The sequence below is a fragment of the Perognathus longimembris genome, unplaced genomic scaffold, assembly GCF_023159225.1.
Source record: "Perognathus longimembris pacificus isolate PPM17 unplaced genomic scaffold, ASM2315922v1 HiC_scaffold_5769, whole genome shotgun sequence".
NCBI lineage: Eukaryota > Metazoa > Chordata > Mammalia > Rodentia > Heteromyidae > Perognathus > Perognathus longimembris.
The window spans coordinates 1204-71089 of record NW_025961232.1 but is presented as its reverse complement, the minus strand read 5'-3'; the positions used below and the strand labels follow the sequence as shown (position 1 = coordinate 71089).

Genomic DNA, 69886 nt, shown 5'->3' with positions numbered 1-69886 from the left:
ACACGATAGTTCATTTTAGAAGGTTCTTAGGAAATTGGGCAGAGAAGGCTGATTCAGCCAGGGCAGAGGCTGATGTGCATCTATCAGGCAGCAACACCTCTGCACTTCTTCCCTAAGGCCTCCATCTTGTGGCTCTCCCTTCAGGAGTCCAAAATCCGTGCTACAACGTTAAATGGTGACCAAGCTCCATGTTGGCACAGTGGTCTTTGGTGCGGAATTTCAGATTTTTTAATACACAGGAATCCCAACTCCTCCAAGTCTTTGGTCCTTTTGTTTGTAGTGTCCCCTTGGCTTTTTATTTATTTCTTTTTCTGAACCTAGGGCTTGCTCTGAGGGTGTCAGGCTCTTGATCAGCTGATTAACTCAAGGCTAGTGCTTTACCCCTTAGGCCAGTGCTTTACCACACCTTCATGCATTCTCTGCAGGGTAAATGGAGCTAAGCGTCTCTCAGATTTGTCTCACCAGTGCCAAACTTCCACTCTCAGCCCCCGAGTAGCTGGTTTAGAGACGGACGACACCAGTGCTCTGAGTCACTGAGGGTTCTTGTTCAGTCTGCATGCTCAGGAGATGCAAAGGGGTTGCAGTGCTTAAAGATTGTTCTGAGTACATCAGAGTGAGAACAAAAAGGATACTCAGGAGAGGAGCACAATGGTGCAATGTCTGTGTCCTTCTGATCATATAAAATAATATATATTTACCGAATGAACGCCAGGAAATGGACATGAGAGGCTTTTTCTTTACTTTTTTCTTTTGGTCTTGTTTATCTCTTGGGAGAGTAAGGGAGCACAGAAATGGAGGACAAAGGGTGAACAAATGCAGAGTGCTATTCGCTAGACACCATCGTGAAAATGAACCACACAACTCATGGGTGGTAGTGCGAGGGAAAACCTGGACTGAATGGACAGGTAACATGGTGCAAAAGGAAATGTATTCTTCACATAATGCTACAACTGTATACCACCTTTATAATAACAATAAAAGATTAAAAACATCTTCTAGTACATCAACTCAAGGGTCCTTTCTACTCCCTCAAGCCCTTCTGTGCTGCGCCGGTGCCCATCCCACACGGTGGCTTGGCAGGTGGACAGGGTGGGCGGCCACTGACAAGGGGAAAGGAAAGACTTAGAGAACATTACATGAAGCTAAGTAAGCCAGAGTCAGAGAGACACAGGCTGCATTTCCCAAAGGACCTTTAAAAATGAACCATCACTTAATAATTCTTAAAATACCTAGGAAATCATTAGTGATTTTGGTAGGCACAAAAGTGCTATTTCATAGACAATAAGGAACCTGGAATATCCACGATTGCTGCTGCTGCTGGTGTGTGTGTGTGTGTGTGTGTGTGTGTGTGTGTGTGTGTGTGTGTTTTGGCCCTGGGGAGTGAAGTCAGGTCTGAAGCATGATGTCTGACTTTTCTTTCTCCAGGCTGGTGCTCTACCAGTTGAGAGACAGCTCCACTTCCAGCATGTTTTTCTTTCTTTTTGTGAAGATAAGAGATTCTGGTTCTTTCATGCCCAGGCAGGCTTAGCAGTGCAGTCTTCATATCTCAGCCCCCTGAGGACCGAGGATGACAGGTGGCAGCCACCAGCACCTGGCCCACCTCCCACTTCTTGACCATTGGTGATGAAAGCCTAGAAGAAACCACTAACTTTAATGCAGATGCCACCACATGAACTGAACCACTCACAAAGCCTTGTTTCCAAAGGATTCATCATGGAGATGAGATCCCAAAAGATGAACTTAGGGGAAATCAAAATCAGATGGTACAAACCATTTTGAACATTCGCACTGGTATGTATCTGCATGTGGACATACGCTTGTCTCTACATGTGTTTCCATTTCCCAATGTGTGTCTGCAAGAGGAGGGATTTTGTGTGTGTGGAGGCAGGTAAATCACTTCCTGCCAGGCACGAGTGGCTCACACCTGGAATCTTAGGTACTCAGTAGGCTGAGATCTGAGGATCGCAGTTCAAAGTCAGCCCAGGCAGGAAAGTCGATGAGACTCTTCTCTCCATATAACCACCAGAAAACCGGAAGTGGCGCTGCAGCTCAAGTGGTAGAGTGCGAGCCTTGAGCTGAAGAGCTCAGGGACAGCCCAGACCCAGGGATCAAGCCCCGGACCGGGGGAAAACACATCATGTTCTAGCATCATTTTCCCTGTAATTTTTTGCATAAATTACAAAACTAAGCCTTGGCAACTCATGCACACCCGACAACATACAAAGCCTAGATATTAAATAGTCTGAATTCAGCCTGGACTTCGGGAAACTGAGGAATTGGTGCACCCAGACCTTCTCGGGGATGCTGGGGTGCATTGAGAAAACTATGATCTGCAAATAGTGAAAGTGCTAGGAGGAGCATTCAGAAGCCCAGGGGGACATTGTGGGGTCCACTGGAGGAGGAGGCTTAGGAAGAGGTCCCCAGGAAGGGACCTCAGCTTTGACAGAAGACCAAAGGGAACTTGAGACCCAGGTCTCCACACAGCCCCATTGCAGTCCCAGCCACAACTGGCGAACTCGCCTGAGATAGGCAGGGAAGCGCCGTGCGTTCTGCTGCTGGCCGGTGTTCCCTGGCTCTGACTCCAGGACACCCTGCAGGGAGCGCCTGGTGGACACCTGCAGACACTGGAGCACCCCCCACCCACCACCCACGCCCAAGCTGCACCCAGAAGGACCTTCTGGCACTTCCTCTGGAGAGGCCGGCAAGTGGCACCAGGCAGCCCAGACCAGGACAGCAGGGATGGGGACACTGCGGTGACTCCTGCAAGCCAACCCCAGGTGCCAACTGCAGCACTGAAGATGAAAGAGTCAGACCAATCAGGTTGGCTCCTCGAGGATTACTTGTCCTCTGCCACCGGGACAGGCTCTTCTGCACCTGAATCAGGAGATGACCAGGCACGACTCGGATTTGCAGACAGGGAGCTGTCCTCGTCCTCTGCATCCAACACAGGCTCTCCTGGATCTGAATCAGAAGATGAAGACCCAGGACTCAGCAATGCTGACTGCGAGTTGTCTTTGTCCACTGCAACTGGAATAGGATCTCCTGTACCTGATTCAGAAGATGAAGAACCAAGACTCAGCTTTTCTGACTTGGAGCTGTCCTTGTCCTATGCAACCGGAACAGGTTCTCCAGCACCTCAGTCTGAAGATGAAGAAGCTCAACTCGGCTTTGCCGACTGCGAGCTGTCCAGCGTATCGACCCTGGACTCCTTCTCATCAGAGGAGGAAGGGGAGGAACGAGCACAAGACACAGTGCTGTGGCATCAGGAGCTCCAACCCCAGGGGAAGCTTGTTGCCCCTCGCTTCCCCTCAATAAAGAGTCCTTGCCTGTTGAGACTGAGTCCGGCCTGTTCTTTTTCCGCCGTTTTCCTAACAAGCAGCAGCCAAAAGGCACTGGGAGAGGAAGACGATGAGCCCCACGAGCTCCTCAGCCAGGGAGACACAGAGGAACCGCAGGAAATGTCCAAACGGGCTGCCAGGCTGGTGGGGGACACAGAATGGGGGTCTCCGTGTGAGCAGGAGAGGGGACATGGAAACTCCCTCATCGCCTGCTCTTTAGCTTGGCTTTGGGTCTAATCCTGCTTTAAACACACACACACACCTGTTGATGGGGGAGAGGGAAGAAAAGCCTGCACTGCTGGCTCATGCTTGTAATCCGAGCCACGGGGGAGGCTGAGATCTGAGGATCAGGAGCCCTGAGCAGCCCAGGCGGGGAAGCCTTCAAGATCCTCATCTCAACCCTATGAAAAAGAAACCAGAAGTGGCACTGTGGATAAAGGGTTAAGACTTCTAACCTTGGGAAGATAAGCTCAGGGGTGTTGCCCAGGCCTTGACTTCAAATCTCAGGGCAGGCATAAGATTAAAAAACAGAGACAAGGACCAGCTGGAGTCAGTGTGTCCTAGCTGTTATGCTAACTGCTCATGAGATTGACATAGGATGAAGTTTGGAAGCCACCGTGAGTCCTGCGAAGGCTCACCCTGAGTCCAGAGACAGTCTCTCTTCAGGTTTCTGATTTCCAACAGGGTCCTGTCTGCCTGCTGAGGACCTGACCCTTGTTACACCCGGCCAGAACACACACAGGGCCAAGCCCCAGACCCTGTCCAGCTTCTCGACCCCCCAGGCTCTCTTTTCTACCCATTAGAAGCCCTCCTCTGGACGGGGCAGCTCACCTCAATCACATACTTATGACTAGGAGGTAGTTCAATCTGGGTTTTCTTATGAGCAAGAGGGTTTTTTTCAGCTAGCGGGCCTGCAGGGACATACTGAGGCACACTGCTTTGGAGTGCAGGAAAGGACCACAGTGGCCTGCGGTCATGGCTCCTTGGACTCAGTGTCGTCAACGTCACGGCATTTCAACCACCTTCTAAAATTCCTCCCAGGGAGGGGGCCAACTGGACAGCAAAGCACTTTATAGAGATGGCTGGGTCTGGTCATTGGTAGAGCGTCTGCCTAGCAAGGGTGAGGCCCTGGGTTTCCTCCTCAGCACCACAAGCAGCAACACACTGGGAGGATGTTTGGGGGAACTTCTGGTGCCCCTGATTTCCTCCTTTCCCCCAGCACAGGACACAGGTGCATCTCACTCCAGGTCCAGCTGCAGTCCCCTAGGCCTTGCCTGGCCACCCTGTGTGGCATGGCCGCCCCCACCCCCTCCCCCAGCGCTGAGCTCAGCATGGCTCTCACTCTCCTCACCAGCCTCCCTCCTTCCCCTCACGCCACCATTCGCTTTGCCTCTTAATACTTTGTCTTCTAGCCAGCAGTATGTATTCCCTGAGGGACACCCCCTCCTTCTTGTCTCCCATCCCCAGGACTTTGACTCGTGATCAGCACCCATCCAGAGTCCCAAATGCAACCGAAGCATTAGAATTCCAGAAGCTGAGAAATGAGTCCCGTGAGCAAGCGAGTCCACGGAGGGAGGTGCGGGTTGGAGCTTCTCCACGTGTGGGATTGTCTCTGGAGGAGGAGGTCCCCACAGGGCTGCGGCCGGGCAAGCGCCAGGCGACAGCACACGGCATGGCAGAGCCAGAGGGCAATCCTGGAGGAAAGCTCCCTGGGTGGCGAAGGCAGCGTCCGTGTCTGAACGGCTGCACTCAGGACCAGAGGCTCCGCTGGCCAGAAGCTGGACTCCAGCCCGGGCCATGGCCATGGTGTGCTCAGGAGCTCTTCCTGCAGCAGGAACATGATGGCTTCGAGGGAGACGTGGGCAGCGGGGCGAGCGGCAGTCAGTCCCGCACAAGGTCGCTTCCCATTGCCGGAAGGAGCGCGAAGGAGCGGGGGCAGCGCGGGCCGAGGGCGCCCAGGGCCTCCCCGCCCGTCTGCCACGCGTTCTGACACCTGGCCAGTGACATCTGTGACGGCCACCGAGGGCAGGGCCTGGCAGGAGCGCACCCCACGTCACCCCTGGCTCTGACAGTTCCGGCAGCTGGACCCCTGGGGACCCGATCTCCGGAAACCCAGCCCTCACCATCTCACGGCTCGTGACCCCGATTCCTCCACGCAGGAAGTCCTGGAGCTACACGGCCAGAGATTCAGAGGTGTGCTGGGCACACACTGCTAGCAGAATGGCAGGAAGCACAGTGGGGGCTGCAGCAGCCCGTGAGGACCCGATTCCCGGCATGGCTGTCTCTCCGGTCCCTAGAGGGGATTTGTCCTTGCAGGTCCCCCAGGCAGAGCCAGTGTGCCTGCTCTGTGCCCCTCCACCTTGCTGGGGTTGGACGAGAAGGGGGCCCTGAGCCGTCCACTGGGCCACATCCGTCCATGTGCTGCCCACACGCTCCAGCCCAGCCCGGACACCTGGCCGTTCCCTGCGCCATCAGCCTGGCGGGACAGACAGAGGACAGCAAGGGCCATGCAGTAGCCCCGGCCTCGGCCGTCGACAGGACAATGGACGCAAACCGCGCAGACGCTGAGCAGGGGAAGATCCGTGTGTGGGGACACTGCGACAGCCCTCCACCCTGGCGCCAACGCAGAGTCCTCTAGATATTTCCGATGAAGAACTCAGTGGTCTGCGCTCACCGAGGGCAGGCAACACAGAGCAGGTGCACAGTGTTCCACCGCCCGACAACCCCAGTCCCCGATGGCTGAGGATCTGCAGCTCATGTGCACACACCAAACGAGAGCCACGCACCTTCCAAACATGGCAGCTGGAGAGCCGCGCCCTGGTGCAGCTGCTGAGAATCTCCAACGGACGATGGAGGTGACAGAGCCACCTCCAGCCGTGATAGCAAAGGAAGAACAACCAAACGACACCCATGTCAGGGATGCGGAGCTGGCCAGGCCGTGTCTCCCGAGACAGAGCCCCTTCCACGTGTGGGGGAGTGGAGTCCCGCAGCATCTGAGGACTCGCTCCCTCACCAACGTCCTGACCCAACCCGCGGCGGGATCAGAGAAGGTGCTGGAACTGGGCTCACAAGCCAGTGGATTCCCAACAAGATTCAAGGCTCAGCTGCCCCTGCTGCTGGGGGTGAGACGGGAGGACAGCACACCTGAGAGGTGCAGCTCAGGCCCTGGCTGGAGGAGGAACTGACCTTGCTCTTCCACTGGGGCTGCAGTTGAACTGCAGAGAGAGAGAATGCTGAGGTCAAGGAGCGGGGGATGGGCCAACTGTGGGCGCTCCTCAGAGCAGAGCCACTCAGGAAGTTCACTGCCGTGTCGCTCTCCTGGCCCACTGGCACACGCCGTCTCACGAGGACTCCCAAGAAATGTTCACAAGTCGTCCTCCCTCCCTCCCTCTCTCCCTTCGTTCCTCCCTCTCTTTCTTTCTCTCTCTCCATAGACTATTTGGCAGTGCTGTTTAATAATTAGTGTTGAATAGCTCACCTGATTTTTAGTGCAGACACAGAAGGCTGGGAAAACGGCAAACATGTTATTTGCACAATGTGTAAAATTAGGTCATACGTGTCCATTTTCATAAACACTCATGGATTCCCGTCTTTTGTTCAAGCAGTGGGTGAATAGAATAGGCTTTGCTTTTGGGTAGGACTGGAGTTTGTACTCAGGGCCTCGTACTTGATAAACAAGCATTGTAGGACACACATTCATCTTACTTCCATATCTGTGCCTTTACTTCTCTTCCTACCCTTCCACTTGGGCCTTCTGCCCACATAGCTCCTAAATATCATCTACAAAGTTATTGCCTATCTACAACACCAATGGCCTGTAGTTATATTTCCTTAAGGGCAATTCATAACATACTGCTTGAGTACACTGTGAAGGAATGCAGTAATGACTAGCACGGATGCGGGCAGGCACGCTTGTTATTTCCATAGAGGGCGCTGCTTCCAGATAACCGTGATTGAGCAGGATTGCTCCCAGCAGACCCCAATGTGTCTCTTCCAGACACTCCCTCCTTCCTTGCTGAAGTGACCAGAGAGACTCGCCTGCCCTGCCTATGTTTCCCTCATCTGAAGCCTGGTAGGACCTCAGGTGACCTGGGCGAGGCTTGAGATCACTGCAGCACAGCCCAGCTCTCCTACAGCTCCCTCCTCTGGCAGGTGTCTGGCAGCAGCCTGATGCCCCGCGGCTCCCACAGGGGATCCTAGCTGCTCAGGAGGCTGAGAGCTGAGCATCACAATAGGAAGCCAGCAGGGGCAGAAAAGACCTTGAGGCTTGTCACTGCAGTTAGCCAGCCAAAGCTCAGCTGTGTTCAAATGGAAGTTGTTGTACAGGTAGTAGAGTCCCAGGCTTGAAGAGGACAAGCTGAGGGGAGCACCCAGACCCTGAGTTCAAACTCGGTACTAGAATGGACCGTCGAGTCGGGTGGCTCTGTCGTTGGAAGCCCAGGGTGACCACACACAAAAGGAGGATGGTAAACAGGTTTTCCACCCTGTCACCTTCTGGAGAGTCCTGGTAGCTTGGAACGCTTTCCAGTAAAGACTGACTCAGTGGGCCTTGAAGTCCTGGCACAGGCAAGATGATCTGGACAGCCAGTAACTGTTGCCTTCAGCAAGGAAAGGGGCTCCACCCGCCTCAGGAGAGGCTCCCGGGACCCTCAGTGCTGGAGGAAGCCTTGGGGACCGCCTGCTGTTTGTGAGAACTGTTCACATTCCTGCTTTGTTGCATTCCTAGAGGTACTACAAAACATCCAGCACCCCATTCTCCCCACCGCTGCCTGCTCCAGAAGAAATGAGTCTCTGGAAATTTCCATTTGAACCCACCTAGCTCTCACCGGGGTGGAGATGTCCCCCAGAGCCCTCAGCACCCCTCCTCCTGCACCACGTTCAGGGATGGCTGGCTCCTGGCCTCCAAGTCAGCATCTGGAAGTTGCTGGGCCTTGGCCTCCTTGACAAAGGCCTCCCCTGCACCTGTTAGGACAGCTGTGGGAGGAGGCTGCTCCTGTGTCCTGAACCCCTCCATCCCAGTACAGTGACCCCAGCCGGAAGCCTCCCCAGAACACAGGGGCCAGGAGACTTTGTAGATCCCTTGAGTTCCTGAAAGCCTTTTCCAGCCTGGCAGGGTGGGCCAGACAACTGCCCTGAATGCCAGGAAGCCCCAGATCTCCCCTAGGGACTGGAGTTTGCCCGGGTCACCCTCCCGGAGGGCAGCTTACTTTGCAGGGAGAGCTGGCAGAAGTGGCTGGCCAATTTCATGGTCATCTCAGCTATGTCTTGCTGATGATAAAGCCGCGCAAACACCAGGATCTCGGCATCTCCTCCAGGGGCCCAATGATTCACATGCACATACACTCACCATGGGGCACGAGATCTCCATCCTTGCCTGCATGGGGAGAAAGGCAGTGGAGATGGTGGTGGGAAGATGGAGGACGGGCCACCACGGGACACATCTTGGGGCCCTAGCAGCAGGACAGGCTCTGCTATTGCCCAGAGCCAATGGGGTATGGGTAGGAGGACCTCCCAAGCCCCACCCATTCCCATGCTCCCCAAACATCCTTTCTAGCAGCCCTACCTCCAAGAGAACTGTTCTGGGATTCTTTAGGAACTCATACTGGACCACGTGGGCACCTGGACAGGCTTCTGAGCACCTGGAATGGAGTCCCTTCTCCCTGCTGCAGAAGCAAAGCCCAAGACTCAGAAACTTCTCTGGAGTGGCCACACTGGAGTCTCAGCACTGAGACTGGGGAAGCACAGACGTGGGACCTGAGCTGAGCTGCTGCGATGTAACTGTACCCAACTTCATGTCCTTCCCCATTCCCATTCCAAATGTGTTTGTTCCCAAGGGCTCGAGGTGCATGGAGACAGGAAAGGTAGGGTTGTTCCCAGGACAGATTTCCAGAGAGAAGGAGTGAATGTACCCCTATGCTTACAGCTAAGGCCCTGTGAAGATGAGTCAATGACATTGCTTTCCCCATGTGTGCCTGCAGTGAAACTAGGAGAGGATGCTGAGGTCCAGGATGTGGGCGTGGCCAGCTGTGGGCTCTCATCAGAACAGAGCCAAGCAGGAAGATCACTGCTGTGTCCCCTACATGGCCCGCCCCTAGACTCATCCCTCACACAGGACTTGTTCAAGTGGCCACAGAAAGAGGAAGAGGAAGTCCACCACTGCCTGCCTTCCTTCCATCCTTTGCCTAGGGTGTGTGAGCCTGGCTGGAGGTAAGCAGCTCGGCTTCCACCTGGAAGACTCCACAGCACTGTTCTTCACAGTGGAGATGGGTCCCAGTGCCTTCTTGTTTCTCACAAAACAGGTCATAACACATAAGAACATCTTCTGTGTCTTTCTTATGTCAACTTTATTGAATTGCTGTCTTCAAATGAAGAGGTTTCCGAGCTGTCTCTTTATTTGCTAGGATTACATGTTTAACCCATAAAATCTAATTTCATTTTTGATAGAGAGAGAGAGCAAGGGAGAGCAAGGAAGAGAGAGAGAGAGAGAGAGAGAGACAGACAGAGACAGAGAGAGGAAGAATATCCTGCCTGTCCATTTCCAAGGCTGGTCTCACACGCTTGATCTTTCTTCTTTCCTTTCTTTAGGCTCTAAGCGCAGGGATTCCCTCATGTCTCTTCACCGGCATTTAGGAATTCTCAAAGACCAAAAATCTCTGGGAGGAATTCCTCTATTATTAGAATCTTCCCTGCTGACTAAGATCCTTTCCAGGAAGAACTTCTCTGTAATCTGTGACGTTTAGGGAGAAGTGGGAGAAAGTGTTTAGAAGAGAGGATCCCGCTGACACACGTTTAATACTTGAAGGGAAAACCAGGGCCCATGGTACTCACCTCTTCACCTCTAAGCCTGGCTAACTCGGAAGGGGAAGGGTGAGAATCAAGGTTCACAGCCAGGCTGGGCAGAGACCCCTGTGAGACTCCTATCTCCATGTAACCTGCACAAAGCTGGAACTGAGCTGTGGCTCAAGGGAGAGCTGAAGACCCGAGCTGAATATCCCGGTAACATCCACACACAAAACCCATCAACGATCCTTTTCAGAAAGAGTGAAAGACTCTCGACTTTACTTCCCAACACTAGAGGAAGCTGGGAACTTCCTAAATATTCTGACTTTTTAGCCTTGAGGTGCTGATGAGAGGGGCAGCCAGGGTAGAGCGAGTGGCCTAAGGCTTTTCCCTCATGTTCATTCCTGCAGTCACACGCAAACACACACTCCTGGACACGTGTGTCCCAGGGCACCCAGGCAGGGATAGTGGGTTCCCCCATCTCAAACTTGGGGATCCAAGCTACAGCTGTGCCACTTCCCCCAGATTCATCAGTGGACTGGTGACCTGCCAGTTTCCTGACAGCCTAAAGCTTTTTGATTTGGGGTGGGGTGGGGTGTGGGGTGGGGTGAAGGCAGTACTTGTGCTTGAACTCATAGCCTGGTCCTTGTCTCCGCTATTTTCCCTTGAAGACTGGCACCCTACCTCCTGAGCCATACTTCCCTTTCGAGCTTTGTGCTGGTTCATTAGAGATAAGAGTCTCCCAAATATTCCTGCATGGGCTGGCTTCATACACCAACCTAAGAAGCTAGGATTAGAGGCCTCATCCACCATGCATACTTCTTAGTTATTTTTATTCCAGTTGGTAGGTAGATAGTCACTGAATCTAGTTGAACAGGAGGCTTGGAGATGGCAGGTAAAGTGAAATTTTTGCCAGGATTTCCCCGTTTGGGGAGCACACTGATTCCGGAGACAAGAGCACAACATGATTTACGACTGCAAACGGAAACATGTATAAACAATCTGGAAATGTGAAAATCTGAGGTCTCTTGAAAGAGACTGTGTTTGTTAGAGGTTGGGAGGGATTGTGGGGGAAATGAGTGCACTGGAGAAGCTTGTGAGAAACAAAGAGGGGGAGAGGGAGTGAACTCAAGGCAATGCAGATTGCACCACGGGTGTTGCTGGATCTCCTTCACCAGCAGAATACACACTTCAGAAGACGCCTCTCACCTATGTGCCTAGACTTCCCGGGGGAGACAACACAGCCAAAAATGTCACCCTCTACCACTGTCTGCGCCATGTCTTCACTGAGCTGTCCAGAGCAGGCTGGTCCTTCAGGTACAAATAACTACACGGAAGCCCACGGAAGCCCAAGGCAAGCAAGCACTTGGCTGGAGGAAGCCTGAGGAAAGTGAATCACTTGTCCTGGTAGCCTTTCACCACCAAGGAGTCCAGCTGCACACGGAGGCAGGTAGCCAAGTCTTCTTTGGTTAGTGGCTGGCTCCGGACACTTTGCAGCATCTGGTAGCCTGGGCAGGGAGAAGAATGGTCAGAGTCTAGGAGCCCAGTCAAGAAGACTGTGGGGATGGAAGGGAACAAAGGGAGGGGTAGCAGATATTCCAGCCCAACCCATGGGGCCCCATTTGTATGCCCCCTCCCCACTTTCTCTCTCAATGACTTGATTCCAAATATGGTTAACCCTGGGCCTCTGCCCTCCAGGGGGCTTGGGAACATGTGATTCTCAGGTTCCTGAGCAGTCCAAGTCTTTAAGATGCCATGCATGAGCAGCAAGGCTTTGACTGCAAACTAGGTCATAGACACTTACCTCGAGCTCGATAGTGAAAGTCCTTGTGCTCCAAAAGCCATATCATGCCCATCAGCCATTGCCTGGCCCTTGGGGACCCCACCACGGTGACTCGAGTGTGGCCTGTGACGGTGAACCAGGGCTCCAGCTGAATGAGGGTGTGGCTGTGCTCCTCCATGCAGCGAAGATATCTGTCCTCCTGCCCTAGTAACAGAAGAGGACAGGAAGAACAGGAAAACCCCCAACAGAACTGGGGGTCAGGTGCCCCGATGGTGGGGTCCTAGTATGGATCAAAGAGGGAGTACAGGGAGAGATGGATAGGGTGAAGACAAGAGATGGCCCTGGGGTCACCTACCGAAAATCTCCTCCTCCTGCTCCTCTTCCAGGTAGAAAACCAACGGAGCACTGAAATTTTCAGGCTCGGTCCACCATGCTCCCATGCTGAGAGAGCACGTGTCCATGTTGTCCTCTACCCCGGCTTTACTCAGCACGGAGCAAGTCCAAGTAGCTGGGTGTAGAGATGAAGAAGATCCCACGCTCTGTGTTTTGTATTCTCCCTCAGATAATCCACTGGTCCCCACACTAGACCCACCCTAGAGAGGCTGAACTAGCCCTCAAGTCCTTCAGAGATAATTCACCCAGTCACTGATAATTCAATCTTAGATTCCTCTGCTCTGGATTCAAATCTTTCTGATAAACTAGATAACACAACCCAGGGTTCTGAGGCCTAGAAATGCAAACTTGTCATCACTGTGATTTCACAAAAGATGTACTGAGCATGACCTTGGGTCTTGTGCTGGAAGAAAAATGATTCCAGAATGGCCCTAGGAGTTCATTTTTCTTTCCTAGCTACTCTGGATAGGGAGCAAGGAGAGTGGAGAATGGAGGGATCTGGGGCACAATAATCCTGAAACTATCTCAAAGTAAGAGTTAATAAAAGCAAAGCGTTTGGGGTGTGGTACAGTACTAGTGCTGCAAAGTTTCAGTATTTACAGCAGATAGGATAGGATAGGATAGGATAGGGGAAGAAGAGGAGAAGAGAAGACAGAACAGGACAAGACAATGGGACCGGACAAGATGGGGGAGCAAGGAAGAGGATAGCAAGGACAGGAGAGAAAGGAAAGGGAACATTGCTTCACTGATGGCATTTGCTTCTTTACTTGAAGGTTTGGGCTTGCGGTCTCCTTCCATGGATTATTTGTTTCTCTTCCCAACTGGAGAAATCTCAGTTCATGGTTTACAAGCAGAGTCCTTTCAATTTAGACCCAAATAGCTTCTCTTCTGCAGTAGACACTGGTCTAGTGAAAGCATAATTCCTCAGGTCCACCCATGTGGAGGCTAATAAAGATATTTTCAGGCTATTGAAAGCTGAATTATGAAGAATATCCTGGTTTTATTTTTTTGAATCTATGTTTTCTCTTTCTTTCTAGTTCTTCTAATTATTCACTGAAGACAGTGAGGAATTTGATGGGTTTTCTAAGGACATTCTCCCCTTAATCTTCAACCAGTAGAGGGAGCCCAGGAACTCATGAAATGGTCTGAACTTTTAGCCAGGAGGTGCTGGTGAGATGAGGCAGCCAGAGCAGAGCAGATGGCATAAGGCTGTTACCTTGTGTTCATTCACTGTAGTCACAGGCAAACACACCACTCCAATGACACCGATTTCCTAAGCACCCAGGCTGGAACAGGGAGTTGCCCAACTCTAACTCGGGAATGCAAGCCACAGCTCTGCCGGTGTGCCCAGATTCCTGGGTGAGATGATGATCTCCTAGTTCTCTGGAGCCTTTTGAAGTGACCATTTGTCACGTATTGGGGCTGGAACTCAGGGCTGTGCATTCAGCTTTTGTGCTCAAGGCCAGCCCTCTACCACTTGAGGGACACTTCCACTGTGGCTGGTTCACTGGAGAGAAGTGTCTCAGACGTTCCAGCCTGAGCTGGCTTCATGTGGAGATGTAAGCTAGGATTCCAGGTGTCAGCCCCAAGCAACCGGGTTGTCTATTATATTTATACAAGTTGGTATAAACAGTTGCTGTATCCCATTGACTGGGAGACTTGAACATAGCAGTTAAAGGTATGCAAAGTTACGCAAGATAATGAGAGCACATCTAACTAGGAAAAATCACTATATAAAGGAGACTTAAACACTCTCAGTCTTTACTTGAGCAAATATAATAGGAAGTGTATATAATGGGAAATAGAGAACTTGAACAAACAAGAATGTAAATGAAAGCAATGTTGAATTTTTTTTTTTATCAACAAACAGAGCCAATCCATTCTTCACAAGTCTTAAGGAAGATTAAACCCTGATCACATATAAGCTTTCAAGTAAATCTCAGGGAATTTCACATGAGGGCAATTCTATCTTCCATCTCTGACTAGAGAGAGAAAATAGGAAGTTAACAATACAAAATAAGAACAAAAATAAAATGGCAAATGGGTCAGAAATATCAAGTCATCTGAATCTACTCAAAGACGTAATTTATACTAGATTTGGAAATCATATAGGAATTCATATATAGGGACATAAACATAAACACAGTGACTGAAGTGTGGTATATACAGAGGAGGTTTCTAATGGATTAACTTCTTAGAAGAAGTAACCTGTAGTATAGCAAAGTGAATACAAGGATGCAGATACACGTGCTGTTAGGAAGGAGAGAGGAAAAGATTAATGGAGAGAAAATACACTGCAGTCACTCAATAGAGTGTCCACTGTCAATGGAGATATATATATATATATACATATATATAGATCTGCATACATAGATATATAGATATGCATTTATGTATATGAAAATGGAGACAGCAACTTGAGGGGAAAGGCGGGGTTGGGATTTGGGGGGAGAGCAATGAAGGGGTGTACTTCTAATCTGACATGTTGAATGGAAACCTCTTGCGATATCTATTTATATGCATTCAATATTAAATACCTCTTGGTGCCACATTGACTTCTAACTGACTCTCTTTGACAACTTTGGGGTTTGCAAATAACTCATGTGAGGGTGAGCCTGGCCCACCACACAGAGATTCTGCAAGGGGACGTGTGGGGTGGTGAAGGCCTTCCACCTGAGAGGATGGGAGTCACAGGAGGAATGCTGTCCTTTCTCTCTTGGAGTGTCAATTTCAAGACAAACTCCATAGAGTTCCCAGTCTCTCCCTGGGAGGTCAAGGGCATTTTCTTAGAATGCATCTTCACTCCCTCTACATGCACGTCCCTGATGTCATCCTCTCTTTCCTTCTCCTTGGTCTCTCATTGCTGCTTTCTGAAATCACTTCCCAAACTACCTTCTTGAACACAAGCGTTTTCTCAGCTTTCCTTCTCCATTTCCAAGTAACACAAAGGAGAGAAGGACAGAGCTGGAAACCAGAAGGCTGTGGAGTTTTGGGGGCCCAATTCTCTTTTCTTGTGTCAGTCAAACCCCCATTATGATGAGATGCCTTCCAGTGACTGACACATGAAAGGAGACATTACTGCAGATGATCACCTGTGAGCACTCTATATCTCTATATATCTCTATATATTCATTTTACATAAGTTTGTGTACATATATACAATATACAGAAGCACAGGGGGACTGTGTGGGGTCCACTGGAGGAAGAGGCTTAGGAAGAGGACCCCAGGAAGTGACCTCATCCTTGACAGAAGATCAAAGAGAACTTGGAACCCAGGTCTCCAGGCAGCCACATTCCAGACACAAATCGCAAAGGTGCCTTGAGGTAGCCAGAAAAGAGCCATGTTTTCCTGTTGTTGGCGAGTTTCCACTGGCTCTGAGTCCAGGAGACCCTGCAGGGAGTGCCTGGTGGACACCTGCAGACACTGGACCAACCCACGCCCCAGACCCCACGCCCAAGCTGGACCCAGAAGAACCTTCTGGCACTTCCTCTGGAGAGGCCGGCAGGTGGCATCTGGCAGCCCAGACCAGGATGGCAGGGATGGGGACACTGCGGTGACTCCTGCAAGCCAACCCCAGGTGCCAAGTGCGGGGTGCGCTCGGTGCACAGTGCCCACGAAACTGAAGATCAAAGAGCCAGAACAATCGGGTCGGCTCCTAGACGAGGACTTGTCCTCTGCAACCAACGCAGGCTCTGCTGCAACAGAGTCACATGAAGAAGACCCAGGATTCAGCAAAGATGACTGTGAGCTGTCCTCGTCCTCTGCAACCGAGACAGGCTCTCCCATACCTGAATCCGATGATGAACACACAGAACACAGCAGTGCTGACTGCGAGCTGTCCTCATCCTCTGCAATTGAGACAGGCTCTCCCCTACCTGAATCCCATGATGAACACCCTGAACACAGCAGTGGTGACTGCGAGCTGTCCTCTTCCTCTGCAAGTGGGACAGGCTCTCCCATACCTGAATCCGATGACGAACACCCTGGACACAGCAGTGGTGACTGCCAGCTATCCTCATCCTCAGCAACCGAGACAGGCTCTCCCATACCTGACTCATATGAAGAACACCCAGGAATCAGCAATGATGATCGCGAGCTGTCCTCATCGTCGGAAACTGAGACAGGCTCAACCATACCTGAATCCGATGACGAACACCCTGGACACAGCAGTGGTGACTGCCAGCTGTCCTCATCCTCAGCAACCGAGACAGGCTCTCCCATACCTGACTCACATGAAGAACACCCAGGAATCAGCAATGATGATTGCGAGCTGTCCTCATCGTCGGCAACTGAGACAGGCTCTCCCATACCTGAATCCAATGACGAACACCCTGGACACAGCAGTGGTGACTGCCAGCTGAATTCATCGTCTGCAACCGGGACAGGATCTCCTGTACCTTACTCAGGACGTGATGAACTCGGACTCAGGTTTTCTGACTGGGAGCACTCTGTGTCCTCTGCAACCTGGACAGGCTCTCCAGCCCTTCAGACTGAGGACGAAGAAGCTCGACTCGGCTTTGCCGACTGCGAGCTGTCCAGCAGTTCTACCCTGGACTCCTTCCCATCAGAGGAGGAAGGGGAGGAACGAGCACAAGACACAGTGCTGTGGCATCAGGAGCTGTCTCTGAGCAATGCTTGTGCCGAAAACCCCCTTCCTCCAGTGGCGGATGTGTGAAGAGCAAGGCCACACCATTCAGTTCCACGTTGCCCCTGACACTTAGGACAAATGGACTCCAACCTGTGCCTGTCCTCGCCGTGCCAGAAATCACACAGGCTCTGCAGCTCTTTTCTGATATGGACCCACCTTTATGTGGAGAGGGCAACTTAGCTGCAGCACATGCACCCCAGTGTGCTTCCACTAACTCTGGGGGCACAATTTGGGTTGTGGACTCAGGAAGTCCAGAGCACCACTGAGCGCCGGCTCAAACACTTAGAGAAATCCTTTCCCTCCCTTGAAAGACATCCGTTTTTGTCTTTTTTTCACCTTCGTGTTATGTGCCTTTCAATATATTTTAATAAATAGTTATTGTTATTGCTTTCAGTTGCATCATTCAAGGCACTAACTCAGTGCCGGATTTGAGAACCATGAGCTCCACCAGCTGACTCCGCAGAGCCCGTGGTCCTGAGGGGAGGAGGCTCACAAAGCCCTAGAGGAAGTGGGGGGAAGGCCCTGGTGTGCAGGGAGCAGGTGAAGGTCAGCGAAGTGGCCAAGTGTACAGCCTTGTGTGGGCACAGCTGTGTCTGAGGCAGGGCCAAGAATATTTGAGGGACATGGGCTCTGTGGGTAGTAACACATTTACAGTACACAGCTGTTACCAGCTCTGCATCTGCGCCATGGAACCTCATCCTAACCCAGGGTTGGGAGAGGACAAAAAACAAAACAAAACAAAACAAAACAAAATGCAGTGCTGCTTGGATCTCTTGTCTGCCTTGAGCCAAGGCTGTGTGCAGGCAAAGGGGAAGGGGCATTGAGGACCGAGGGGGCGGTGCCAGCTCTTCCCTGGGACATTGGGTTTCTGGCGGCTGAGCTGAGAGACTTCAGAGGTGGCCATCAGTTTGGGCTGTGTGAACTCAGCAGCCCGGTGACCATGGGGAGGCAGCCGGGAGTCATGAGGGGCACAGTGGAGGGCTGTCCAGAGCAGAGGCTGCTCAGTGTGCAGGGAGACCGTTTCTAAGGCCCAGGGGCCAGCTGTGGGGTTCCTGGGGCTGAGGTAGCAGCGGCTGAGTCTCAGGTCAATCACAGGTGCTGCATTGCAGTGTTAGGAGCACAGCGCTCTTTCTCCTCCCTGGCCACCCTGTCAGCCAGGCCCACAGCCAGCCCCACTCCTGTTTCCCAGCATGAGGAGGCCCTGCTGGCCCCAGTGCAGCCGGGAGGGAGGAGGGGGCGCTAGCAGTGTGGCCAAGATGCTGGGCCTGACTCTGACCTGAACATGCGTCCTTTAGGGCACTGCCCTTGGATTTAGGCTGAGCGGTGGGTGGAAGCAGGCACATTTATTTAGCATCCTGCTCCAATCAGTTGGCTTCCTAGAGACCTGTATTATCACTACCTATGCCTGACTTCCAAATCCTGACTCTATTTTTATAGACTAGGTATTTTATCCACGTGGATCAGGCTCAATTCAAAGGACAGCAGAGATGTGGAACAGCAGAAGCAGCAGGGGAGTGAAAGGAGGGCCTGCTGGACTGCCTCTCCTCCTTCACTGCCCCATAAACTAGAACTAGATATGCTCGTGGAACCAGACAGATGTTACCTTCATCCATCTGCTTCCTGCAGCATTGGTTGTCATCAGGGTGGTGCAGATGTGCCCCAGCCAACACTTAGCCTTTGCAGGGTTTTACTGTTTTTACTTACACCAGTAGATAAAGCATATACATGTTCCTGCAACCCATCGGACATTTGCGAATTTCATTGCATCACAGTGAAACATAAAGGGACATACAGCTAGGTATCATTTTTTCAAATTGTTGGGAACCATGAATTGTTGGGATGTATTGAAGTCATGACAGAATGGGATACAAATTCTAGAATCTCCACAAGGCAAATGTCACTTCTGCAGAAGTGTGTGCACTTGACCAGAGTCGGGTAAGCGAGACCTGGCACAGGCAGGTTTTACCCCTCACATTGCTGCCCCTCCTTCTGCTTTCATCAGATCTTAGGGTCACAGTCTTTTGACACTGCCTAGTCCCAAATGGGATCTCTATCCAGTGTGGCCTGCTTACCATTTTCAGAAGGGCCAAGACTAACTTCATCTACTTGTCCTCATTCTGCCCACAGATGTTGAATTCATGATGTCCTGTGAGCCAGGCCCTGTGTGGAGTCAGACCAGAGCTCTGGGTATGTCTCCTGAGGGCTTCGTGGCTCCCATCTGATCATTTTGTTTCCAGGCCTTCACTGGCACTCTCAGATTTCAAGAATCATTTGCTTCAAAGAGTTGCTTCAAAGGGAAAATACCTCTTTTTTTTTTTTTTTTTTTTGGCCAGTCCTGGGGCTTGGACTCAGGGCCTGAGCACTGTCCCTGGCTTCTTTTTGCTCAAGGCTAGCACTCTGTCACTTGAGCCACAGCGCCACTCCTGGCTGTTTACTGTATATGTGGTGCTGGGGAATTGAACCCAGGGCCTCATGTATAGGAGGCAAGCACTCTTGCCACTAGGCCATATCCCCAGCCGGAAAATACCTCTTTGATTCCTCATTTGCCTTCAGTCCCATTGTCCACTTTGCTCGTCAACTCATAAGTAGTCCTAGAGAGAAACTCAGAGAAGTTGTGAGATTTTTAAGTGCTGGGCAGGGGCCAGCTGGGAAAAGGGCCTAGAGATGAACTGACAGCTGACACAGGTTTGAGAAGTGACACAGGGTCAGCCAAAAGGCAAAGAAGCTGCAGGGGAGACCGGAGTCAAAGAACAGCTACTGTCCCCCTATTCGAGTCACCTGCGTGGGCACTCTGGGTTGGCACAGAAGGACTTGAGGGCATGAATGGGTTCTCCTGGGTTGTGCAGCCTAAAATCATTAGGCACTGTGTCTCCATTATCTCCTAAGCATGGGCATTGTTTCAATACCCTGTCCAAAGCCAGATGCCTGGGGCTTCAACCTATAATCCTGGCAACTCAGAAGGCTGAGGTCTGAGGATTCGGGTTTCATGAGCCCAAGCAGACAAACCTGGGAAACTCTAATCTCCAATGGCCTACAAAAGGCAAGACTCAACATGAGGCTCCCATGGTAGGGACCCAATCATGAGCAAATCAGCCTGAAAATTCAAGCACAAGTACCAAACAATCCAACACACAAACTAAGCCCCTCTGTGACCTGTAGGCAGGACTCATGCTTAGAACAAAACCATGTTTCTGACCTACAAGCCACTGGCGTAATAGTGAGTTTTGTCCATGCCTATCATATGCATGGATGCTTGGACTCATGAGGCAAGAGCCACAGGATGGAGGCCCCAGACACCGCCAAAGTCCAGACATCCTTAGACTGGTTGTTGGAGGCGCAGTGTCCTGGAGTCAACCTCACATTAGATATCAGCATTATTGTCAGCGTGAGGAGCTGCTTCTTAGGGTTCAGGATGGAATCTGTGTCCTCAGCATGCAAATCGCACGACCAATATCAACGGTCAACTTGAAAATCAGAAAGACTTGTTTTGGTTGACAACTCTGGAGGTTTCAGTTCAGGTCTGATTTTCCTGTGCATATAGCTCTATGGTTTACAGCCACGGAGAACATCATGCTGGGATAATGAAGAGCAGGTAGGTCATCAAAACAACAACACAATCCTCCTCCCTGGCTGGGAATGTGGCTTAGCGGTAGAGTGCTTGCCCAACATGCATGAAGCCCTGGTTTCAATTCCTCAGCACCACATAAATATAAAGGGGGAGGAAATGGTAGAGTACTAGCCTTGAGGAAAGGAACCCCCAGTGCTCAGGTCCTCATTGCAAGCCCCAGGACTGTCCAAAAAAAATCCAAAAAACAAGGGGGCCGGGTGGCGGGGAGGGGGCTGCGGTTCTGTACGCAGAGCGCCCTCCCTGACCGATCAAGGCCCTAAGGTTTCATTTGTCCCCTGCCAACCATCCGTCCTCTCAGTGACCTCGTGTCATGGCTGAGAAGACAGGCCTCCGTGCGTGGGGGTAGGAGAGCACCCCGAGCCCCTATAGCTGTGGGGCGGATCGTGGGCCTAGAACCTTCTAACACTGCCCCTTTTCCCTCCTGCCAGCCTTCCACCATGCCTGCGGGCATGTCCTGGCCTAGTTATCTGAAAATGGCAGCGGCCAGCCTCCTGGCCATGTGTGCCAGTGCCCAAGTGGTGCACAGTTACTACCGGCCCCACCTGACAAGACCTGAAAGTCCACCAAAGCCTGGAGAACTCAAAACAGAGCTCTTGGGACTAAAAGAGAGACAACACAAACCTCAGGTCGCAGAGCAATAAAAACTGTGGAACTCAATGATGCCAAGAATTTTGTGAATGGAAGTCTTAAATATGTACTAAACATGACTTATTGTGTCAAACTACTTGTGGCTAAGCACCTAATGCTATGCTAATAGTGAATTGGTGCTTTGTCTATATTCACTGATTAGGTGAATTTTCATTATGTTTGACCAAAACGCCAAACTGCCTATGCTCAGCCTTTTGCATGTGGACTGGAAGATGGCTGGTCTTGTATATCATGTAAGAGAGAGCATTTGCCATGTGTCCCTCCATTTTAGTTCTGGATTTTCTCTGAATTAGCTTGAGTATAATGGCAGATGGGAACTACAAACTTAAACATAGTTTAAAAAAAAAGAGTGTATGGGACCTAAGTTAATATTTCTCTAAATATTGGAAGTACTTGTATTGAACTTGATTAAGTCAAATGTTCTCTTGGAGATGTGTCTAGAATATCATAACACTGTGACGTGATCTGCCAAAAATGCTACAAAATTTGAGAAACTGTAGATTTGAGAAACCAAGTTCAAATTGGTATTGACTTTTTAAATAAATGATACACACACACACACACACACACACACACACACACACACACATGTCAGGGCACTGGTGGCTTAGGACACTGAGATCTGAGGATCACAGTTCAAAGCCAGCCCAGGCAGGCAGGAAAGTTCATGAAACTCTTACTTCCAATTAACTACCAAAAAGGTGGAAATGGAGGTGTGGCTCAAGTGGTAGAACATAAGCTTTGGGCAAAAAAGGTAAAAAGATAGTGTCCACACACCCTGAGTTCGAGCCCCTGAATAAAACAGTAAAATTAAAAAAAAAAAAGTACATGTAAATTCACCTAAACATTTGAATGAGCACTGTTAAGGGTGAACTACTTACCTGTGAATGTGACCTCCTTGGATCTTTATTAGCATGGTTAACATGAGGTCATTAGGGTAGGCCTGGTCCTTTGTATGTTCATAAGAAGAGGCGTCATGAGAAGACAGGAGATAGACTCAGCAGGAACACTGTGACAGCAGGGGCCGAGATGAGGAAGAGCTACAAGCCCAGGGACATCAGGACTGCAAGGCCCCACCAGAAGCCAGAAGGAAGCAAGGAAAGGATTCTACCAAGAGTCAAATACCTGCCTGGATTTCAAACACTGGGCCTCCAGAACTGTGAGAATAAATTTCTCTTGTTTAAAGCCAAAAAACCCCCAAACAAACAAAACCAAAACCAAAAAACCCCTCCTCCTTAGCACTTCCCTCTGACAGACTCCGAATCCTCCCACAGGAGCATGCGCTGGGGACCAAGCCGGTTCAAGTCACGGCCATAGGCACGCAGAGCTCCCAGCGCACAGTGCAGCCGTGCCATGGGCAGCGGCAGCCCTGGGGGTGTGGGAGGAAGTGAGCCCTCAGGAGAACGTGGCCCAGAGAGGAAAGGCGGAGGGAACTGGCGTGGTGTGGAGAAGGAGCTTGTGGGAAGTCCAGACCATCCACCCGAGGGCCACACTTCGATTTTCCTAAAACTCCTTCGGGGCACGCTCGAGCTCCAATGTTGAGTTACGGCTAGAACACGTGGAACGATTACGTGCAGTCTCCGCATTCCCTCTCTGTGGGCATTTGACACATGTTTGGGGTGCATGGCACTAGGATATTCCTACTGAAGACTTCAAATTGTAGTCCAGCTGGTGAGTGGCAGAGCCCCAACGGAATCCAGCTTTGCTCTCACCAATTTCCTGATGTGCCCAGGAATGCAGGTCTGGCGTGTGCTGCCCACAGCTGCCCCTTGCCTGCAGACAGAAATCCCCGCTGGCCCTGGGGTTGTCCTTCTGGAGGCCTGGCTCTCCCTCCCTGGTGAGGATCCTAAACAGACCTGCCGCCCCGTCCCCACCATCTTTCCACTGACTCAAGGTTGCCATGACTGCACCTCTTCCCTCCATGCTGGACCTGAGCCCTGAGCACAGTGCTGGGCGCCACTGGGATGAGGCTGAGGGATGCAGGCTGGTGTGAGGGCCTGCCGAGGATCAGGGATGAGTACGCACCTCCATGGTTCACAGGACAGCCTGGGTCCAGGTCATGACAGCATGTGTATCCATGCCATGCGTGTGATGGAGCCATGTCCTAAAGAAGGAGGGAGCCCTCCGTGCAGGCTGCAGAGGTACGGGAATGACCCCGTTAAAGGAGCCACAAGAGGCATTTTCAGAGAGGAAGGGCCCCAAGTGCTGCTGACACTGGGTGCTGGAACAGGTGGCTTTGACCTTGGGCGTAATGGGAACAATACTGGATATTTGGAAAATATCAAAATCATACTACTATCCACCCACCATTTTGAAAACCTGTGCAACTTCTTTTTGATATTTATCTTTGTAATCCTAGAGTCATTTCAGCATTTCTAAAAGAAGGAAGGGCTTCACTTTAGAACATGTGTGTTGCAAATGCATTATCTGATTGATCTCAGGGCTCAGGCACTGCCTCAGAGCTTTACACTGGAGGCCAGCGCCCTAGCAAGTGAGGCAAGGCTGCATGAGGCAGGCTCCAGACTGGGGGTGTGGAGCACAACTGTGATCTCAGCAGGAGGGGCTAAGAAGAAAGTCCTTGAACACAAACTCCTGCTGTCTATACAGCAAGACTCCTGATGCCAAAACAAACAGGTGAGGCATTTTACTTTGGGGGGTAATTTCCATACTAAAGCTTGAACTCAGGGGCTTGTTCTTGCTAGCCACTCCCTTCCTTGAGCCTCACTCTTTTGGCTTTACTCATTTTTGGTGCATGGTGTTATGTTTGTGCCAGGACCAGTGTGGCAAGTACCAGATGACAGGTATGAACCACCAAGGTCAGCTTCAGTGGTTGAGATGAGGTCTCAGAACTCTGCTCAGCTGGGCCCACAGGGAACTTCCTGCTCTACCTTCAGAAGAGCTGTGATTTCAAGTACAAGCTACTGAAACTGGTTCCTTTTGTCCTAAGAGAAGTATTTTTGGTATCACTAAAATCACCATCACAAATCATTCCTATAATCTTGGATCAAATGTCATCATTCCACTAACAACTCACCAGTAAAATTGATTTTTCTCTTTTTTGCTTTTGCTTCTAGAAATATAAACAACATCCAAAATTTGGGGCTCTCCTTGTTTTTAATTGCTTGCCTAAGGAAAGCTCATCTCTCTGGACTTCAGACTAAACAAGCAGCACCTATCCTCATCCACACTGCACTTGTATTTCTCACCCACGAAATGCCCCATTTCCACAAGAGACCCAGCTCCTAAAGAGGAATCTTGAGGGAAGTGAGCTGCCACAGACCTCGTCCTGTAAGCGGAGCTGGTGAATCACTGTGAGCACGTTCTGTCCTGACGCCACATTGACAACAGTGCTTGGTTTAGTTTCCCCATCTGTCAACTTGCAGCCTCCTTTGTTTCCTTCCAAGGAATGAGTGCAGCACTGAAATCTGCCCTTCATGATAACTGTGTCTCTTCCTAGAGATGTCCACATGCTGACTGCTCAGAGTGGACTCCATTCCCACAGCTGATGCACCAACTGCGACTTCTGTCTGTCTGTCTCTCTGTGTCTTGTGTCTGGGTCTCTGTCTCTGTGCCTGTGACTCTGTGAGTGTCTCTGTCTCTGTCTCTCTTTTTCTTTTTCTCTCTCTCTGTCTGTGTCTCTGTCTCTGTGATGCTCTCTCTCCGTTCTCTGTCTCTCTGTCTCTGTCTCTGTGTCTATGTCTCTCTGTTTCTCTCTCTTTCTATCTCTGTCTCTCTGTCTCTCTGTCTCTCTGTCTCTCTCTCTCTCTCTCTCTCATGTGTATATGGATGTGTGAATGTCCTTGTGTGTCCTGGTAGAGGGTGTTGAAGATAGCGTCTGCACCTTCACTTGCCTTTTGTGCTCCAGCCGAGAGTTTTACTACTCCCGAAAGAGCTCCACTTCCACATTCACTGACTAGTTTGGAATACATGTCTCTCAGACTTGACTTCCCTAGTGACTTTAAATCAGAAACCTCAGATCTCAGTCACCTGAGAAGGAAGGATTACAGGCACAAGTCTTGAGCTCCTGCCTTGCTTTCTTTGCTCAGATGGAATTTTTGTACAGTCCAGGCTGACCATAAACTCATGATCCTCCTGTCTCTGTTTCTCAAGTGCTGGCATCAGGAGCCTGAATCACAAGATTCAACTTTGAAGGAAAACAAGCTTGTAATTATGACAGAACATCTCAATTTCCACATTACATGGAAATTGCTCTAATAGACACATGTGGATTACTGACTACCTTTGGGTTCTAGAATGACCTTCAGGGGGAAACAAGGATGGGAGGGAGATATGCTCCAGAAATGTCCACGTGTGTGTGATCCAGAAGCAATTCTGGACAGTTACAATCTCTAGCATGAAAAGAATAGGAAGGCTAGAGATGGGACAAAAGTGATCAGCACTAGCCAAACTGTCTCAAAATCTGAGAACCAGCACTTACCCTACCACCACCAGGAGGAAAAGAAAAAACAAACACAAACTTCAGGATAGGAAGAAAGTATACTTCCTCTCTGAGTGCTAGAAGGCCCAGGACAGGACATTGGATTTCTGTATGGTCTACTCCTAAGTTAATATTGGTTGATTTGGTGGTGGTGGTCGTGGTGGTGGTAGTGTTTTCATAAATGTGTCGCTTTGCTTATCCTTGTGGTAGTACTGGAGATTGACATCAGGGAATGGAGCTGCCCCATACTGTTTGCCTCAAGGCTGGGACTCTACTATCTAAGCCACATTGCCACTTTCTGGCTTCTTGGTTGTTATGCAACCATAAGTGTCTCATGGACTTTCCTATATGAACGGGGTTTGACCCACAGTCATCAAATCTCCACTTCTTGAGTAGCTAAGATTACAGATGTAGCCCAACAGCACCTGAGTAAAGTTCTCTCTTTGTGGAGCTACTCATCCCACATATTGTAATCAGAATATCCTCCTGGTTCTGTCTTCTGAATAAACAGATCTGCTGGGTGCTGGAGCTCACACCTGCACTCCTAGCTGCTCGGGAGGCTGAGATCTGAGGTCAGGATTCAAAGACAGTCATGGCAGGAAAGTCTCTGAGATTTTCATCTCCAGTTCATCACTGGAAAATAGGAAGTCAGCCTGTGGCTCAAAGTAGTAGAGTGCTAGCCATGAGCCAATCCAGCTCTGGAATACCACCCAAGCCTGAGTTCATGCCCCCAAAGATTATCGCCCAAAACACCTGAGGTGCCGCAACCCTTGCAGGCTCCTAGGATCCTATTACTCAAGTTTCTGTAATTTGAGGATCTCAGAAGTGAGAGAATGACAGAAAAATGCTTGCCACTCAATCCCTAATAACTTGCAAACATAAATGTTGGACTCAAGATTCAGGGTCCCAAATTCAAGCCTTCTATCTGTCTCTCTCTGTTTCTCTCTGCCTGTCTCTGTCTCTGTCTCTCTCTCTCTCTCTTTCTCTCAATCTGGGAATTTAAGGCTTTTCTTTTTCAATTCGTATGAATTTGGAAATCAAGCTTTGTTTTCATTGGGTGGGGATAGCTGGAGTTTAAAGTGAAGGCCCATACTTGCTAGAAAGGTACTGTCACACTTGAGCCCGGGCAGGCATACCTTTCTCTTTTGGTTTGGAAAAGTTAGCCCAAAGCCTAAATAACACAAATACTATGATGCTTTTGATATGAGAACAGTATTGATAACATAGTTCATTCTACCTACAAGTCTGAATGTAGAGAGTCCCTGCACGTACAGAAAGGATTATGTATTCTATTTCAGGATGAAAAGATTACATTGGGAAGTCCAGGTTTACCTGATTGGATTTCCCGTTGGTGATCCTTCAGGTGAAACCCAGAGCCTCAAGTTTGAGAGGTAAGTGCTCGAGTTATGAGCCACAGCTTTAGCCCAGAATCCTCCATTGACTGTGGATGTTCAGGGAAAGGCACAGGTGGAGGGGAGGGGAAGCTTGTCTGAGGATAAGGAACACAGAGCTTGGAACTCCATCCTTGCAAGGTGCTTCTTAGACTTGCTCTGTTCTGAGAAAGCAGAGGACAGTGGAGACCGGAGCTCTCTGTACAGGAAAGTGATTGATCTGGCCTGTAAACTTTGATCAATCGGGAATACATAGTGTGGAAGTGGCACTTGGGCCAGTCTCTTGTCCGGTTTACACTTTCCCAGCGTCCCTTGTGCTTTGTCCTCTGTGTGTCTGAGGCCCTGATGCTCTGGACCTCCTCTCCCCTGACAGTACTGGAGGGTGAGATGTGCTCCCTCTCTTGGGTTTGCCTATCACAACCCCGTGACATCTCACTCCACTGCATGGATGAGCACAGCCACACCCTCCTCTAGGCCTAGGCTTGCTTCCCAGCCACAGGCTAGATTGAAGTTACTGTGGTGAACCAAAGAAAAGCCTGGAAGCGGCTTGCCGTGATTTGGCTTTTGGGGCACCAGAATGAACACACACTGTCAAGACCCATATAGGTGTCTAGACTGACGTGGACTGAATGTATGTAGGCTGACAGGTCAGAACTCCAGATTCAAATGGTTTGTGGCATGATATAAGTGAGGGAGGAGAACGTCCTGGAGTGGCATTATGGGTCCTGAGGAAGAATGTACTAACAGGTCTTTCTAACCTCTATTGACTGCACAGTCATCTAGGATTGTCTGGTCATGCCTTGAGTGTGAACAGGCCTGAAAATGCTGTGGGCTATCTGGCCTTCTCCCCTGGCTAAACAGGACTTGGACAACTGACTCAGGATGCATTCGGACGCCTGCTGACTGTGTTTGGCCAATGCCACAAGTGGGCATTTCTCTCAACCTTCTCTAGCTTCCCGTGGTCCACTCCTTCCTGGTCTTTGGTTCTACTGCTGTTCACTGCATCTGTTGTAATGGCTGACCACCCCCCCCCCGAACCCGAGACACTGAGATGGGAGGCAAGTCTTGGGAGATAGTGATATAGGACCATAGAAACTCTCTCAGGCCTTCTGGGATATGTGCCAGGGATGTCCGTTGTTTGTAGGAACATCTTCTGGAGGCAAATCATATCCAATAGAACAAGCTCAGTATTACCAGATGCTGCAAGTTGCCTTCTGTTGCTTTGCACCCATATCCAGGCCATTCATTGTTCCCATATTGCCACTCTCCTGGCTTTGAGATTTCACTGCTGCCACAACCTCAGAAACAGCTTTTCCCCGGTTCATTGGTGATAAGAGTCTCACAGCATCTTCTTCCCATGTTGGCTTCTAACCTAGATTCTTCCATCTCCCTTTCTGAGTAGCTAGGATTAAATAGAGGGCCATGGGAGCCGAGGGTTCACAACATTCTTTCCCTGCACTTCTTAGGCTATTTTACCCATGATTGCTCTTCCAAACTCATTGCTTCCTCTTCCCCATGAACTTGAGTAGGTGTTATGAAAAAGTCCCGGATGACAGAGAAGATTGTCCAGGAGAGGAATTAGTGTAGAGAAGATTCAGACTACGGAGGGAATCCTCCCTGGGCAATAGGAGTATTCAGTACTTGGGAAATACTAAACAACACATGGTGGCACATGCTGTCATGCCCACAGTGAGCCTGAGGAAAGGAGATCTAGACTTTAAGGCCACACCTTGCTACACAAAGAGAGGTTACTCTACTAAGAAAAGTAATCCAGCAACTGTGGTCTACATCTATAATCATAGCTCCTCAACAGACAGAGCTCTGACATCTCTTGCCATGTAGCCAGCAGCTCCACATACCTGGCACAAGTTAGAGACAAGACAGAAGTCATGTGCCCATTTCTCAGGAATGTATTTTTAAGAAGCAGAGCTGTATTGGAAACCATCTCCATTTGCACTGTCAGGAAATCTGTGGCAAGTCTTCCAGGTGGGAGGAGAGAAGTTTCTCACATCCTGTGCAGCTCAGAAACCCTCCGTGAGGGCTGCTAGAGAGGCCTGGGCCGTATTGGATTTCCTCCACCTAGGGCCAGTTCCCAAACTTGCAATGGAATGAGCAGAGCCTCAGGGTCAGCCATAGGCAGGATGTAGCCATGAACTTCCTGAGTGGCTCTGCTGTGAGGAGCGCCCACAGTTGGCCCATCCCCCACTCCCTGACCTCAGCATTCTCTCTCTCTCCAGTTTAACTGCAGCCACACAGTGGAAAAGCAATGTGAGCCGCGCATCTGCACAGGACCTGACCTGTAACATGGGGTACGCTGACTCCTTCTCTCTGGAATTGGGTCCCTGGGAGCAACCCTTTGCCCTGTCCATGCTCCTCCAGCCCCTGGGAACAAAGACAAGTTGATTAGGAATGGGGAAGGACGGAAAGTTGAGTATAGTTCCAGTGCAGCAGCTCACCTCAGGCCCCATCTCCTTGCCTTCCAGGTCCCTATGCTGTCCTCCTTCTCATGACACTTTTCTCCCAGGGATGGGTGACGGCACAGTCCTCGGAACCAGTGGGTAATGTCCCATTGAGCCCATGCCCAGCACCTTCTCTGATCCACTTACAGTTGTGTCAGGACATTGTCTGAGGAAGCAAGTCCCCGGATGTTCTGGACTGAAATGCCACAGATGGAATGGTTTCCGTTGGGAGACACAGGTCTTGTCAGCTCAACATGCCTAACATCGGTATCAATTGGTGGCTCTTCAGGAGCTGTCCCAGCGGGAGGCAGCTCTGTATCTCCATTGTCAGCTTGAGGTCCTCAGCAGCTGCACCATGGTGTTGCTGCTCATACTCTACAAACAGAAGGTGCTTGGCTTCAGGAGATGAGCACGGCTTGCTCAGGTACAGTTACAGGTGTGCCCCTTGTGGCTCTTCTTGCACCGTCACAGAATGGGATGGGTCTGTCAAAGCCAAAGTCAGCTCCACAGCCCTAGCAGCTAAACTGGTGGGTGGTCTTCCTGTGCCACAGGTGGAGGTCAGATTCTCTCATTTCATGTGTGCACACTGAGCTGCAGATCTGTAGCATTGGGGGCTGGCGTTCTTCCGGTAGTGGAAGGCTGCTTCCCTGGCCCGTGTTGGTCTGGCCTGGGTGTGTGGGTACCGCTGGTGGTCCTCTATGGAGAGTGGCCACGGTGTCTAGTTGAGAGCAGGATCAAGGCCTTCTCTGGTGTCTCCACACACACAGGTACTGCCTCCAGGATCCACTGAGGCCTGAGTCGGCTGAATTTGGACAGCAACATGAGAACATGGTGCCTTCACTGTCTCTGGACACTCGAGGTGGCTGAGGACATCCCAGGAAAGCGGCTCCCAGCCTCCATGATGTCAGCGGTCCCCACGGGGAAGGACTCGTGGGCTCCTCTTTCTCATCCTACTCCCGAGTAGACCTCCCCAGTGAGCCATGTGTTTCTGGGTCTCACAAAGGGTTTGCAGATTTACACTCTATCCTTCACCCCACCTTCCCTGGGCACTCGGCTTCCAGGAGTCTCGGTGTGAATTCAGTAGCACCGCTAGTTCTTACCAGGCGAGGCCCTGGATCAGTCCTTTCTGCATCTTGATATTCCTCGGTGTCCTCAGGTAGTCTCTGGGTTCTTTCTAGTACTGTATCCTTGCGTGTTGTCAGAAGTGCACACCCACAAGCACCCCCATTGCCTGTTTTCCTTAAGAATTGGTGTTGCTGGTTTATAACACCCAGAAAATGGGGCTGAGACAATCAGAGGAGCTGAGGAGCAACTTCATTCCACTAAGAATCATGGGCAGTTGCACACGCATACAGACACTTATGTGGGTACACACCTGTGAGCACACTCATGCACACTCAAACTTTTACAAATGCACAGGAGCCAAACCTGACTCATTCATCTTTAGTTTGTGCCTTATCCAAAATTGCTTTGGGGGCGCTCATCTTTTACAGGAATGCATTGGTGCATGGGCATTGTGAGGGCGGCAGGTCATGAGGGTGGAAGCATTCACATTGGAGTGGGGGCTCTCCTCCCCCTCCCCAGAGAGCTCTCTAGCCATTGTTGATGGAGTTGCCTGCCATCCAGAGAGCAGGGCCTCCCAGACCCTGCATCTGAGGTGCCTTGATGGTGAACTTCCAGCCTCTGTATCTGTGAGAAGAAATGTCTGCTGTTTACAAGCTGCTCCTTTGTGGCATGTAGTTAGAGCAGGCAGAGGCCAATGGAATTGTGGGGAGTGTAAGCCACAGTCACGATGTTTGAGAAGGTTCAGATGAAACAATATTTGGCACAAAATATCCCCCGTTATGATTTTTATCAACTGCCCCCTGAACTAGCCGGCTGTTAAACCTCACACAGCATGGACAGCCATGGATAGCTGCCGGGGGTTTATAGTTTCCCTTTCAGGTGGTCTCTACGGTGTTGTCCAGGCTTGTCAGGAACTTCAGAGCCTGGCATTCTCCTGTCTCTGCCTTCTAAGTAGCTGGGGCACCAGGTCTGTGCCACCAACACTAGCTTGAGCCATGTCCCGTTTTTGCCTTTACATTTGAAGAGGGATTTAAAAATAGGGAGGAAAACACAGTACATGGGAGACTTCAGCGCCATTGAATTAATGTGCTGGAAAGCACAGGGTGCAAACCCTCACACGTTTGTCCATACCTCTAGTGACAACAGAACACCCATCTCTTCTCATACACAGAAGAAACAAAATACAAACCCCCAGAAGATAGAAAACACTAATTGAACATGAAAACCTGACTTGGACTTGGGAATTAGGGAAGAATGGAAATTCAAAGCCCAAATGGAAGCTTGGATCCTAAATCTCAGTGGTCCTAGAACAAGCTCTACAGCAGCTGTGAGCCAGAATAAACATTTCCATTTTGTAACTTATCATCTCATGTATTTTTTGCAGTACTGGAAAACTGTCTGAAAGCATGTGTGACTGTAGAGAATAGGAAGAAGGGCCCACAATGGTGACAACCTTTATCTAATGGAGGGTTTCCTCCAGAACGCAGACCCTCCAACAACCTCAGACAGCAATGGAAGGATCTCTGGATTCTGCCCATGTCTGAGGCCTCCAGCTTGTAGCTCTGGCCTAGTGCGTCCAAAATCCCAGGCTAGCTCAAGCAGTGACAAAGCTCAATGTTGGGGCAGTGGTGTGTAGGGCAGAATCGTTCCCCTTTTGTTCTCTCAGAAGAATCAGGGTCTCCTCCATGCAGTCTTTGTTATTTCTTTGTCTATTGTTTTGTATTTATTTATTTTTTCTTGTACTGGTATTCAGGTTGCTCAGCTGGTTTGCTCAGTCTAATAATTGAATATTGAAGCACAGCTTCATTAGCAGTTTTTGGTTTGTAGGTTCATTTGGTACACATAAATCAGAGATAAGTCTCTCACAGGTTTGTTTATCCATGCCTTACTTTTCAAATCTCAGGCTCCTGAGTAGCTCACATGATAGACATGAACCACCAGTTCTTTGCTTTTTGATTTCTCTTTGTCAGTCAGCAAGGCCACCAGGTGCACAGGCATTGGAGCTTACAAAAGCTTTGGGGACACAAACCCACCGGTCCCCATCTCCTCCATCAAGCACACCTGTCCCCTGCAGAGCGCCCTGCAATCTCCCACGGGAGCCCTGTGCACAGAGACCGGGCACGGGTGCTCCATGGCCAAAGGATCCTCTGTCCTGTGGCTGCCTTGTCTCAGCCCTCAAACTTGTTGGAGCTGACAGTTCACCACTCAGCCTTTCGTGGAGGGGGCCCTATCCCTGCTTTGGGCAGACACATGCTTCTGCAGGAGCTGGGGCTTCCTAAGCTGTGCTGCGGCCAGGTCCCCCTGGCTCCCAGGCCTGGCCTAGCCTGGGAAGGGGGAATGGTATCTGTGGGAGTCTGCACAGTGGCTGGGCGTGTCTGTCCCCACAGCCAGGCAGTGGGGGGACTCTCCTAGCATTTGCTCTTCCCCTCAGGGAGCAGCTGTGGCAGCCGTGGATGGAGGAGGCCAGGGCTGGCGGGGTCCTCCATGGGTGTGACACAGCTGTGCTGCCGCAGAGCAGGGGTGCGGGGAGAGGTGGGGGTCCCAGAGGCTCTGTCTACAGGAATGGGTTCCTGTCAAATGGCAGGAGTGTGTCACCCCCTTTCCCTTGGCAAGAGGTTCCTACCAAAAGCATGAGCTGGCCTCTTCCTCTCTTAACTGTGTGTTGGTGTGAGTGTGAGTAAAGCCCCGTGGACACGTGTGTCTGGCATGAGAGGGTGGGTGCGTGAAGGTGAGTGTTGCTGGGGCATCTGGGGATTGAGCTCCAGGCTTCACCGCCCATCTTGGGACCTCGAGGCTCTCACAGGCAGCCAAAGGCCAGGTGCAATGATGGCCGGCGGCGCAGGGCATGGGAGTGGCACACTGTGACATCGCAGGCTGCTGACAGCAGTGCTGTGTGGTCCTGCAGAATGCTAGAGTAAACCGCACTGGCGGCTGGCACTAGGATTTTGGAGAAGGCCTGAGAGGCCGGCAGAGTGAGACAGGGGTGCAGTTCCGGCAGGCAGCCCCTGGGCCATCTGTGTGAACCTGGGGAGAGAGGCCAAAGCTGCAGTCGACACCCCAGACCCCCCAGGAAGGTGCAGACGCCAGGACTGTGGGCTGCGCACAGGACAGGGACACACGCTGAGCACAGCCAGCTGCAGAGAGTCCATGCGAGCCCAGCTGTGCAGGGCATAGGGATGAGGTGGTGAAAGCCTTTGGAGATCCCAACAATACTCAGGTTTTCTGGGCGCTGGCCTTGGTGCTCCAGGAATGACTGTGTGGTGAGGGGGATTGGGTTGCTTTGGTAAATCCCTCCACTCTTTTGCCATTGTAGAATGGGAATTCTTGCCCTGGGCCTCCGTGTCATGGGCGTGGGTCACTTTTTTCTTCATTTCCCAGGACCTCACACCTAGGCCTCGAGTCTCAGAGGAGACAATGGGCTTGGACTTCCCAGCAGTCCTGTCACAGTTTACGTTGTGGGGAGTTGGGAGATGGAGGGAATCTCTTTTGCCTGGGGAGGTGGACAGGAACCTGTGGGGCAGGGCTGGAGTGTCTGGTGTGGGTCTGGAGTGTCCTCAGAGTGTTGACGGCCTGCTTTCCTAGGCCTCGGGGAGGAGGAAGATGGACCTGAGCTCCAAAGTAGAGCTCCAGGAATGGGGGTGAGGGGCCGGTTCCCTCTTTTGGGTTCCCCTGCTTTGAGATTTCTGTTAGGTTTTTAAAGTAGGTAGCCAGTAAAGAAGAACGCCATGCGGTATTTGGGCAGGAGAGAAAAGTTTATTCTGCTGACCCTCTCCCAAGGTCAAGGTGCAAGAGGCCGGCAAGAGAGTGAGGCCCCCAAGGGGAAGTCTTATGTAGGGCAGGGATGGAGCTGTGGCCAGGAAGGGACCTCAGGGAAGAGGGAGGCAACTACCTCCATGTATATGGGGTACCTAGTATCAGTACTGTCTCCCCCCCCTCTCTCTCTCTCATTTTGTTTTTCACTGTGAAGTTCTGCTAATCTTATTAGCTTGTAGATTATTTTCCTCCAGGCCAGATCCTGAGAACTCACCCAACCAGACTGCCCCGGCCCCGTGTCCAGCCTAAGATGGTGTATAACTACCCTAGGGATGTAATCGGCCGCTGCCAGGGGTGTCTGTGCCCCCCAGGCATGGCCCCTAAGGACTTCCCGACCCACCCCAGTGTAGCACCGGCCCACACTTGAACAGCACTGAAGCTGGTCCTGCGGAACAGCTTGTCCTGCATGGACCAGGTCTAAGTGGAATCCGAGTTCCAGGAGGGCTGGGGAAGGATGCCCTCAGGTCTCCGTCTCTCCTTCCTGAGGTCATGAATGAGATGATCTCTGTAGAAAATGGATAGGGAGCAAATTTCTGATCCCCAGTGGTGAGAATTATGTCGATGTGCTCACAGCTTGGACTAGGTCCAGCCAAGCTCCATTCTTTCCTGGTTAAAGAAAAATAAAAATCCTCAGGTCCTTGCATTCCCTGAGCTTGCTTTCTCTCTGATGCTCTACTGCATGAGCCATTACTCCAGTCTGATTATTTTGCTGGTTACATGAGCTGGGGTTTCACACACTTTCCTGCCTGGCCTATTTTTTAACTATAACCCTCCATGTTTTAGTCTCTGCACAGCTAGGATTAAGGCTTGAACTACTCTTGCCCAGCCCAGCCTAGTTTCCAACGCTGTATCTGCCAGCTTCAGGGAGTTCCTGGGAACTGAGCAAGGTGAGGCCCATCAGGTGGTTACTGAACGTGTGGACAGTGAAGAAGAGCTGCTCAGAGGTACTTGGATTTTACCTAAGTGCACTATGTATCCTACCAATACTTGTTTCCGTGTTGCTTTATGCCTGAGAGACCATGAACACTGGAGATTAAACAGCTTGGAAGAAACTATTCTGCAAACAGGTTCCTGGCTTTGGCTCTCTAGGGTTCACAGGGGACTTGTATTTCTCCCTAGCCTGAAGGTTGTATGCGTCCTAGGCGGGTGCTATACCACTTGAGCTCTACCAGCAGTCATCCCGCAACTTTTCCTGTTAATAATTGTCAGTCTCCAGAGTTGGCTTCTGGAATACACTTAACGTCAAATTAGGTGGGGCATTTATTCCTCCCTCGAAGTTTGCTGCTGAATATCTATCCTGAACACAAGGTAGTCCAGAATCCAGATGTATCTATTAAGCTATGGAGATGGAATATGAAGCCACTCTGAATTGAGGTGTCCTATCATAAGTAGAGTAGTATCCTAAACATTAAAATCTGCATGTGTGTAATCCCAAGAGAGACAGGAAATCTGGACGTGAAGTTATGGCTCAAGATGTACAACACCAGGCTTGAGAGAAAAAGCCAATTGAAAGCACAAGGCCCCGAGTTCAAGCCCCAGTGTTGTCTTCAGTATCAGCTCTCTCGCCACCCCCCCCATAATTTTGTATTCAGCTGTGAGGTTCTTCTAATCTTGTTATCTTGTAGATTATTTTCCTCTAGCCATTCAGTAATCCCCAGTCTTGGCCATCCAAGTTCTTTAAAATGGATGGGGACTGGAGCCAAGCTCTGCTGGCTCATGCCTGTCATTCTAGCTCCTGAGATGGCTGAGAGCTGAGGATCATGGTTCAAACCCATCTGGGTCAGCAAATCCAAGAGACTCTTACTTCCATGTTCTCAACCAAATACCACAAGTGGAGAAAGCCAAGTGAGAGTGCAAGGCCCTAAGTTCAAAGCCAACGTTGGACTTTAGAAATATATAAAAATACATGATTTGTGACAAGGATGTGGAAGTAGCAGGGGATGGCACACTCAGGAATGTGAACATATTTTCTGGAGACTTAGCATCAACCAGGGTAAGATTCTTCCTATGAGCTCCAACCACTGCTTTCTTCCCTCTCATCCTCAATGGTCACCTCCTGAACATCCATCCATCCATCCACCCATCCATCCATCCATGTAGCCATGTGTTTGTCCTGTGGTTTGAATTCAGAACCTGGGCAGCATTGTCTTATTGTTGTTGTTGTTATTGTTTTTCTCAAAACTGGCACTAGACCCTTTGTGTCATAACTCAACTTTGATCCTTTTGGTGGTTCACTAGATACGAACCCCTTAGGTGGCCAGGAAATTGTGGCTCATGCCTATAACCCTAGACACTCAGGAGGCTAAGATGTGAGAACTGAAATTCAAAGACAGCCTGGCAGAGTGGAGGAGTCTGGGGAATCCTTGAGAAGATTGTATCCAATTAACAACCAGAAAACCAGAAGTGGAGCTGGGGCTCAAATGGTTGAAGACTAGCCTTAAGCAAAGGAAGCTCAGGGACAGTGCCCATGCTACAGTCACTGAGCCAATCAGCACCCATGATTAAAAAGTACAATGCTATGGTTGGTTTTCTTCCATCCCATCAGTCAATGGTGCGCCGAGTACAATCTCAGGTTGGCAAACGTGGACAAGTGGTAGTGGCATATTGCATTTCGAGTGTGTACAATACAATATTCATACGGTAATGAAAAACATACAGTATTGTATTTCAATTTAATATGTTTAAATTAACACATAAATATTTTATATAATTTCAAAATTTTAGGAAAAATAATTTAAGTCATAAATATATAAATGCCTATATACTGGAAACCCACAATATAATTCCTGCAAAAATTTTGCAATAAACATATATACATATATATATATATATATATATATATATATCCTCTGATACAGTGAAGCCATAAGAAGTGAACTGTGATATAGAAAAAGACGATAATATTCTGATCCTGACAATTCTCCAAGTTGATTCCTCCTGTCTACGGTTTTATTCCATTTCATCCAGGTTTTTCATTTGCCTCCACGTGTGCTTACTCCTTCCAGTATGTAGATAATATCTGCTTTGGGGAAAGTATCATGCACCTCCCTAATGTCAGTGGAATTGGTTTGTATTGCAAATGAGTAGTGTCCAGTGGGGTTGGTTTTCAGAGGTGTTAGTCATGTTAAATCACATAGTGTAATAACCCAATCCTAGGCAGACACATCTACACATTACATTGTGCACCTTAGAGGATACAGTGATGATATATCAACTGGAAAGCACATTAAGAAAAACACAGATAAAGTCAAGTATCATATAAAACACAATTAAGTTAAAAAGAAAGGAAAACAATAAATACTACTAGTCCCCCTCTTCCATGTCAGGCTCTTGTAAGCAGTAGGTACTGTGATGCCACCATTCTTCTGACCATGGTTCTAAGAGTATTTTCTACTCTGTATCTACTGCATTTTATACAGGAAGAGCCGAAGACGGCACCGGGATCAGGCTGGGTGCTGTGCTGAGGTAGATGTCCTGCTCTCAGGGAGCAGAAAGGAAGAGCAGGACTGGTGCATCTTCTACAGATTCTGTCCTGGTTGTCACACTCTGGGAGGTGAAGCTCAGGGTAGAGGTAGGCAAAGGGGTCAAAGCCAGAAAACTGGTTTCCTCCTTAGGAGACCTAAGAGGGATGACTCTGTGGGAGACTGGAAGATTACAACTACCACATACACAGGCATTGCTTGAATGCTACAGCAACGCTCTGGTTTGGATCAGGTTCAAACATGAGATGCATGGCCATTGTCTGTTTGAACCTGGCTCCATGGGTAGTAGCTGAGTGATGTGTTGCACTTCTGCAGAGGTGAGGTAGATACTGCATCTCAGTTTCAACATCTGCTCTTCACATCCACTTATGCATGAGTGCCAGTTTAGAAATAGTAAATCTCTTTTTTTTTTTTTTGCCAGTCCTGGGCCTTGGACTCAGGGCCTGAGCACTGTCCCTGGCTTCTTCCCGCTCAAGGCTAGCACTCTGCCACTTGAGCCACAGCGCCGCTTCTGGCCGTTTTCTGTATATGTGGTGCTGGGGAATCGAACCTAGGGCCTCGTGTATCCGAGGCAGGCACTCTTGCCACTAGGCTATATCCTCAGCCCTAGAAATAGTAAATCTCTTGATCCATGGACATAGTATAAATTCACATTTCTTTGCATTTTCCTTAATTTCATTCAGAAATGCTTGGTAATATTTATTTTATGTTTTCCCTATTGTTTAAATGGATTCTGCAGATTATTGTTATTGTTGCCATTCAAGTAGAGTATTCTAAATTTCATTGTGAGATAGTCTCTTGTTAGTGTATGACCATAGATAAGTATTTTTGCTTGTAATTTTGGTGGTTTCATTAGTACTAAATGCATTTTATAGGATTCTTAGAGATATTTATGGAACATTCTGGGTAATCTGTCAGTATGTAGTTTATCTTTCCTTAGTGCATGGTAGCCCACAAGTTCTTGAATCTTTTGCCAAACTTATTGTGGAGTCACTCCACTACTTCCAGGGGTGCTTCCTTCTACGTACGCTTTTCCTCTTGTGTACAGTTTAGTGTCCCTGTGTGACCTCGTTCTGCTTGGGTGTCTGTCTTTACTCCAGTGAGTGCAGTTTGACTCTCACCAGGACCGTTCTGCACTGGGCTCAAACCATCAGAAATCAGACCAGCATCAGAAATGTACAAACTTCATAAAAGTGGTAGAGTTCGAGTCCCAGAACTCTATAAAACAAGGCAAGATGTAATTGGTAAATGAGTTATTTTTCTAAATTGGCTGTCAGTGATGATTTGGATTTACTTCAATATTTTTTAGAAGAGTGGAATTTCTGTGTACCTATTCATCCATCTACCCATTTATTCACTGAATTATTATAAAGTTTCTGTAGCTGCTTAGACGAGTGTGCCCTATTATACAGAACTACTAGGCTTTTAATGTATTTTTGTAGGATTGCTCCTCAACTGGCAGTGTTGGTAAATATCTTATTACTTGTTTCCTTCTCTTCCTAATAATCTAAAATATATAAAATTATTATATTATCATGTTTCACAATGCAGAAATGATTTGTGTCTTTACTATGCACTGTACTATTTTTCACACTACATAGCCTCAATTTTAAGGCATTCAACCTAAACCAAGAAGTGCAGTAATGAAGGATTAGGCTTGTAAATGAGAAACCACAAATGCATTCACTCACTAGTGTTGTGGTTCATACCTGTTACCCCTAGCTACTGAGATCTGAGGTTTATGGTTTGACGCCAGAGCAGGCAGAAAAGTCCATGAGAATCTCATCTCCAATTAATCAGCAAAAATCCAGAAATAAAGGTGTGGTTCAAGTGGTAGAGCACCAGGCTTGAGTACTATTACCAGCACATACACACACACAAACACACACACACACAGAGCAATTCATTCATTTCATTCATGCACTCTACTGACAGTACTCAAAGACCAACAGATTGCTTTCTCTATGGAAGGAGAAAAAATGAAAGCAAGTGATGCATTGGAAATTTGGGTAGTGTTTTGTTCAGGGTTTGCTGGAGAACAGAGACTTTAACATCCATCACATAGCTAGAAAATGGTGGAGCCAATATTCAAGTCACCTTCACCATCTTCTTGAGGATAAATCAAAGGAACTTGGAGGCAGTAGAGTGGTTCAACACAACTTGTTCAAATGGGTACAGTCTGTTAAATGCTAAGAACATTGTCATTAATTTGGAAACTGGAATAATGTCAGCAAAGTGGGACTTGGGGCTTCCAAATTGTAGGAAACACCATAAAGCTGTGTACCTCAAAGCACTACACCTCCAAAGTAAAACTAAAACAGAAAGAAGCAGTCTCCTATATGAGAACCATAGAGAATCTTGTCTTTCTTGAGTGTCTGGACTAATTAATGCCTTCAATGCAGCCTGTGGGCGACTTAACTCCCTATGGAGGTTTGAAAGTCACAGCATGACAATGGGAAGGGGTCTCAGGACATGTCCTCGGAGAATGGCTCAAATAAAAAAGGATCAGTAAATGGAAAGATGAAGCTCTACCTCTGCCTCCTTCCCAAGTCAAAAGAATTAACCTCAGATGGCTTAAGGATTTCAATGCGAATGTAGAAACTGCAGCAATCCTAGCAAGTAGTGTGAACTTCTTCAGAGCACAGGACAGGGAAGATGTGTTTGTCTTTGAAAAAGATGATATGCAATTCATTAACATTTGGAAGTTTCATTTAATCATCTTAGTCTTTATATCTTCTTAGCATTATTTATTGTAGTGAGGTCTTACAAATATGCTTCCTAACATAAAAATTTGTTGTAGCCATTCTCAGGGACCTTAATGACTTTGACTGTCCTTAAGGCTTGTTTCATGGTACCATTCTTGCCATTGTGAGGCTTGAACTAAGGGCCTAGGTGCTATCTCTAAGCTTTTTCAAGGTTACTCCCCCTTTGAGTCACAGCGCCATTTCTGGTTTTCTGGTGGTTAATTGGAGATAAGTGTCTCATGGACTTTCCTGCCTGGGCTGGCTTCGAACCATGATCTTCAGATCCCAGCCTCCCTGAGTAGTGAAGATCACAGGTGTGAACTACTGGTACCCAGCCGAAGAATTTCTTAAGCAAGACAGAAGATACTTAATATTGCAATCTATATTGACTAAATGTGTTCATTGAGAATGGTGCTCATCAAAAGACACCAGAAAGAAGTTGAAAAGGCAATTAGGTCTGAAAGAAGAAATTAATAATGTATATACAATTGAAAAAAAGACTTTGTAATGGAAAAAGAATATATAAGGGAAGGGAAATATAATGGTACATGCTTGTCTTTCCAGCAGTTAGGGGCTGGAGCAGGAGAATTTCAAATTCCAGACCAGGCTAGGCTACATATCAAGGCATATACTATAGATGATATATGGGTTTTTACCATATATTGATTTTAAAATATATTTTACATCTTCAAAATTTTTTTACAGTGTACAAGTATTATGTTAATATTACAAAGGAAAGAAATAGCCACTAAAATTAAGATTCAGGTTCTTTTGTTACAGACTTTTTTTTTTGGTTAGTGTTTAAATCCAAGGCCTTACATATGCTAAACATAGCACTATATCACTGAGCTATATGTCAGTCTTCCTCTTGTAGACACGATTTACTGTAAATTTGATGTCTAAAGTGGATGAGGAGTTCAGTGTATTAATACGTTAAATGACACTTTTTTGATTAAAACGATTCTGAGAACACACACACATTATATTCAATTCTAAAATCAAAATGGTTTGTACAGCACAATGCCATTTGTTCTAAAAGAAATACCAAACAATATTTCTAGAAATACAGAAGAAAATGTGTAAGAACAAACGTAAGATGACACACTCGCGTCAGGATAAAGATTCCCTGTGGGGAAAGCAAGGGGAAAATGCTTTAGTGATATCTACTTTTTATTTTTATTTTCTTGCTTTTGGAGACTGGTTCTTGGCATGTAACCCAGGCTGGCTTCACATACAATTCTCCCCTGAAGCGTCAATGCTGGGATGGGAAGCTTGCATCCATCACCCAGCTATTAAAAGAAGGAAGTGAGGCAAAAAGGGGAGGGGATGTCCACATCTTAAACTGTTTCATGATTGTTTCAAATGTGTGACATCTTTAATGAGTTGAGAATAAAACTGTTTTGGTTTGTTTCTGGAGCTGAGTGTTGTCTGTAAACTCTTGTGCTCAAAGCTAGTGCTCTACCACAGCTCCACTTCTGGCTTTTTGGTGGCTAATTGGAGATAGGAATCTCACAGGGACTTTCCTGCTTGGGTTGGCTTTGAACCTTGATCTTCAGACCTCAGCCCCCTGAGAAGCGAGGATGACAGGTGCGTGAGCCACCAGCACCCAACTTTGAAATTTGAGACGCGAAATTAAGAATATCGGGGAGCAACATATACTGATGTTAAATGTCTTAGGATGGTGGAAACAACATGGGTCGAACTTTTGATATGGTCTATGATGGCCACTTGTGACATCTCATTGGGGAAAAAAACTTGATGAAAAAAACTTGACTCTATTTTTTTTTTGCCAGTCCTGGGCCTTGGACTCAGGGCCTGAGCACTGTCCCTGGCTTTATTTTGCTCAAGGCTAGCACTCTGCCACTTGAGCCACAGCGCCACTTCTGACGGTTTGCTATATATGTGGTGCTGGGGAGTCGAACCAAGGGCTTCATGTATAAGAGGCAAAGACGCTTGCCACTAGGCCATATTCCCAGCCCTGATGAAAAAAAACTTGACTAATTTCAAAATGGTAAACATCCGGAGAGGCAGAACCAGGAGAGGAGAGGGGAGGAAATTTGTAGGCTCGTGGGGCCTGCTCTGGGCCTCATCTACCTACCTGTGCTTGGAAGGTGACTGGAAACCCTTATCCTAGGCCCTGAAGAGGATTCCAAATAATAATAATAATAACAATAGTAATAATAATAATTTGCCCAGAGGCTGAAGTAGAATCAGCTTTTCCTCGTGGACGCTGACGTGCAGGGGCAGAGGCCCTGAGGCTGGAATTCTGGGGCTGGGATGACCCCTCCGAGGCTCTGGGGCCCCCGGGCCCCGCAAACCTCCAAACCACTCACCCCCACCCAGAGCCCACATCCAGTTCAGGGGAAAAGCGGAAGTGACCGGGCACCGGAAGTGACCATGGCCCTGGGGGCTCCTAGGGGCGCCGCCCACGGGGCGGGGCCGGGGCCTCCTCAAGAGCCGGGCCTGGCGGAAGCCGCCCCAGCCTTTGCAGCCGGGCCTCCGGGCCATGGATCCTCTAGGCCTTGGGTCCGCTAGGGCCGAACCCATGGGGCCGGATGCGGCCGGACAGGGCGGGCAGCAGCCGTCCTCCCCCCAGGAGAGGCCGCGTGGGGCCCCGCGTCTGCGCCCCCAGGTTCGCGTCCGGCCGTGGTGGTTTCCGGTGGAGGACATGAGCCGCCCTCTGGGGTTCTACCTGGAGGCCTGGCTGGCAGATCAGATCTTCGGGGAGCGGCCAGGGCGGGCGAGGCCGCTGGGTGAGGCCCCCCACCCCCCACCGCCCCCCCAGCCCCCAGGGCGGCCCGGCCCTGGCCAGCCCTTCCCCCTGACCCCTGGCCCGACTCGTCCAGGTCCCCACCAAGCCGTGGTCTCCCAGCTGGCATGGCGGAGTCGGGCCTTGGTGCACGTGAGCAAGGTGGCCCGCGGCACCGTGGCTGAGGTCTCCATCTTGGGACGGCCTGCGGGGCAGCATCGCGTGAAGAGCTTTCTCCTGAGCCTCGCAGCCCGGGGCGCAGAGCTCCAGGACCGGCCAGGTGAGGGGCTTGGAGAGGCCCCCGGGGCCCTGGGGTCTGCTCACCCCCTCCGGCCGCCCCTTCGCCTGCGCACAGCGGTTTGCACTTCCTAAGCACTAGGAAGCTGCAGCGCCTCTGGGGCCGTCAGCAGGGTGGGGAAGGAGGGGAGGTTGGACACTCTGGGCGCAGCTGGGCCCACTCAGCCTGAGCTGGGCCACAGGGGGATTCCCAGGGCCAGGCCGTGGTGGAGGTGTGAGCACCCCGTGCTGGGACTTGAACCAGGGTCCCGTGGCTTCCCTTCGTTTTATTTTTCCCCTCAAGGCTAGCATTCTACCACTTAAGCACCAGCTCCACTTGTGGCTTATTGGGGGTTAATTCAGCTGAGAGTCTCTCAGACTTTCCTGCCCAGGCTGGCTTTGAACCTCGGTCCTCAGCTCTCAGCCGCCTGGGCAGCTAAGGGTTACAAGTGTGAGCCACTAGGACCTGGCACAGGCCCAATCTTTAAAGCTATGTTGCAGATATCCATTCCTTTCTCCAGCCACAGAACGTTTTCTCCTTGTGGATGATTGGTATCCATTGCTTCTCTTCCAGCTGAGAAGATGCCTCAATCTGAAGAGTTCTTGAAGAGCCCTAAGTCAGGTGCAGACACTCCCCAGCATCCTGCTTAGACCGTCTAATTGTCAGGCGTGTTCTGTGGACAGCCTTGCTCCTGCTATTGAAGTTGGAGACAAACAAGTATTCTGAAGATGCTGCATTTGGGGTTTGTGTGTGTGTGTGTGTGTGTGTGTGTAACTTCAGGGATATGAGAACTATTTGAATAAATAAATTTTGGGGCAGCTGGCATACAAAGACTTTTTTTGAGCACATAAAATAAATACATAAACCATATCGCGAGGTGAGGAGTGAGTAGAATCCTGATAGTGATATTTTCTCCCCTTTACATATTAAAAAGTATGAGTAGGTTTACAAAGAGGTTTCAGTTCAACAGATGAGTGCATGGCTACAGTAAATCTTGAGTTCCTACCATTTTTGTGATCAAAGGCAAATGCTCAAATGCAGGGGCATGCAAGTGATTGATTTTTTTTTTGGTTATTGTTTGAAGTGGGGTCGTTTTTTGTTGCCCAGGCTGACAGACCACCCCAACTCTTGGGCTTAAGCAATCCTCCTACCTTAGCTCTCTCAGTCCCTGAAACTACAAATTGGAGGTTTTGTCGTCACTCTTTTGTTAGGAAACAAATTATATAAACCCCATAATTGGCTTGCAGACATGAAGATGAGTAAGAACCCACCCGAGAGCTTGTGGAAGCACAAATTTCATAGGCTCTCTCTCCAGATTCTGATTCTGTGCCTTGTGAAAGGCTCATAATGTGCATTTCTAACAAGCACAGGAAGTCAAAGTGACCTTCTGAGGCTCTCACGTGGAAGCTGTTGCTTGACAGGGCAGAGCTCCCGGTGGGCCTCTCCCACTTGTGCATGGGGAGCTGTCCAGCGTTCTGGATGGGCCCTTATAACGCTGGGTGAAAATGAGTCCTGCTTTGCTGTCAGCTGTATTGGTTTTCTGTGATGTCACAGAGGTTTTTGTGGCAGGCGGGGCAGCAGGCCAATTATAATCACACCTCAATGACCCGTCTATCTACAAGATGAGTCCTGCGCTTGGGCTGCCACTTTGGGAACTGGAATTCTTGGGTGAGAAAGTGCCAAGAGCTCTTGGGCTTTAGAGAAAGTCGAGGTTGGTTGGAATCATGCAATTCCCTCTCCTTGGCAGTAAGGGGAGCTAGACTTTCATAGGATTTTACATTCCTACAAGTCTTTAAATTGTGAGTCTTGGGTTACAGAGGCTGTTAACTGTTACCTATCTTTTCTTTAATGTCCTCATTTTTGCAACTTCTTGTCTATTTTGTTTTTCATAGGATAGACTTCTTAACTACATCGAATATTTTTCTGGTGTCCCCAGAAAAATGAGTGTGTGTGTGTGTGTGTGTGTGTGTGTACTGGAACTTGAATTCAGAACCTATGTACTCTCTCTTAGCTCTTTTTTTTCTCACCCTGGCACTTGACTACTTGAGCCACACTTCCACTTTTAGTTTTCTGGAAGTTAATTAGAAATATAAGTCTCACTGACCTTTTATGTCTGGGCTGTCTTCAAACTATTATCCTCAAATAACAACTTCCTGCGTAGCTGGGATTACAGGTGTAAGCCCTGTAAACTTATCAACTCCTGTTTTCTTTCCCAGATGTGTCAGTCCTGGGGCTTGTCCCTGAGCTTCTGGCCTTTTCTGTTTATGTGGAATTGAACTCAGGGCTTCATGCATGCAAGGCGAGCACTCTACCACTAAGCCACATTCCAGCTCTCTGTGTTCCTTTTGACCTACTTGACAATACCACACTTACATAGGCAAAGGATACTTCCTTTGTTCTAGGTTTCAGACCCCAGGGACTCATAGGATACATATTGGTCCTGCATGGAGCACCTAAACTGAATGGTTCCTGCAAAAATAATGTATTCAACTCAGAGCTAGGACAGCAGTGTGAGGCTGGGTGAGATTTGAGCGAAAATCTAAGCGGATCTCTCCTGTACTTTCCCATTTGCTTTGTGGTTTTTCTCCCCAGCAGACTGAAGCTTGGCTGTCATCATGGAGGGATTGTTTATGTGGTCCTGTAGAGTGAAGGGAAGGTCTCCCAGTGTTCTACCATGTGAGCCACACTGCCAGCCCTTTTGTTTTGGTTCTTTGCTTGGGTTGGCCTGGAACTGGGGGTCCTCAGTGTGTCCACTTCCCAAGTTGCTGGTATTGCCACCGTGTGCCACCATTTCCAGCTGCATTTTCTTTAAAGAGGAATTAGCATTTTTATTTGTGATAAATCTGTAGTATTGAGGTTCAGGAATGTATATATTGAACCCATTGTGTCGACAGAAATATTTACTAGTGCAAAGTCTAATATAAAGTAGTATTGATATTTTTTCCCTGATGACGAACATACCTAAGGTTCTGCGCATACGAGGCAAGAGCTTTAATACTGAGCTACGAAGCTACACTACTAGTCTATGCTCACTTTTTTTTTTGGCCAGTCCTGGGTCTTGGAATCAGGGCCTGAGCACTGTCCCTGTCTTCTTTTTGCTCAAGGCTAGCACTCTGCCACTTGAGCCACAGCGCCCCTTCTGGCCGTTTCCTGTATATGTGGTGCTGGGAAATTGAACCCAGGGCTTCATGTATAGGAGTCAAGCACTCTTACCACTAGGCCATATCCCCAGCTCCTATGCTCACTTTTTAATAAACAAAATAACAAGAATTATAACAGGAATTGCTTATAAATACTTCTACTTACATACCTTCAAGCAGTTTTGATTACTCTATTTTTTTTCCAAATGTAGTCACATTTAGCAGATGTGTTACATTCATTCATGATAAAAACACTAGCATCCCTAATAATTATGAGCTATTATTCATAATTTTTACCTGGGCAAATGAGTAGGTGCACTTCTGAGGTCTGTAACTTTTTTAGAGTTCTTAAAACATTAATTACCACCACAGTCTGCTTCCAGTAATAGACCTAAAGTATTTATGGGGACCAGAAGCATTGAGTTGGATAAACAACCTTTTTACAAATGCAAATCAGTGTTGTTGAACTCTGGGTCAAAGATTAGGTTTTTAATGATATTAACAGTATGGCATTGAGAAACAAAAGCTTGTACATGATAAGTATTTTAATGAAAAAAATCAGTTCTGCTAGGTTATTCTACATTTATGTATCCAAGATTTATATTTCATTCCTTTCATGTCACTGAAAAGTATCTGCGGGCCTGTTGATTTGAAGTAGATGTATGAAGTAGTATTGTTCACCCCAAACTTCAAATTACTTATTTTTGTTTTTTCAAAGAAGCGGGTTTGTGTTTGGAAACTATCTATGCTATCTGCACTGCCTCTGACTTAAGATTTTAGTTTAGAATAAGGAAAATAGCTACCTCCGTTTCCCTAAGAATAAAGACCTATTTTACAAAATAAATAAAAATAAGAAGGCAGCCTACTTATGAAAGGGTTTATGAAACAACAGAAAGGAGGCAACCATTCAGCCAGCAGCTACAGAAGTAAATATTACCAATACTCCTAACTCCCCACCACACACATGCCCACTATTGGGAGTTCTCTGAAATAAGTCACTATTTACTCCTGGGTCTTACTTCTTTCACCTAACTTTGATATTTAGTCCTGTTGTCCTCTAAACATAATTCCTTTGTATGTTCCTCTCAGTCTTCTGTTGTATATGGTGGTCATTTCCTGTTTGGGCCTATGCTGAACAGTGTTACTATGAAGGTCTAATACGCCATTTGTTGCATTGTAGAACTAAGGTTAGCATTCCTAGGGCACACGGTATGCATGAATTAAAACCATCAAGGTGAAGGATCTGCGTAAGGATGCAAAGAGTGCAGCTCTAGAGCATGTCCATCAGGCCTGATATGCCCTCCTGTCCCTTTGCCCATGTTTTCTTCCAACTCAGACTGCTCAATATACGAAGAAAACTAATCTGCTTCAAATCCTTCCTCAGATCTCAGCCTCCGGAGGAGCAAAGATTCCAGGCTTGAGCCACAAGCAACTGGCTGTGTTTTGTTTTTGCCTCAATCATTTAAATCCCCTGTCCCAGCTGCTCAGTGCTGAGATTTCAGCATGCCCCACTAGGTTGGGTTTAGTACTTCTCAAGGTCTGAATAGTCTTCTTAATCTGGTAAGATTTCCTGCATTTATTAGAATCATCTGCTTCTGGAGGAATTTCTTTGTAATAATTTCAAATAATTTTATACCACTTAGAAGGGAGAATGTGGAAGGGATTTGGAGAAGAATGTGCAGCTATAAGAAACCTAAAAAAAGTAAGGGATGGTGGTGTCATGGCCGAGCTCCAGGGGCTCATGCACATAATTCTGGCTGCTCAGAAGAGGGCGCTCTGAGAATGGAGGTCTGAAGCCAGGCTGGGTACATATGAGACTCTTATCCCCGACTAACCAGGGAAAAGCTGCAATTGAGGGCAAGGCCCAGGTGAGTGCTCAGACCCCAAGATGAACACCCAGCAGTGTCCACTTACAAAAAAATATAACACACCTTGTCTTTTTGTAACTCAACTTAATCTTCAACCAGTAGAGGGGGCCCAGCACCTCATTAAATATTCTGAACTTTTAGCCAGGAGGCGCTGGTGAGATGAGGCAGCCAGGGCAGAGCAGGTGGCATAAGGCTGTTACCTAGTGTTCATTCATTGTTGTCACAAGCAAACACACCACTCCCTTGACACCGATTTCCTAAGGCACCCAGGCTGGAGCAGGGAGTTGCCCATCTCTAACTCAGGAATCCAATCTCTAGCTCTGCCTGTTCTCCCAGGCTCACCAGTGCTCTGATCACCTCCCAGTTCACTCACAGCCTAAGGCATTTTTATGTGAGCTTAATGGAGTACTGAGGATTGAACTCGGAGGCTTACATCCTTTGCTTCTTGAACTCGCTTCATGCCTCCATCTTAGCCTTCTGAGTGGCTTGCATGAGCCACTGGTGCCCAGATGAATAGATTTTAAGAGAAAAATATAATGTAATAGAATAATAATAATAGAAATAATTTCCAGGCTGAGCAGAGACCAGTACTGAAGGAGAAGAATGACCAGCAGTGCTTTCCCCCTGTGTTGGGGTCAGCTGTGCCTTTAAGGGGCCACAGCTGACCTTGGCCTGTCCCTTCCCTTCCTGCCTTTGTCATGAAGAGAAGGCACTGCTCCTGGGGCAGCACGTGTGTAATGGAGGACACCCCAGAAACCCAATCCTTGGGGGGCTGGGCCTCTGCCCCCCAAAGGAGGTCCCCTGACATCACTTGATGGACAGCCCTCTGTGACCAATCTGCAATCCCTGTCTTGTGCCCCCCCTGGGGGGTATATCTGGGGGGCTCCTCATTTGAATAAACAGAAGCCCTAGAGGTTTTCTCCGAGATCTCACACGCTCATGTCTTCCTTGGGCTGGTGAGCATGGAGGTCTCACACCCACACGCAACCCAAGGCTAAACCCGGACCTCACTCCCGCGTTCGATACCCTCCTGGCCAGTGGGACATAAGAGAGTAGGTATGGACCCACCACAGAATAGATAGGTAAGCGTAGGACCCTTCCCCACATGTTGGGGAGTGATAGAGCTAAGCCCAGCAAATTTACAACCCCAACACCCCTGTATTAGGGTTCTCCTCTTAAAAGATGGAAATCTACCTTAGTGGATAGCTCATGAGGATTCCCGGCCCTGGTTCAACCCTCTAGATGTAGTCTTTGGAAGATCATTGAGGTGTGTATAGCCCTGCTGCCCCAAATGTGATCACTGACTAGCAGCCTGGGCAGACCTGGGAAGCTGTTGAAATGTAGCCTTAGGCCTGCCTGAGATCTATTGAAACAGTGCTGTCACAAGATGCCACGTGATTCTTTTGTGGTGTGTGTGAGACAGTACTAAATTTTGAATTCAGGACAGTCCCTTGCACTTTGGCTTGGCATTTTCATTCATCATGGTCGCTCTCCAATGCGAGCCACACCTCCACTTCTTGCTTTTTCTTCATTAATTGGAGGTGAGATTTTCTTTGATTTATCTGCCTAGGCTGGCATTGCTTTGATCCTTATAGCTCAGCATCTTGAATAGCTAGGGTTATAGGTGTGAGCACTCTTTCTTGGCACTCTCCTGCCTAAGTGTTCTTTTATTTATTTAGTTTGAGATTTTTTTTTTACCAGTTCTGGGGCTTGAACTCAGGGCCTGAGCACTGTCCCTTGCTTCTTTTGCTCAAGGCTAGCACTCTATGTCTTGAGCCACAGTGCCACTTCTGGCTTTTTCTGTGTGTGCAGTGCTGAGGAATGGAACCCAGGGCTTCATGCATGCTAGGCAAGCACTCTACCACGAAGCCACATTCCCAGCCCCTAGTTTGAGAATTTCTTTTAATGTTTAGAAAGGATTATTTGAAACCTCAGTTAACAGCAAATTCTGTTAGGAGTATAAGTTGGTGCTTTACTTTTTTGTTGTTGTTGTTGTTGGTCATGGAGGTTGAACTCTGAGCCTGGGTGCTGTCCCTGAGCTCTTCAGCTCCACTTCCATTGCTTTATTTTTAAACAATGACTTATATAAAGCACCAACCAAAACATGGACACAGATTTTTCACAAGTTTAATATAGAATCAAATAGTCTCCCTCCTCACCTTCATGATTAAGGGAGAGTTTGGAAAAGAAATAAAAATTCTGTCTTCTCACTTCTGGGCATCTCCTCCTTTAGAAAGGAAATGCTCCCTAGTATGGTTCATGAGCCAGAAGATTTTCACTGATTCAGTGCATTATGAAAGTGGAAGTTGGCAAAATATGCTAACAAACTTGGATGTAATAGTGTCCACTGACATACAATGAAAGTTAAGATATCAATAAATAAGTTGTAAAATAGCTAGAGTACAAAAAACCCCAGTCTCTGTCCCCCAAATTTGAATACATGCACAGCCAGGTCTCAGGGTACAGAACCTGTGAAGAAGCAGAGCTTAGACAACATCAGGGAACCAGACAGAGCATGTCCTTGATCTAAAGTAACCTGGTGGCTGGGCTGTCTACATAGTAGGACGTTGGGGACAGGGAAAGTTCATGCTGGATAATAAAGTTAAGAGGAATGGAAACAAAGACTAGAGGCTCACAGCTGTAACGTTAGCTGCTCAGGAGGCTGAAAACCAACATGAGCAGGAACATTGATAAGATTTTTATCTCCAATTGACCACCAAACTGTCGGAAGTGGAGGTGCAGCTCAAATAGCAAAGTGCCGGGCCACAGTAAAAAAGCTAAGGGTTCTCTAGCCCTCAGTTCAAGACCCAGTGCTGGGCTGGGAATGCGGCTTAGCAGTAGAGTGCTTGCCTAGCATGCATGAAGCCCTGGGTTTGATTCTTCAGCACCACATAAACAGAAAAAGTCAGAAGTGGCTCTGTGGCTCAAGTGGTAGAGTGCTAGCCTTGAGTAAAAGAAGCAAGGGACAGTGCTCAGTTCAAGCCCGAGGACTGGCAACACACACACACACACACACACACACACACACACACACACACACACTATAAAAAGACCAAATGCTGCCAGAAAAACTCACAAAGTAGGAGCTGGTGGCTTACACTTGAAATCATAGCTAGAGGCTGCAGAGATCTGAGGTTCCTGGTTTGAAGATAGCCCAGGAGAGAAGAGCCCATGAGTGTACCTGTGTCCTTCCGTTCATGAAAATATGCTTCTCAAAAAAACATATTGTGGGGGCTTTCCTAGTGGTAGAGTGTTTGCCTCACATACATGAAGCCGTGCGTTCCATTCCTCAGCACCACAGATATAGAAAAAGCCAGAAGTGGCTCTGTGGCTCAAGTGATAGAGTGCTAGCCTTGAGCAAAAGAAGCAAGGACAGTGCTCAGGCCCTGAGTCCAAGCCCCAGGACTGGCAAAAGTAAAACAAAATAAAGGAAGACAAACACCAAAACCAAACCATTTTGTATTACTCAGGAGGCTGATTTCTGAGGATTGTGGCTCAAAGTCAGTCTGGGCAAGAATATCTTTGAGAGCCTTATCTCCAATTAATTACTAGAAAACCAGAAGTGCCGCTGTGGCTCAAAGTAGTAGAGTGCTAGCTTTGAGAGAAAGCTCAGGGACGTGAGCACCCAAGCCTTGAGTTCAAACCCCATGACAGAAAACCCAACAAAAAACCCAAATGGCACACACAGAGCAAGTAAAAGTTAGGCTAATCCCTGCAAGCTAATTAGAGTACATGTTCTTAGTTTAAGTTGTTTTCCACATTACATGATTTCTAATTAGTTTACCACTTTAAGTGGTTTATAAGTGGTTTTCACTGTAGTGGCAATCTGAGATTTGTTTTTATTTCTTTTCTTGCCAGTCTGCTGGGGCTTGAGCTCAGGGCCTGGGTGCTGTCCCTGTGCATTTTCCGCTGAAGGCTAGCACTCTACCACTTTGAGCCACAGGGACACTTCTAGCTTTCTGGTTGTTGACTGGAGATGAGTCTTAAGGACTTTCCTGCCTGGGCTGGTTTCAAACTGTGATCTTAGATCTCATCCTCCTGAGTAGCTAGGGTTACAGGCCTGAGCCACCAGTGCCCGACTTACAATCTGAGATTTCTTGAGAGGTGGTGTTTTCCGGGAAGTTGGGTGTAATTACAGGAAAAACGTATATGGTAGATAAGGTTGTCAAAACAAGAGAGACCACCACAGAGGCATTACACATGACAGAGTTTATTTATTGCATATTATTAAATAATTAGATACTAAGATGGGAACACTTCTTCCTATTTAGGAGTCATCTCTCAGGCATATGCCTAGACGCCCTGAGAGAGACAAGCTGGCCACAACTCCAGCCTGCATGCTCTCTTCTATGTGGTTCTCAGCTTCCCAGGGAAGTCATTCTTCATGAGAAAACTGACTGCATGGAACCCCAGGAGCTTGGACCTCTGGACTTGAGGAAGACTGAGCACCGTCCAGAGAGAAGGGATCACTGAGGAGTAGGGTGTCAGGACGAACAATGGAAGCCAAGGCCAAGTCCTCCGTGGTGAGGGGCTGGCTCCCGACATAGCGCAGCATTTCCAGATATGGGGAGAGAGAGGAGAGGGAACGCTCCGTGAGCTGTGACCCCAGCCAAGAGGCCTGTGGGGACGTGGAGGTGGGGTAGGGTTCCCCCAGCCTGTCCCCCCTGGGGGGCCCTTCGGCACCTCCCCACTCCGCCCCCCACCCTCGCTGACTTCATCCCACGCCGTGGGGGCTTTGGGCTCTGGTGCCGTGGATTCCCCAGCACGGGAAGGGGTGTGCACGAGTGGAAGCGGCCTTGCAGGAGCCCCAGGCCTGCGCACAAGCCTCCCCCCGTCACAGATGCCTACCTTCGGCTTGCAAGGGGGCGTCCTGGTGCCCCACAGACCACGCCATGTTGAGGAGCCACTGCCTGGCCCTGGGGGGCCCCACCACCCTGACTCGCGTGTGGCCCGCGGCTGTGAAGCAGGGCTCCAGCTGGAGGAGGGTGTGGCTGTGCTCCTCCGTGCGGCGCAGGAACGCGTCCCCTAGGCCTGGGGACACAAGACGGGAAGCCCTGAGAACCCGCAGGGCATACGGGGCCCCGAGGGCGTGGGCCCGGCCAGGCACCCAGGGGCCCGGGGCAGATGGGAGCGCGGGAGGACGGCAGGACAGGGTGCAGTGCCGCGTACACGCGAACACGCGTGTCTGCTGCTCTTCCGTCAGGTAAAACACCAAGGGAGCGTCGAAGTTCTCGGCACAGGTCCACCAGGCCCCCTGTTGTGCCAAGTCCCAAGACCACCACCAAGAAGACGACCGACTCAGACATTCCAACATGCAATAGCAAGCAAGGCTTCATTCAAGCGGGGCCGTGGCCCGGGCCTTGTCCTTCCCACTGACACAGCGGAGGTTAGGAGGCAGCCCTGAGCTGCGATTACATAGAACTTATAAAGGCCAAAGCAAGATTACGGTACAAATCTGATTGGCTCAGGGCTCGAGGTATTCTAGGGGCGGTTAGATTTAAGCATTCCCAGTCCTTAGAGTTCTCAACCAGCTGGGCCCTAATAGGCTTGTGCTGGGTTTGCTCACAGGGCCTACTTATCTCAGGTTCACGTGGTAAAGTGGGGTTCGCATGGTAAAGTGGGGCCCACGTGGTAATGTTGGGCCTGACTTCAAAGTCAGGCACTTCACCCATGCTGCACGCCCGGGCGCCTCGCCCTCTTCCGGCTCTACTGGGCGCCCAGCAAGCCCAGAGCCATGGTGAAGAGCAGGAAGGGCTGAGCCCTGGGGTCCCTTCATCTTCACACACTGGGACAGGCCTCCCTTCCCCACCCTGTCCCACCCTAGAGAGGGTGAACCCGCCCTGAATCCCTGTGGGAAAAGCCACCCGTCCGGGCCGAAGCCAATCTCCAAACCCTTCACAGAATCCTTCTGGGAGAAGCTGGGAACCCAGGCCATGGTTGCCTTTCTAGCCCTGGAGTCCAAACTCCCCTTGTCTCTAGTTTCAAGTACTGCCAGCACAGATCTACTGAGAATGTGCTGGAGCAAGAAGGTTCGGGAATTGTCTCCCAGGGCTTTGGTGTTGTGTGTGTGTGTGTGTGTTTGTTTTTGCCAGTCCTGAGGCTTGGGACTCAGGGCCTGAGCACTGTCCCTGGCTTCTTTATGCTCGAGGCTAGCACTCTGCCTCTTGAGCCACAGCAACACTTCTGCCCTTTTCTTTTTGTGTGCTACTGAGGAATGGAACCCAGGGTTTCATGCATGCTAGGTGAACACTCTACCACTAAGCCCCATTCTCAGCCCCAATTATGGCAATTTCTATAGCCAGAGTTTACAGGATATCACCCACTCTAATAAAACTACAAATAAATACAATACAAAATAAAAGCAAGAGCTAGAGAAACAGACACAAGGATGTTATACTGTTGTATAGGTGGAGATAGACTACAAAGTATTTTAAAAGATGAAATTTTCTCAGAGGATCTTGAAGTCTGACTTTGGCCCCACCAGGCCCCAGTGGGGCTCAAAAACCTGACAATAAAAGCAATTTTTAAGAACATGGTCCAATTAATTAGAAATTCTATTGTGCATGGGACAGACCAGTGGCTCACACCTATAATCCCATCTCTGAATGCTGAGACCTGGAAGATAGCAGTTGGAAACAGCAAAAGGACAGACTAGAAGCCTGGCTCGAGTGGTAGACTGTCAGCCAGAAGTGAGCAAGGCAAGCAAAACCTCAAGACTCTGAGTTCAAGCCCTGTACTGGCACAAACATATAAAAAAATCAATGTTACTTCTTTTCATGGTGGTTTGTGTCCATAATTTCATCAATCCAGAAACTTGAGGCAGAAATGTGAAGGTTTGAGGCCAGATTTCTAAGAGACACAAACTTTAAACAAGATTAAAAATGAAAAAGAGCTGGGGATATGGCTCAAGATCTAGGGCTAGACTAGCTCTGGCCTTGTTGGGTCCCCAGTGTATGAAGAAAAGGAGTAAGACACCATGTGCTGTCATTCGCCTTATCTGAAGATTCTGGTTTGGATCTCCTTCCAAGCATGGTTTGTCTCAGGACCATACTTAAGAAAACTCTGTTCATGGTGTCTTCATTGAGCCTTGCCCAGCTTTCCCTCTAACTTAGAAATTTGTGTTTGTACAAAAGGTCTGATCTCCAACCCAAGTTCTAACCATGCAGGGACAACAGTCATTTTCAGATCTTGAACATTTGACAGTTGGAGAGGATTTTGAGTTTCAGAATGCTTTCTTTCTCTCTAGTTTTTGTATATATTTGCCTGGGGAGTGAGAATTGTTTTTGTTTATGGAAAAAGTATTTTGGAAATGCCCTTAGGCCACAGGTGGAACATAAGCCCCAGAGGACTGAAGAGTCCTTTGAAGCCACATGCGGACACACCCTTTAAACCCGTCTACTCTAGAGGCTGAGAGCTGAAGGACCATGGTTGAAAGCAACTCAGACAATAAAGCTCTGCGACACCATTTCCAATGAATCATTACACAGCATGGATGGAGGCTTGGTTCAACTAGATCAACAGCAGGCGTGCAAGGCAGCCAAGCACGTGTGAAGCCCTGAGTTCAAGCCCCAAACTGCCAAAAAACCCACCAAGTACCATCATAACAATATCAATAACAATAGCAATGATACATTTAACTGCTTAGACCCAGAATAACCATGAAGCATCTTGATCATCTGAACTTTGAATGTTCTTCACTAACGGCCTCAGTCCTTGTGGGCCACAGTGAGCAACGCAGGAACACCTTGAGAAGCGATCACTGCGGCAACTGAGTGCGTTATTCGACTTGTTCTCACAGTCATGATTAACGGAGTCAGCTCCTCAGGCCTCAGAGCTGCACTTGGAAGGCATCTCCACTTTTCAATACAGATACCACCATAGATAACTGCAAGGCTCTGCAAGTTCTATAAATCCTCATCACTTTGAATCAATTCACCAGAGGTCAGGGCAACTTTCGCTTTTTCCCAAGTTTTCTAAACTACACCAACCCAAGTGCATTCCTGCTGATGATGTAAATACATGCTTTTTCAGATTATGTGGCTTACAGCCTGATTTAACTTGAGAGAAGTTATATTCTGGTGGCCAATTCAATCTGTGATAGCATAGAATATTGAATAAACTCTAAACTATTAAAAAGCAACAATTCACCAGTGAGCACTTGACTTCTCCAATGCTACTTCACGTCCATGAGGGAGGAAGCCTGGCCCAGAGAGAGGGGGAGCACAGGACAAGCCTGAAAAGTCTGCAGAGGATGGGAGATAGCACAAGGGACCCCTACTGAATATGTGCTTACACCCTCATTTTTCAAAGAGAATTCAAAGTGAATGGGTACTGCATGGGCGATTGGCTGAAACCAGTCCTGGGGCTTGAACTCAGGGCTTGAGCACTGTCCCTGGCTTCTTTTTGCTCAAGGCAATCATGCTATGTTCAAAAGTAGACAAGAGTGATTCCATCAAGCTAGCAATTTGGGGGTGGGATGGTACTTGGTTTGGACCTGGTGCCAGTACTTACGGGGCAGGTGTGTAACTGACACACCTCCAGCTGTTTATGTGCTAGCTACATTTCAGAAATGGGCTTTGGTTCCAGCCATGCAGCTGGACCTGACTCCCATCACATGGATGGGTCACATGGAGTCCTTTGCTTCATAGGGCGTCTCCCCCATTCTGCCTGGGCTGCCATTGAACTGCCATCCTCCCAATGTCAGCTCCCAGAGGAAGAAGGACTAACAGGAATCGGCCACTGGTGCCAGCATCCTATTTTAAGTTAACAGACTGAAGATGAATCTCAATAAGCGATGCAAACAAAGCTTGAGTGGTCTTTTTCATTCCTAATAGGTGTTTTGGGCCAGGAAGTAGGGGACACTGTGGGGGTCCCCCCAGGCTGGCCTGCCTCGCCCTGCTCTGACCTCACAAGGACCCCTGTGATGGAATGGGCCAGAGGACAGAAGGAAGAGGCCCGGGGCAGCATTGAGTCCACACAGCAGGAGGCTGTTGGGCGGTGGCCTGCAGGACGGGCGGGCGCAGCTAGCTGCTTTGCAGGTGCTGTGGTGCTGGTGGTTTGCTCTCCCAGTTTTGCCCTTTGTGGGTTCGTGTCTTCCATCCTTTGCTGTTTTGCTGGTTGTCCTGTTTGTTTTCACAGCTTTTCCAGGTGAGCTGGTGCCTTTCCCTCTCCTCCCTTCCCCTCTTGGGGCTCCTGGCAGCACTGCTCCCCAATGCCTCCCGCCAGCGCCAGCGAGGAGGAGCGCGCTGGGCTGGGCGCCCGGGCCTGCGGCGCCTCGGAGAAGGAGCTGCTCAGGGCGCAGTACAGAGTCCTCGGGGACATCGGCGAGGGTGGCTTCTCGGAGGTGAAGCTCGCCCAGCACCTTGTCACCCACACCCTGGTGGCCGTCAAGATCATCCCCAAGGCCACGAACAGCCAGCTCATCCACACCGAGATCGACCTCCTGAGCTGCGTGCAGCACCCCAACGTGATCAAGCTGTACGAGGTGGTGGACACCGCGGACGCCGTGTGCCTGGTCCTGGAGCACGCGGAGGGCGGCGACCTCCTGGATTTGATGCAGACCGTCGGCTGCCTGTGGGAGGACGAGGCCCGCGGCGTCTTCCGCCAGGTGGTGCGCGCCGTGAGCCACTGCCACGAGCTGGGCATCGTGCACGGCGACCTGAAGCCGCAGAACGTCCTCCTGGACGCCGACGGCAACGCCAAGCTCTGTGATTTTGGCTTGGGCGCCCGGGTGCGGGCGGGCCAGAAACTGCTGGCGGCGGGGGGCACCCTGCCCTTCTGCGCCCCGGAGCTGCTGCGGCCCGGCGGCTACGACGGCCCCAAGGCGGACGTGTGGAGCCTGGGCGTGCTGCTCTACGCCGCGGTGGTGGGGCGCTGCCCGTTCCGGGGCGACACGCCGGCGCAGGTGGAGACGGCCATGCTGGGGGGCGAGCTCGGCTTCCCCGCGCACGTCTCCAGCGACTTCCGGGACCTGCTGGGCGCCATGGTGGCCGCCGACCCCGCGCGCAGGCCCTCGCTGGGGCGCGTGCTGGAGCACCCCTGGCTGCAGCAGGGGCCGCGGGAGCCGCCGGCGCCGCCCGGCCTCCCCCCGCGCCCCGACAGCTCCATCCTGGAAGCCATGGCCGCCCTGGGCTACGACCCCCAGCAGGTGCGCGAGGCCCTGAGCGCCAAGAGCTACAACGGGCTCATGGGCGCCTACCTCATGCTGGAGCAGCGCAAGTCCGAGCGCGGGGAGCGGGGAGGCCTCGCGAGGAGCCCGCGCCCCTCCGTGGCGCCCGGCGGGCCCTGGTCCTCGCGCGTCCCCTCCGCCGGAGCCAGCGCGCCTGCCCTGCAGCCGCCCCCCTTCCCGGGGAAGGACGCGCGGGGCAGCGCGCGCACCCTCTACTTGGCCCCGTCCATCCGCCTGCTGCCCAGGGCGTCCCCGCCCCGCCCGGCCCCCGCCCCCGGCGCCCTGCGGGACGCGGAGGACGGCGGGCGTCACGCGGGCCCCGCCGCGCCCCCGGCCTCGGCCCCCGCGGCTTGGAGCGGGCGGCTGCGGAGCCGGCTGCGGAGCTGCCTCGCGTGGCTGCGGGGGCTCTGCTCCTGCGTGCGGTGCGCGCGGCCGCGGCGCCGGCGCCAGGTCGTCCCCGTGGAGCGCGAGGACCGCGGCGGCCAGGCGGGGAAGCAGGTCGGTGCCCGCGGCGCGGGGCGGCACCCGGGGCCCCTGCCGGCGCCTCCCCCGCGCGCCCTCCCGCGGGCCCCACTGTGCAGGGCGTGGAGGCTGCGCGTGCCTGGGGGAGGGGCCGGGCGCTGTCGGTGGGAACAGACTCTCCGGAGGACGGAAGCCCCCACGCAGGCGCCTCCCTGACCGGGTCCCCGTCTTGGCGCAGGTGAAGGAGCGGGAGGACCCCGAGGTCCTGGCCGAGGGGCAGGGGCCCAGTGTGCGCTGACCTCGGATCGCGGGGAAGGTGCGGTGCAGGCCGCGTGCGGGCCCCGCCCCGCCCAGGGCCGCCGCGCAGCCCGCGAGGAGGTGAGCAATGGGCCGCAGGCCGCAGCGAGTCCGCCCGGCCCTGCCTCCGCGTCCTCCACGGTGCCCAGCCGGCTTCGGGGTGAGCGGCCCCTCCCACCCCAGGCGCCCCCACACTTCCGCCAGGTGATTCTCCTCACTTCCTCTTCTGTATCTCACTAAACGCAGTTCACACGCCGCAGTGCCGCTGTGTCTCGAATGGTAGAGCAGCAGCCTGGACAAGACAAGGTCAGACATCACGCCTCAGACCCCAGTTCACTCCCCAGGGCCCGCACGCGTGCGTGCACAGACACACACACACACGGGCGCACGCACCCACATATGCACATGCACACACGAACACACATATGCACACATGCACAAACACACGCTCACAAGCAGGTCCGAGTTGGGGATTCTCTAGGTTCCTCATGGTCTAGGTAATAGCACTTTTTGGTCTGTCAAAATCACTAGTGATTTCCTGTGTATATTTTAAGAAATAGTACACGATAGTTCATTTTAGAAGGTTCTTAGGAAATTGGGCAGAGAAGGCTGATTCAGCCAGGGCAGAGGCTGATGTGCATCTATCAGGCAGCAACACCTCTGCACTTCTTCCCTAAGGCCTCCATCTTGTGGCTCTCCCTTCAGGAGTCCAAAATCCGTGCTACGACGTTAAATGGTGACCAAGCTCCATGTTGGCACAGTGGCCTTTGGTGCGGAATTTCAGATTTTTTAATACACAGGAATCCCAACTCCTCCAAGTCTTTGGTCCTTTTGTTTGTAGTGTCCCCTTGGCTTTTTATTTATTTCTTTTTCTGAACCTAGGGCTTGCTCTGAGGGTGTCAGGCTCTTGATCAGCTGATTAACTCAAGGCTAGTGCTTTACCCCTTAGGCCAGTGCTTTACCACACCTTCATGCATTCTCTGCAGGGTAAATGGAGCTAAGCGTCTCTCAGATTTGTCTCACCAGTGCCAAACTTCCACTCTCAGCCCCCGAGTAGCTGGTTTAGAGACGGACGACACCAGTGCTCTGAGTCACTGAGGGTTCTTGTTCAGTCTGCATGCTCAGGTGATGCAAGGGGGTTGCAGTGCTTAAAGATTGTTCTGAGTACATCAGAGTGAGAACAAAGAAGGATACTCAGGAGAGGAGCACAATGGTGCAATGTCTGTGTCCTTCTGATCATATAAAATAATATATATTTACCGAATGAACGCCAGGAAATGGACATGAGAGGCTTTTTCTTTACTTTTTTCTTTTGGTCTTGTTTATCTCTTGGGAGAGTAAGGGAGCACAGAAATGGAGGACAAAGGGTGAACAAATGCAGAGTGCTATTCGCTAGACACCATCGTGAAAATGAACCACACAACTCATGGGTGGTAGTGCGAGGGAAAACCTGGACTGAATGGACAGGTAACATGGTGCAAAAGGAAATGTATTCTTCACATAATGCTACAACTGTATACCACCTTTATAATAACAATAAAAGATTAAAAACATCTTCTAGTACATCAACTCAAGGGTCCTTTCTACTCCCTCAAGCCCTTCTGTGCTGCGCCGGTGCCCATCCCACACGGTGGCTTGTGCAGGTGGACAGGGTGGGCGGCCACTGACAAGGGGAAAGGAAAGACTTAGAGAACATTACATGAAGCTAAGTAAGCCAGAGTCAGAGAGACACAGGCTGCATTTCCCAAAGGGCCTTTAAAAATGAACCATCACTTAATAATTCTTAAAATACCTAGGAAATCATTAGTGATTTTGGTAGGCACAAAAGTGCTATTTCATAGACAATAAGGAACCTGGAATATCCACGATTGCTGCTGCTGCTGGTGTGTGTGTGTGTGTGTGTGTGTGTGTGTGTGTGTGTGTGTGTGTGTGTGTGTTTTGGCCCTGGGGAGTGAAGTCAGGTCTGAAGCATGATGTCTGACTTTTCTTTCTCCAGGCTGGTGCTCTACCAGTTGAGAGACAGCTCCACTTCCAGCATGTTTTTCTTTCTTTTTGTGAAGATAAGAGATTCTGGTTCTTTCATGCCCAGGCAGGCTTAGCAGTGCAGTCTTCATATCTCAGCCCCCTGAGGACCGAGGATGACAGGTGGCAGCCACCAGCACCTGGCCCACCTCCCACTTCTTGACCATTGGTGATGAAAGCCTAGAAGAAACCACTAACTTTAATGCAGATGCCACCACATGAACTGAACCACTCACAAAGCCTTGTTTCCAAAGGATTCATCATGGAGATGAGATCCCAAAAGATGAACTTAGGGGAAATCAAAATCAGATGGTACAAACCATTTTGAACATTCGCACTGGTATGTATCTGCATGTGGACATACGCTTGTCTCTACATGTGTTTCCATTTCCCAATGTGTGTCTGCAAGAGGAGGGATTTTGTGTGTGTGGAGGCTGGTAAATCACTTCCTGCCAGGCACGAGTGGCTCACACCTGGAATCTTAGGTACTCAGTAGGCTGAGATCTGAGGATCGCAGTTCAAAGTCAGCCCAGGCAGGAAAGTCGATGAGACTCTTCTCTCCATATAACCACCAGAAAACCGGAAGTGGCGCTGCAGCTCAAGTGGTAGAGTGCGAGCCTTGAGCTGAAGAGCTCAGGGACAGCCCAGACCCAGGGATCAAGCCCCGGACCGGGGGAAAACACATCATGTTCTAGCATCATTTTCCCTGTAATTTTTTGCATAAATTACAAAACTAAGCCTTGGCAACTCATGCACACCCGACAACATACAAAGCCTAGATATTAAATAGTCTGAATTCAGCCTGGACTTCGGGAAACTGAGGAATTGGTGCACCCAGACCTTCTCGGGGATGCTGGGGTGCATTGAGAAAACTATGATCTGCAAATAGTGAAAGTGCTAGGAGGAGCATTCAGAAGCCCAGGGGGACATTGTGGGGTCCACTGGAGGAGGAGGCTTAGGAAGAGGTCCCCAGGAAGGGACCTCAGCTTTGACAGAAGACCAAAGGGAACTTGAGACCCAGGTCTCCACACAGCCCCATTGCAGTCCCAGCCACAACTGGCGAACTCGCCCGAGATAGGCAGGGAAGCGCCGTGCGTTCTGCTGCTGGCCGGTGTTCCCTAGCTCTGACTCCAGGACACCCTGCAGGGAGCGCCTGGTGGACACCTGCAGACACTGGAGCACCCCCCACCCACCACCCACGCCCAAGCTGCACCCAGAAGAACCTTCTGGCACTTCCTCTGGAGAGGCCAGCAAGTGGCACCAGGCAGCCCAGACCAGGACAGCAGGGATGGGGACACTGTGGTGACTCCTGCAAGCCAACCCCAGGTGCCAACTGCAGCACTGAAGATGAAAGAGCCAGACCAATCAGGTTGGCTCCTCGAGGATTACTTGTCCTCTGCCACCGGGACAGGCTCTTCTGCACCTGAATCAGGAGATGACCAGGCAAGACTCGGATTTGCAGACAGGGAGCTGTCCTCGTCCTCTGCATCCAACACAGGCTCTCCTGGACCTGAATCAGAAGATGAAGACCCAGGACTCAGCAATGCTGACTGCGAGTTGTCTTTGTCCACTGCAACTGGAATAGGATCTCCTGTACCTGATTCAGAAGATGAAGAACCAAGACTCAGCTTTTCTGACTTGGAGCTGTCCTTGTCCTATGCAACCGGAACAGGTTCTCCAGCACCTCAGTCTGAAGATGAAGAAGCTCAACTCGGCTTTGCCGACTGCGAGCTGTCCAGCGTATCGACCCTGGACTCCTTCTCATCAGAGGAGGAAGGGGAGGAACGAGCACAAGACACAGTGCTGTGGCATCAGGAGCTCCAACCCCAGGGGAAGCTTGTTGCCCCTCGCTTCCCCTCAATAAAGAGTCCTTGCCTGTTGAGACTGAGTCCGGCCTGTTCTTTTTCCGCCGTTTTCCTAACAAGCAGCAGCCAAAAGGCACTGGGAGAGGAAGACGATGAGCCCCACGAGCTCCTCAGCCAGGGAGACAAGAGGAACTGCAGGAAATGTCCAAACGGGCTGCCAGGCTGGTGGGGGACACAGAATGGGCGTCTCCGTGTGAGCAGGAGAGGGGACATGGAAACTCCCTCATCGCCTGCTCTTTAGCTTGGCTTTGGGTCTAATCCTGCTTTAAACACACACACACACCTGTTGATGGGGGAGAGGGAAGAAAAGCCTGCACTGCTGGCTCATGCTTGTAATCCGAGCCACGGGGGAGGCTGAGATCTGAGGATCAGGAGCCCTGAGCAGCCCAGTCGGGGAAGCCTTCAGGATCCTCATCTCAACCATATGAAAAAGAAACCAGAAGTGGCACTGTGGATAAAGGGTTAAGACTTCTAACCTTGGGAAGATAAGCTCAGGGGTGTTGCCCAGGCCTTGAGTTCAAATCTCAGGGCAGGCATAAGATTAAAAAACAGAGACAAGGACCAGCTGGAGTCAGTGTCTCCTAGCTGTTATGCTAACTGCTCATGAGATTGAGATAGGATGAAGTTTGGAAGCCACCGTGAGTCCTGCGAAGGCTCACCCTGAGTCCAGAGACAGTCTCTCTTCAGGTTTCTGATTTCCAACAGGGTCCTGTCTGCCTGCTGAGGACCTGACCCTTGTTACACCCGGCCAGAACCCACACAGGGCCAAGCCCCAGACCCTGTCCAGCTTCTCGACCCCCCAGGCTCTCTTTTCTACCCATTAGAAGCCCTCCTCTGGACGGGGCAGCTCACCTCAATCACATACTTATGACTAGGAGGTAGTTCAATCTGGGTTTTCTTATGAGCAAGAGGGTTTTTTTCAGCTAGCGGGCCTGCAGGGACATACTGAGGCACACTGCTTTGGAGTGCAGGAAAGGACCACAGTGGCCTGCGGTCATGGCTCCTTGGACTCAGTGTCGTCAACGTCACGGCATTTCAACCACCTTCTAAAATTCCTCCCAGGGAGGGGGCCAACTGGACAGCAAAGCACTTTATAGAGATGGCTGGGTCTGGTCATTGGTAGAGCGTCTGCCTAGCAAGGGTGAGGCCCTGGGTTTCCTCCTCAGCACCACAAGCAGCAACACACTGGGAGGATGTTTGGGGGAACTTCTGGTGCCCCTGATTTCCTCCTTTCCCCCAGCACAGGACACAGGTGCATCTCACTCCAGGTCCAGCTGCAGTCCCCTAGGCCTTGCCTGGCCACCCTGTGTGGCATGGCCGCCCCCACCCCCTCCCCCAGCGCTGAGCTCAGCATGGCTCTCACTCTCCTCACCAGCCTCCCTCCTTCCCCTCACGCCACCATTCGCTTTGCCTCTAATACTTTGTCTTCTAGCCAGCAGTATGTATTCCCTGAGGGACACCCCCTCCTTCTTGTCTCCCATCCCCAGGACTTTGACTCGTCATCAGCACCCATCCAGAGTCCCACATGTATCCGAAGCATTAGAATTCCAGAAGCTGAGAAATGAGTCCCGTGAGCAAGCGAGTCCACGGAGGGAGGTGCGGGTTGGAGCTTCTCCACGTGTGGGATTGTCTCTGGAGGAGGAGGTCCCCACAGGGCTGCGGCCGGGCGAGCGCCAGGCGACAGCACACGGCATGGCAGAGCCAGAGGGCAATCCTGGAGGAAAGCTCCCTGGGTGGCGAAGGCAGCGTCCGTGTCTGAACGGCTGGACTCAGGACCAGAGGCTCCGCTGGCCAGAAGCTGGACTCCAGTCCGGGCCATGGCCATGGTGTGCTCAGGAGCTCTTCCTGCAGCAGGAACATGATGGCTTCGAGGGAGACGTGGGCAGCGGGGCGAGCGGCAGTCAGTCCCGCACAAGGTCGCTTCCCATTGCCTGAAGGATCGCGAAGGAGTGGGGGCAGCGCGGGCCGAGGGCGCCCAGGGCCTCCCCGCCCGTCTGCCACGCGTTCTGACACCTGGCCAGTGACATCTGTGACGGCCACCGAGGGCAGGGCCTGGCCGGAGCGCATCCCACGTCACCCCTGGCTCTGACAGTTCCGGCAGCTGGACCCCTGGGGACCCGATCTCCGGAAACCCAGCCCTCACCATCTCACGGCTCGTGACCCCGATTCCTCCACGCAGGAAGTCCTGGAGCTACACGGCCAGAGATTCAGAGGTGTGCTGGGCACACACTGCTAGCAGAATGGCAGGAAGCACAGTGGGGGCTGCAGCAGCCCGTGAGGACCCGAGTCCCGGCACGGCTGTCTCTCCGGTCCCTAGAGGGGATTTGTCCTTGCAGGTCCCCCAGGCAGAGCCAGTGTGCCTGCTCTGCGCCCCTCCACCTTGCTGGGGTGGGACGAGAAGGGGGCCCTGAGCCGTCCACTGGGCCACATCCGTCCATGTGCTGCCCACACGCTCCAGCCCAGCCCGGACACCTGGCCGTTCCCTGCGCCGTCAGCCTGGCGGGACAGACAGAGGACAGCAAGGGCCATGCAGCATCCCCGGCCTCGGCCGTCGACAGGACAATGGACGCAAACCGCGCAGACGCTGAGCAGGGGAAGATCCGTGTGTGGGGACACTGCGACAGCCCTCCACCCTGGCGCCAACGCAGAGTCCTCAAGATATTTCCAATGAAGAACTCAGTGGTCTGCGCTCACCGAGGGCAGGCAACACAGAGCAGGTGCACAGTGTTCCACCGCCCGACAACCCCAGTCCCCGATGGCTGAGGATCTGCAGCTCATGTGCACACACCAAACGAGAGCCACGCACCTTCCAAACATGGCAGCTGGAGAGCCGCGCCCTGGTGCAGCTGCTGAGAATCTCCAACGGACGATGGAGGTGACAGAGCCACCTCCAGCCGTGATAGCAAAGGAAGAACAAGCAAATGACACCCATGTCAGGGATGCGGAGCTGGCCAGGCCGTGTCTCCCGAGACAGAGCCCCTTCCACGTGTGGGGGAGTGGAGTCCCGCAGCATCTGAGGACTCGCTCCCTCACCAACGTCCTGACCCAACCCGCGGCAGGATCAGAGAAGGTGCTGGAACTGGGCTCACAAGCCAGGCGGATTCCCAACAAGATTCAAGGCTCAGCTGCCCCTGCTGCTGGGGACACCAGTGGGCGTCCTAAGACGGGAGGACAGCACACCTGAGAGGTGCAGCTCAGGCCCTGGCTGGAGGAGGAACTGACCTTGCTCTTCTGCTGGGGCTGCAGTTGAACTGCAGACAGAGAGAATGCTGAGGTCAGGGAGCGGGGGATGGGCCAACTGTGGGCGCTCCTCAGAGCAGAGCCACTCAGGAAGTTCACTGCTGTGTCGCTCTCATGGCCCACTGGCACACGCCGTCTCACGAGGACTCCCAAGAAATGTTCACAAGTCGTCCTTCCTTCCTTCCTTCCTTCCTTCCTTCCTTCCTTCCTTCCTTCCTTCCTTCCTTCCTTCCTTCCTTCCTTCTTCCTTCCTTCCTTCCTTCCTTCCTCCTCCTCCCTCCCTCCTTCTTCCCTCCCTTCCTCCCTCCCTTCCTTCCTCCCTCTCTTTCTCTCTCTCCATAGACTATTTGCCAATGCTGTTTAACAATTAGTGTTGAATAGCTCACCTGATTTGTAGTGCAGACACAGAAGGCTGGGGGTTTGGCAAACATGTTATTTGCACAATGTGTAAAATTAGGTCATACATGTCCATTTTCATAAACACTCATGGATTCCCCTCTTTCGTTCAAGCAGTGGGTGAATAGGATAGGCTTTGCTTTTGGGTAGGACTGCAGTTTGTACTCAGGGCCTCGTACTTGATAAACAAGCATTGTAGGACACACATTCATCTTACTTCCATATCTGTGCCTTTACTTCTCTTCCTACCCTTCCACTTGGGCCTTCTGCCCACATAGCTCCTAAATATCATCTACAAAGTTATTGCCTATCTACAACACCAATGGCCTGTAGTTATATTTCCTTAAGGGCAATTCATAACATACTGCTTGAGTACGCTGTGAAGGAATGCAGTAATGACTAGCACGGTTGCGGGCAGGCACGCTTGTTATTTCCATAAAGGGCGCTGCTTCCAGATGACCGTGAATGAGCAGGAGTGCTCCCAGCAGACCCCAATGTGTCTCTTCCAGACACTCCCTCCTTCCTTGCTGAAGTGACCAGAGAGACTCGCCTGCCCTGCCTGTGTTTCCCTCATCTGAAGCCTGGTAGGACCTCAGGTGACCTGGGCGAGGCTTGAGATCACTGCAGCACAGCCCAGCTCTCCTACAGCTCCCTCCTCTGGCAGGTGTCTGGCAGCAGCCTGATGCCCCGCGGCTCCCACAGGGGATCCTAGCTGCTCAGGAGGCAGAGAGCTGAGCATCACAATAGGAAGCCAGCAGGGGCAGAAAAGACCTGGAGGCTTGTCTCTGCAGTGAGCCAGCCAAAGCTCAGCTGTGTTCAAATGGAAGTTGTGGCTCAGGTAGTAGCGTCCCAGGCTTGAAGAGGACAAGCTGAGGGGAGCACCCAGACCCTGAGTTCAAACTCGGTACTAGAATAGACCGTTGAGTCGGGTGGCTCTGTTGTTGTCGTCCCGTGGGGACTTTGCAAGCCCAGGGTGACCACACACAAAAGGAGGATGGTAAACAGGTTTTCCACCCTGTCACCTTCTGGAGAGTCCTGGTAGCTTGGAACGCTTTCCAGTAAAGACTGACTCAGTGGGCCTTGAAGTCCTGGCACAGGCAAGATGGTCTGGACAGCCAGTAACTGTTGCGGTCAGCAAGGAAAGGGGCTCCACCCGCCTCAGGAGAGGCTCCCGGGACCCTCAGTGCTGGAGGAAGCCTTGGGGACCGCCTGCTGTTTGTGAGAACTGTTCACATTCCTGCTTTGTTGCATTCCTAGAGGTACTACAAAACATCCAGCACCCCATTCTCCCCACCGCTGCCTGCTCCAGAAGGAATGAGTCTCTGGAAATTTCCACTTGAACCCACCTAGCTCTCATTGGGGTGGAGATGTCCCCCAGAGCCCTCAGCACCCCTCCTCCTGCACCTCGTTCAGGGATGGCTGGCTCCTGGCCTCCAAATCAGCATCTGGAAGTTGCTGGGCCTCGGCCTCCTTGGCCAAGGCCTCCCCTGCACCTGTAAGGACAGCTGTGGGAGGAGGCTGCTCCTGTGTCCTGAACCCCTCCATCCCAGTACAGTGACCCCAGCGGGAAGCCTCCCCAGAACACAGGGGCCAGGAGACTTTGTAGATCCCTTGAGTTCCTGAAAGCCTTTTCCAGCCTGGCTGGGAGGGCCAGACAACTGCCCTGAATGCCAGGAAGCCCCAGATCTCCCCTAGGGACTCGAGTTTGCCGGGTCACCCTCCCGGAGGGCAGCTTACTTTGCAGGGAGAGCTGGCAGAAGTGGCTGGCCAATCTCATGGTCATCTCAGCTATGTCTTGCTGATGATAAAGCCGCCCAAACACCAGGATCTCCGCATCTCCTCCAGGGGCCCAATGATTCACACGCACATACACTCACCATGGGGCACGAGATCTCCATCCTTGCCTGCGTATGGGGAGAAAGGCAGTGGAGATGGTGGTGGGAAGATGGAGGCCGGGCCACCAGGGGACACATCTTGGGGCCCTAGCAGCAGGACAGGCTGGCTCTGCTATTGCCCAGAGCCAATGGGGTATGGGTAGGAGGACTTCGCAAGCCCCTCCCATTCCCATGCTCCCCAAACATCCTTTCTAGCAGCCCTGCCTCCAAGCGAACTGTTCTGGTATTCTTTAGGAACTGGGACTGGACCACGTGGGCACCTGGAGAGGCTTCTGAGCACCTGGAATGGAGTCCCTTCTCCCTGCTGCAGAAGCCCAAGACTCAGAAACTTCTCTGGAGTGGCCACGCTGGAGTCTCAGCACCGACACCGGGGAAGCACAGACGTGGGACCTGAGCTGAGCTGCTGCGATGTAACTGTACCCAACTTCATGTCCTTCCCCATTCCCATTCCAAATGTCTTTGTTCCCAAGGCTCGAGGTGCATGGAGACAGGAAAGGTAGGGTTGTTCCCAGGACAGATTTCCAGAGAGAAGGAGTGAATGTACCCCTATGCTTACAGCTAAGGCCCTGTGAAGATGAGTCAATGACATTGCTTTCCCCATGTGTGCCTGCAGTGAAACTAGGAGAGGATGCTGAGGTCCAGGATGTGGGCGTGGCCAGCTGTGGGCTCTCATCAGAACAGAGCCAAGCAGGAAGATCACTGCTGTGTCCCCTACATGGCCCGCCCCTAGACTCATCCCTCACACAGGACTTGTTCAAGTGGCCACAGAAAGAGGAAGAGGAAGTCCACCACTGCCTGCCTTCCTTCCATCCTTCCCATAGGGTGTGTGAGCCTGGCTGAAGGTAAGCAGCTCGGCTTCCACCTGGAAGACTCCACAGCACTGTTCTTCACAGTGG

At 50.5% G+C, this 69886-nt stretch overlaps 4 protein-coding genes across 4 annotated transcripts; 2 read left to right on the top strand and 2 right to left on the bottom strand.

Annotated features, from left to right (window-relative positions):
- Nucleotides 1–11513: 11513 nt before the first annotated feature.
- On the bottom strand, nt 11514–12362 carry LOC125345505 (KH homology domain-containing protein 1-like). The gene is made up of 3 exons (XM_048337636.1): nt 12257–12362; nt 11923–12105; nt 11514–11626 (listed from the first exon to the last, which is right to left on the bottom strand). Exons 1-3 carry the CDS (start codon nt 12360–12362, stop codon nt 11514–11516), a joined length of 402 nt encoding a protein of 133 aa, XP_048193593.1.
- Nucleotides 12363–21008: 8646 nt separating this feature from the next.
- LOC125345510 (protein BRAWNIN-like) lies at nt 21009–21355 on the top strand. The gene has a single exon (XM_048337641.1). The coding sequence runs from the start codon at nt 21009–21011 to the stop codon at nt 21210–21212; it is 204 nt and encodes a 67-aa protein (XP_048193598.1). The 3' UTR covers nt 21213–21355.
- A 21801-nt stretch (nt 21356–43156) lies between these two features.
- Nucleotides 43157–44287, top strand: LOC125345504 (oocyte-expressed protein homolog). The gene is made up of 3 exons (XM_048337635.1): nt 43157–43364; nt 43458–43640; nt 44211–44287. The coding sequence occupies exons 1-3, from the start codon at nt 43157–43159 to the stop codon at nt 44285–44287; spliced, it is 468 nt and encodes a 155-aa protein (XP_048193592.1).
- A 6813-nt stretch (nt 44288–51100) lies between these two features.
- On the bottom strand, nt 51101–53959 carry LOC125345503 (putative KHDC1-like protein). Its single transcript, XM_048337634.1, has 3 exons — nt 53815–53959; nt 53494–53676; nt 51101–51114 (listed from the first exon to the last, which is right to left on the bottom strand). The coding sequence occupies exons 1-3, from the start codon at nt 53957–53959 to the stop codon at nt 51101–51103; spliced, it is 342 nt and encodes a 113-aa protein (XP_048193591.1).
- Between the last annotated feature and the right edge of the window lie 15927 nt (nt 53960–69886).

Bases quoted from the DNA above. Each gene is read 5' to 3' on its own strand.
- LOC125345504 (XM_048337635.1), top strand. From the start codon at position 43,157: ATGGGGCCGGATGCGGCCGGACAGGGCGGGCAGCAGCCGTCCTCCCCC. The intron at 43,365-43,457 runs GTGAGGCCCCCC...CGACTCGTCCAG, and splicing joins AGGGCGGGCGAGGCCGCTGG to GTCCCCACCAAGCCGTGGTC. The intron at 43,641-44,210 runs GTGAGGGGCTTG...CTTCTCTTCCAG, and splicing joins AGAGCTCCAGGACCGGCCAG to CTGAGAAGATGCCTCAATCT.
- LOC125345510 (XM_048337641.1), top strand. From the start codon at position 21,009: ATGCCTGCGGGCATGTCCTGGCCTAGTTATCTGAAAATGGCAGCGGCC.
- LOC125345503 (XM_048337634.1), bottom strand. From the start codon at position 53,959: ATGTTGGAATGTCTGAGTCGGTCGTCTTCTTGGTGGTGGTCTTGGGAC. The intron at 53,677-53,814 runs GTACGCGGCACT...TTGTGTCCCCAG, and splicing joins GCAGACACGCGTGTTCGCGT to GCCTAGGGGACGCGTTCCTG.
- LOC125345505 (XM_048337636.1), bottom strand. From the start codon at position 12,362: ATGGACACGTGCTCTCTCAGCATGGGAGCATGGTGGACCGAGCCTGAA. The intron at 12,106-12,256 runs GTAGGTGACCCC...TTCTGTTACTAG, and splicing joins GCAGGAGGAGGAGATTTTCG to GGCAGGAGGACAGATATCTT. The intron at 11,627-11,922 runs GTAAGTGTCTAT...CTCCCTGCCCAG, and splicing joins CTTTCACTATCGAGCTCGAG to GCTACCAGATGCTGCAAAGT.